General features: G+C 42.0%; 1 protein-coding gene and 1 long non-coding RNA gene across 2 annotated transcripts; both read left to right on the top strand.

Annotated features, from left to right (window-relative positions):
- The first annotated feature begins 41,340 nt into the window (after positions 1-41,340).
- Positions 41,341-43,742, top strand: LOC132399906 (uncharacterized). The gene is made up of 2 exons (XR_009514134.1): positions 41,341-42,183; positions 42,433-43,742. It is a non-coding gene; the product is annotated as an uncharacterized LOC132399906 (long non-coding RNA).
- A 6,041-nt stretch (positions 43,743-49,783) lies between these two features.
- On the top strand, positions 49,784-51,498 carry LOC132399905 (transcription factor MafB-like). The gene has a single exon (XM_059980813.1). It carries the CDS (start codon positions 50,413-50,415, stop codon positions 51,328-51,330), a length of 918 nt encoding a protein of 305 aa, XP_059836796.1. The 5' UTR covers positions 49,784-50,412; the 3' UTR covers positions 51,331-51,498.
- Positions 51,499-72,089: the final 20,591 nt, after the last annotated feature.

The following is a 72,089-nucleotide window of genomic DNA, read 5'->3' as shown; positions in this document are numbered from 1 at the left end:
TTACCTTTGTTTGTTATGTGCATGGAACCAGCAAAATGTACCATGCAATGCATTACTTGCGTCATTGTTTGAAATGTGCTGCGGGCAACCCACAAGTTTGGGAAGCAGCATGGCAGTGCAGTGGTTAACACAACGCTTTACAGTACCAGCGACCTGGGTTCATTTCCCATCGCATGGTCGTGTACTTGTTAACAAAACGCTTTACAGTACCAGCGAACTGAGTTCAATCCCTGTCACTGTGTGTAAGAAGTTTGACCATGTGGGTTTCCTCCCACAGTCCAAAGACACACCAGTTAGTAGGTTAATTGGTCATTGTGAATTGTCCCATAGTAAGGCTGGGATTATATCAGGGGATAATGGATAGCACAGATAGAAGTGCTAGAAGTTGTATCTCAATAAATCAATAAAGTGCCAACATAGCATGCCCATAACTAACTTACCCTAACTGTTTGGAATATGGCAGGAAACCAAAGCACCCGGAGGAAACCTACATGGTGACAAGGAGAATGTAAAATCTTCTTACCGATGGTGGCAGGAATCAAACCCTGGTCAGTGATCTGTGGTGCTGGAAAGTGGTTGTGCTGACTGCTGAGCTACAGTAGTGTGAGTTGGAGGATAAATGCATGGCTGAGGGATTGGAGCAGGGGGCAGGGATTCAGATTTCTGGATTATTGGGACCTCTTTTGGGGCAGGAGTGACCTATACAAAAAGGGCAGGTTACACTTGAATCCCAGTGGGACCAATGTCCTGGCAGAGACTTTTACTAAGGCTATTGGGGAGAGTTTAAACTAGGATTGTTGGGGGATGGGAACCAAACTGAAGAGACGGAGGAAGGGGCGGTTGGCTCACAAATACAGAAAGCTTGGAGACAGTGCGAAAGGGAGGATAGGCAAGTGATAGAGAAGAGATACACTCAGACCAGTGGTTTGAGACGTGTCTATTTTAATGCAAGGAGTATTATGAACAAAGTGGATGAGCTTAGAGCGTGGATCAGTACTTGGAGCTATGATGTGGTGGCCATTACAGAGACTTGGATGGCTCAGGGACAGGAATAGTTACCTCAAGTGCCAGGCTTTAGATGTTTCAGAAAGGACAGGAAGGGAGTCAAAAGAGGTGGGGGCATAGCATTGTTGATCAGAGATAGTGTCACAGCTGCAGAAAAGGAGGAAGACATAGAGGGATTGTCTACAGAGTCTCTGTGGGTGCAAGTTAGGAACAGGAAAGGGTCAATAACTTTACTGGGTGTTTTTTATAAACCGACCAATAGTTCTTCTTCTTTGGCTGTCCATCGTTTTTCGATGATGACTGAGGCCTGGGCAAGGATGTATGGAAGACCTGCAGTTGCTCATGCTGCAAGTCTCCCTTCTCCACGTCACCGATGTTGTCCAAGGGAAGGGCATTAGGACCCATACAACTTGGCACCGGTGTCGTCGCAGAGCAATGTGTGGTTAAGTTTCTTGCTCAAGGACACAACACACTGCCTCAGCTAAGGCTTGACCTTCAGATCACTAGACTGATGCCTTATCCACTTGGCCACACAGTTACAGGGATATCAAGGAACAGATAGGGAGACAGATTCTGGAAAGGTGTAATAATAACAGGGTTGTTGTGGTGGGAGATTTTAATTTCTCAAATATCAACTGGCATATCCCTAAAGTGAGGGGTTTAGATAGGGTGGAGTTTGTTAGGTGTGTTCAAAAAGGTTTCTCCTATAAGAGGAGAGACTGTACTTGATCTGGTATTGGGAAATGAACCTGATCAGATGTCAGATCTCTCAGTGGGAGAGCATTTTGGAGATAGTGATTATAATTCTATTTCCTTTACCATAGCATTGGAGAGGGATAGGAACAGACAAGTTAAGAAAGCCTTTAATTGGAGTAAGGGGAAATATGAGGCTATTAGGCAGGAACTTAGGCAGGAACATAAATTGGAAACAGATATTATCAGGGAAATGTATGGATGAAATGTGGGAAATGTACAGGGGATATCTGCGTAGGGTTCTGCATAGGTATGTTCGAATGAGACGGGGAAAGGATGGTAGGGTACAGGAACCATGGTGTACAAAGGCTGTAATAAATCTAGTCAAGAAGGAAAGAAAAGCTTATGAAAGGTTCAAAAAGCTAGGTAATGATAGAGACCTAAAAGATGATAAGGCTAGTAGGAAGGAGCACAAGAAAGAAATTAGGCGAGCCAGAAGGGGCCATGAGAAGGCCTTGATGGACAGGATTAAGTAAAACCCCAAGGCATTCTACAAGTATGTTAAGAGCAGAAGGATAAGACATGAGAGAATAAGACCAATCAAGTGCGACAGTGGGAAGTGTGTATGGAACCGGAGGAGATAGCAGAGGTACTTAATGAGTACTTTGCTTCAGTATTCACTACAGAAAAGGATCTTGGCGATTGCAGGGATGACTTACAGCAGACTGAAAAGCTTGATCATGTGGATATTAAGAAAGAGGATGTGCTGGAGCTTTAGGAAAGCATCAAGTTGGATAAGTTCCCAGGACCAGACAAGATGTACCCCAGGCTACTATGGAGGCAAGGGAGGAGATTGCTGAGCCTGTGGCGATAATCTTTGCATCATCAATGGGGACGGGAGAGGTTCTGGAGGATTGGAGGGTTGGGGATGTTGTTCCATAATTCAAGAAAGGGAGTCTTACTTCAGTGGTTGGTAAGTTGATGGAGAAGATTCTGAGAGGCAGGATTTATGAACATTTGGAAAGGCATTATATATGTATAAATTATAAATGTTATAATTATGTGATTTTTGTCAGTCTTTTATCAATTATGGTACTGTCTGCTCTGCTGCAACTAAATGTTGACTATAACTATGTGGTTTTGTGTAGGTTTGTTGGGTGGTAGTGCTGGTCTCTTGACTTGGTATGTCTGGGTAGCCTTGTTTTGTCTGATGGATTTGGAGTTCCTTTCCGGGGAACGTGCTAAGACGGTAACGCGATATTGATACGCAGCAGCCTCTCCGAACTCTGGATTGGGGATTACCAAATGTTATGTGGTTTTTCTTGTGTGGTCTGTTTTGTCGAGTGCTTTTTTGTGAAATCTTTCCGGAGAACATTGTCTCATTTTTTAACTGCATTGTATTTGTGGTTTCTAAATGACAATAAATTGAATCTGAATCTGAATCGGAATCTGAATATGATTAGGAATAGTCAGCATGGCTTTGTCAAAGGCAGGTTGTGCCTTACAATCCTAACTGATTTTTTTGAGAATGTGACTAAACACTTTAATTAAGGTAGAGAAGTAGATGTAGAGTATATGGATTTTAGCAAGGCATTTGACAAGGTACTCCATACAAGGCTTATTGAGAAAGTAAGGAGACATGGGATCCATGTGGATCCTTTGTGGATCCAGAACTGGCTTGTCCACAGAAGGCAAAGAGTGGTTGTAGACAGGTCATATTCTGCTTGGAGGTCAGTGACCAGTGGTGTGCCTCAGGGATCTGTTCTGTGACCCTGACTCTTCGTGATTTTCATAAATGACCTGGATGAAGAAGTGGAGGGATGGGTTAATAAATTTGCTGATGATACAAAGGTTGGAGGTGTTGTGTATTGTGTGTAGTGCTGTCAGAGGTTACAATGGGGCATTGATAGGATGCAAAACTGGGCTGAGAAGCGGCAGATGGAGTTCAACCCAGATGTGTGTGAGGTGATTCATTTTGGTAGGTCAAATATGATAACAGAATGGAGTATTAATGGTAAGACTCTTGGCACCGTGGAGGATCCGAGAGATCTTGGGGTCCGAGTCCACAGGACTTTCAAAGCTGCAGCGCAGGTTGACTCTTTGGTTAAGAAACTATACAGTGCATTGGCCTTCATCAATCGTGGGATTGAATTTCGGAGCCAAGAGGTAATGTTGCAGCTATATAGGACCCTGGTCAGACCCCATTTGGAGTACTGTGCTCAGTTCTGGTCGCCTCTCTACAGGAAGGATGTAGAAACCATAGAAAGAGTGCAGAGGAGATTTACAAGGATGTTGCCTGGATTGGGGAGAGTGCCTTATGAGAATAGGTTGAGTGAACTTGGCCTTTTTTCCTTGGAGCAACAGAGAATGAGAGGTGACCTGATAGAAGTGACTATTTTCATCAGTCAATGAAGGTGAATGAGCAAGTGCAACAGGCAGTGAAGAGGGCAAATGGAATGTTGGCCTTTGTTACAAGGGGAATTGAGTACAAGAGCAAGGATGTCCTTTTGCATTTGTACAGGGCCCTGGTGAGACCACACCTGGAATATTGTGTACAGTTTTGGTCTCCAGGTTTAAGGAAGGACATTCTGGCAATTGAGGAAGAGCAGCGTAGATTCACTAGGTTGATTCCTGGGATGGCAGGGCTGTCTTATGCAGAGAGATTGGAGAGATTGGGCTTGTACACGCTGGAATTGAGGAGATTGAGAGGGGATCTGATTGAAACGTTTAAGATAATTAAAGGATTTGATAGGATTGAGGCAGGAAATATGTTCCAGATGTTGGGAGAGTCCAGTACCAGAAGGCATGGATTGAGAATAAGAGGTCAGTTATTTAAAACAGAGTTGAGGAAGAGCTTCTTCTCCCAGAGAGTTGTGGAGGTGTGGAATGCACTGCCTCGGAAGACGGTGGAGGCCAATTCTCTGGATGCTTTCAAGAAGGAGCTAGATAGATATCTGATGGATATGGGGACAAGGCAGGGACTGGGTATTGATAGTGAATGATCAGCCATGATCTCAGAATGGCGGTGTAGACTCGAGGGGCCGAATGGTCTACTTCTGCACCTATTGTCTATTGTCTATTGTCTAAGTGTATAAGATGAATAGAGGCATTGATTGTGTGGATAGTCAGAGGCTTTTCCCCAGGGCTGAAATGGCTAACACGAGAGGGCACAGTTTTAAGGTGATTGGAAGTAGGTAAAGAGGAGATATCACGGGTAAGTTTTTTATGCAGATAGTGATGAGTGCGTGAAATGGGCTGCCAGCGATGATGGTGGAGGCGGATACGGTAGGGTCTTTTCAGAGATTCCTGGCGAGGTACATGGAACTCAGAAAAATAGAGGGCTATGGGTAACCCTAGGTAATTTCTCAGGTAAGGACATGTTCGGCACAGCTTTGTGGGCTATGTTTCTATGTTTCTAAGCATTAACCAAAACATTTCCTGGTCCTCGCTCAGTCCTTCAGGAACCTTTAAGTTTACATTAATGGGGCGGACTGTTGAACATCTCAGATGAAAGATGTTAACTCTGACAAAAGTAACACATCCCCACCAAAGTTAATGTTAACATTGACAAAGACTAATTCTCCATTAATCAGTATTAGATTAGATTAGATCAGTATTGATTAGTTTTAGAAATAAAGATTATAGATTAGCTTTATCTGTCACATATACATCACAACATTGAAACATATGGTGAAATGTGTCATTTGCGTCAAATCAGATCAGTAAGGATCATACTGGCGATCTGATGTCAACATAATATGCCCGCATCTTACTAACCCTAACCATAGACTTTGGAATGTGTGAGGAAACCTGAGCACCTGGAGGAAACCCACATCCTCCTTACAAACAGTAGTGGGAATTGAACCTCAATCAATGATTGCTGGCACTGTAATGTGATTTGTTAACTGCTAGGTACCATGCTGCCATTTTGTATAAATGCTTGTATAAACATTTATACAAAATGCTTAGCGATTCTCCCAAAGAACAAAAAGAGTCAAAAACCATTGTTGCAACATATTCCAGTAGCTCTGCTACTTTGCTACATTTTTAGCCTCACACTTGTGGTTTCCAGGAATGTGGGTGGAAACTGGAGCATGCAGAGGAAACATACATGGTCGTGGAGAGGAACAAACAAATATCTTGCAGACGGCACTTGGAATTGAGATCTGAGCTCCAACTCCCCAGCTGTAATAGTGCCGTGCTAACTGCTACACTGCTGTGCTGTATGATGCAATATAATCTATATATAAATAGAACATGCAAGTGGAACAATATAGATTCCTATTCATTCTTGCAACAATATAATGGCCATTAACTCCAAATTTCAAATATATAAAATATGCAACCATTAATCCCACATTCGCGCATGTAAAACAGAGCCATTAATTCTAAACTATATGAAGAGCATACAGCTATTAACCCCAATAGATAAAATGTACAATCATTAACCCCAAATGTAGAAAATCGCCAGTAATTAGTTCTGTCACTGAAGTATAATTTACTGCTAGCTTAATATTGGGAGAACAATTTGCACATTTTCTGTAGGTATTTTTCCATGAGGAAGAATGAATAATATATCCTTCTGGGTCATCTATGATAATTCCACCAACACTCATAGATACAGATATGAATTTGTTCCCGATATTCACTGGACTCTGGTCAGTCCACCAAATTTTCTGTGCTTTGATTAGTCGATATCTCAGGTGGTTGTAATATATCTTTGGCACATGGTCAAAGGGTATTATGATTTCTGTTGCCCTGCCTAATATTTGCCTCTAAATCGATGTGGGTAAAACAGAAAATCTGATCTTTATCATTTTACAAGTTGTGGGACTTTGATTTGTTTCCTGTATTAAAACTCTTCAAAAATAATTAATTTGCTGTAAAGTGCCAAGGGTAAACCGGAGAAGGAAGAAAAATATGAATGCTTTAGGAACAACTACTTCCCCTCTGCCATCAGATCTCCAGACAATGAATCCATTTACTATTTTTAATTTTGCACTCTTTTTGCCATAATTATTCAATTATGAAATAATCATGATAATGAAAATCACCATGAAGTTTGCCTATCATGCACTATTGCTTTGAATCGTCTGTATTTGTTATTTCAGTTCCTAATTCAAGTCAATTAAAATATTGCCCACAATGTAAGCTGAAAAGCTATCTATCTTGTCCAGGCATGCCTGGGCATGCTTTGTGCTGCCAATGTGACCCACAACAATGGCATTTTTTCATTGATCCATCAGTGATAAGCCGGAAGGCTCTGCTGCAATACAACAACACTATTCACCCTTCAATACCAATCGGCTGTGTAGTTCACATGAAGGAAAACGACTGAAATTTGGAAGTCTTGTTGAAACACGTTCAGTAGAGCAACAATGACAGGAACAACTGTGGTGATCTGAAAGTAGTATTACTGTTACCGGAAATACAGCTCGAATACACCAAGTACTGTTGTTTCATTTGCAAATGGGACAACCATGCTGAAGAATCTCATTACATTAAAAGGCATTGGCCACTCCATACGTCGTCACTTCCAAGGCAGAAAAATATGCCACATAAGCCACTTGAAGACCCAGCAAAGGTATTGTCACCTCCTCTTCATATAAAACTGGGGCTTATGAAAAATTTTGTGAAGGAAGGTGAAGGATTTCAATGTTTGATATAGATGTTCCCCAGAATAACTGATGCCAAGATTAAGGAAAGCATTTTTGCTGGTCCACAAATCAAACAGGCCATCAACAATAAGAAATTTGAAAAACTTCTAGTGGGACTGGATCACATAGAAGGATGTTAATTTTTTTTCTTGGCAACCACAGAGCACCAAGCTATGAGCTGCTGGTTGACAACATGCTTGCAGCATACAAAACCATGAAGTGGAACATGTCATAGAAGTTTCGTTTTCTGCATTCCCATTTGGACTTCTTCCCTGCAAATCTTGGCACTGTAAGTGATGAGCATGGTGAAAGGTTTCACTCGATCATTGCGATCATGGAGAAACTGTATCAGGGCGACTGGAATCCATCAATGCTGGCTGATTATTTATTTATTGATTTACAAAGTTTGTACAGTGCAAAATAGGCCCTTCCGGCCCTTTGAGCCACACTGCCCAGCAAACCCCCGATTTAATCTGAACCTAGTCATGGGACAATTTACAATCAGCAATTAGCCTCCCAACTGATACATCCTTGGACTCTGAGAGGAAAATGGAACACCCAGAGGAAACACACACAGTCACGGGCAGGATGTTTACAGGTTGCAGCGGGAATTGAACCCTGGTTGCCTCTATTGTAAAACATTGTGGTAACCATACACAGCCGTGCCCCTCCCCCCATTTATTGTTGGACACTTAAGCAAGAAGCCTCAGACACTACTTACAGACAAACATCATCAACAAACCATTTTTAGCTTAGTTGAACTATTGCAAAGCATCACCACCATTATGCAATTAAATGCATAATTTTTGATAAAATATAATTTCTTGTTTCTCCAAATCCCTACAGTATATAAGTAGGCTGAACTTTTATTTGTATTCAATTTAGTAGTCTATTATAAACACATATCATTTCTGAGGAAGCAAGATTTTGTCCAGTATAATCTACATGTGGAACTTAAAGAGATGAGGTAGATCTTAAATGGATTTTCTGCATCTATATTTACTTGGGAGATACACTCAGAGTCTATAGATGTGAGGAAATGCAGCAGTGAAGTAACAATTGTTGTGCTCTTTCCACAACAATCTGTGAGCAGAAAACTGGGGGGTTTACATTTGATGAGTAGTCAGAGAAGCATGACTAAAAGCAGGAATCAACCATAATCTCATGGAATGATGAGATAAGATTGAAGATCAGAAGGAATCCCACCGTTTCAACTCATGACAAGCTTATCAATAGGTTACAGTTATGGGACAGCTTCTTTCTACAAGCCATTAGACTTTTAAATTCACATGTCTGTACATTGTGACAGAGTCACAATACAAAGATTTTTACTCCCCCACATTGTGGGATGGATGTAAGATTTAAATAAATTCTTTCTGCTTTGGCACTGACAGGTAACATCTCTGACCTAGTGTTACCTATTCCTCTTAATGGACCTCCTTCAAGCTTGCTGTAAGGGTTTGCAGTTGGACAGTCTTTTACCCACTGTGTTCTCTAATTGTGACATCAGACTTATGCATAATTTCTATTCTGTATTGGTCTTTGCACCTGCCACTGCAAGCAAGTTTTTCATTCTACCTGTACCTCACCATACACAATGATAAGTTTGACTTGATAAATTCATTTTCAGTCAGTCTTAACTAGGAGACATCCAATTCACATTTGGAGATGCTGTAAACCTCCGGCCAAATATAATGCTGGAGTTCCAGCTTCTCCGATTGGGTGTTTTAGACACCACTGATTTCTTTGGAATGGAAGCTAGGCAATTTTTTGTTGATAGAGAAACTACACTGCTCTAATAGTGGAAGAAAAAGTTAACTCTAAAGAAGTTGATACAACCCTCTCAAGTTTCTGGACTCTCTTAATTTAAGGTTAAACTTTTAAGAAATATGAATTGGCATTGTGTGTAACAAAGGATGTAAAACGGAGACCCACACTTGAGTGAAATGCGATACAAAGATTTTTGAGTAGCTTAAGAGAGAGAAGCCTTGCTTGTGATTGTGTTCAGACACTGACGCTGCGTTACTACTGCATTCCTCACAGCCAATACCTTCTTTCTTCTGCCTTCTGTGAATCATTCAAGGATAAAAATTGCTTACATGGAAAGTAGCAATGATGGAAGGAATGTCCTCACTCCTTCTCCACCACTTATCGCTACCCAGGCAAAATGTAACCGTTAAATTAAGATAATTGTTTGACTGGTTCTTTGAGAAGCAGGCTCTTCTTGTTTCCACCTCATAAGCCCTGAGTGAGCATCCTGTAGTCTCTGACCCTGTTTCCAACCAACTCTTTTGTAAAGACTTTTCTCTCTCTTGCTTTACTTCTGATCAAACTCGAATGCTTCACTGGAATTCACGGACACAAAGAGATGGAGATGATATTCCTATATATATGTATATACACATATATATATATTTTAGAAAAGAGAGCTGGTGAACAGTACAAACATCCGTGCTACTGTGATTGATACTCTAGCATGTAGGTGTAATGAAACGGAGGCTGTCTTCTTTGCATCTGTGATTTATGAGGACTAAATTTGAGATGAGAAAAGGCCCCATGCAGGGAGACACATCTTTCCCTACAAAGCAGAGATGGTCATCCATCAAGTACCGTGCATAGAGTCCAATAGCGAGCGGCTCATCAGACGAGCTCGCAGCCCCTTTGTTGTGACTCCTAACAAGTGTTGGTTCAGCAGAAGTGTATTTAGACTGACGGAGCTTTCTCAGCCGATTGGTCCTGGGTCATTGATTCTTGCCATTGCTACAGAGTACAGGACAGGAGCCCACAGAGTATTTTTCATGCAATATTAATGCAAGTAACGATTGCTTCTCTAACTGCTTAAATGTTACTCAAGGCTTTTTTAGATGAAAAATATAATGCTGTTACCTTATTTATAAGCTCAGACGCTGATATCAAACTCCAGCACCATTGGTCGCAGAGCTTACAGAACCATAAATCATTGTTCTGTGGTATTGCTGCACCCAGAGCAAGGCAATCACAAGAAGAGAGTTCCTTCTTTCTGCGTGGTTTTGAATTGATTAACCAGTTTTCTCAATGTGGGCGGTTTGCACGGTATTCAAATTTGTGTAACTCCTGCCTGCTGGATATGTTAGAGGCACCAATGTTGTGATACTTGTGAGTGCAAGATAATTATTGCAAGTAATCCCTCCTAGCAGAGATGTTAAATAGCTGCACCCCTATAGCACTGGGCCAATATATTGTGCTAGCCTTTACCTTTTACAGCAACCTGCAGCTCACATATCCATTTGTGCATCTCTTAAAATTGGCCTGAATATTTTAAAGCCAGCCAGCACTTCTTAAAACAATCTGCACCTCTTAAAATTAGCCTACGCTTCTTCTGAAGCCAGCTAGTGCTTCTTAGAAAAACCTACACCACTTAATACCAGCCTATCTCACTTAGTATATGTATGCATCTCTTAAAATTAGCCTTGATCTCTTAAAGCTAGACGACTCTTCTCTGCGAAACCTGTTCTTTTTAAGGGAATCCACTACCTCTTAAACTCTACCTCTTACGTGTTCCCATCTCAGAGCAAGACAACCCTTAAAGGGGAGATAAGCAATTGAAAGAGGAAGAGGTGAAAGATCCGCTGAGCTGGCAAAATAGTGGGTTGGTGGGGGGCGGGCGGTGAAAGGAGCTGTGGTATTTTGGTTGCAGTTGGAAAAGTTAAAGAACAGGGTATTAGTAAGAGCATTGATTTCCAAAATAGGAGAGTTGACGTTAACAGATTTATACACTGATTAATGTTTACATGTGTACAGGGTATATCTGTATACCCTGCCTGCTTCCTTCTGCTCACAATCATCCTTCCAACATAGTTCTGGTATAACTGCAACACAAGTTATTACCCTACAACCTTCAGGCTCCTGGACCAACATGGATAACTTCACTCACCTCAACATTGAACTGACTCCATGACCTATTTCACTCACTTTCAAGGACTACTGATCATGTTCTCCATACTAGTTAATTTGCACAGTTTTGTTTTTCTGCACATTGGTTGAATGTAGTTCTTGTAATGTATAGTTTTTCATAAATTCTATTGTATTTCTTTATTTGGTGACAACTTTGTACTTTGATATTAAAGTTACTTTAAAAAAGTGTGCAAGAATACACCGGGAACATTTTGAGATGGACATGTATCTGCAGAAAACAAAGGAAAGGGAATTTTGCATCTAATGATCACTTAGTTATTTATTAAGATGCAGCCCGGTGTAGGTCCTTCCAGCACTTTGAGCCATGCTGCCCAGCAACCCCCGATTTAACTCTAGCTTAATCATGGGGCAACTTACAGTGACAAATTAACCTGCTGATATCTTTGGACCATTGGAGGAAGCTGGAGAACCCAGCAGAAACGCACGCAATTCATGGGAAGAACATTGAAACTCCGTACCAGCCGAGGCAGGAATTGAACCCGGGTCGCTGATACTGTAAAGTTTTGTGCTAACCACTACACTACTGTGCTCCCCACAATTATAATTATATTTTTAGAAATCAATTGTTATTTCTTTTCCTCTTTTTATGTTCACGCTAAAGCCAAAAGCTGATCTTCTATTTGCAAACCGAAGAGAAATTTGTTTCTGAGCTTCATGTAGTCTTGGGGAGAACTGCATGAACCAGTATTTAAAAATTCTCGCTCTCAGCAGAGACTTAATTCAACAGTTTTTTCTTTTGAAATGAATTGGAAGACACACTCATACTAGTGGATTTCCAGACAAAGCCTAGCTGCTTTCTATTACGTGCCTCTAGAAAAGTCTTTATACACCAGCTCATTAATGTGTAAAGTTATTTACAAGTCAAGTGTTAAAAGACATTGAACCAGGGCAAATTCTCCTTAATTTTCCTCTTCCACGCTCTGACTGCATTGTCAACAAATCAATGCAGACAAATTTTGGTTGGGATAGTATTCCTTTTAAATTTTGCCTTATTAAAAAAATTGGCCCCAAATCTAAGAAGGACATGCTGGCACTGGAAAGAGTCCAAAGGCACCTTAAAACAACTATCGGAGGAATTAAAGGGTTAACATATAAAGGAGTTTTTGATGGCTCTGGGCCTGTACTCACTGGAGTTTAGAAGAACAAAGGGAGACCTTATTGAAACCAACTGAATATTGAAAGGCCTAGATAGAGCGGACATGGAGAGAATATTTCCAGGGGGAGTGGTCTAGGATCAGAGCGCGCAGCTTCAGAATAGAAGGGCATCCCTTTAGAACAGAGATAAGGAAGAATTTTTTTAACAAGAAGGTGTTGAATTTGTGAAATTCATTGCCACAGATGGTTATAGAAGCCAAATCACTCGGTATACTGAAAGCAGCGTTTGATAGGTTCTAGATTAGAATGAGTGTCAAGGGATATGGGGAGAAGGCAGAAGAATGAATTTGAGAGGGATAATAAATTAGCTATGATCGAATGGTGGGCAGATTCAATGGGCCGAATGGCCTAATTCTGCTAGATTCTGCCATATGTTTTATTCTCCAGTTGCCTGGTGATATGATGCACATTGGAAATCTGGGCTCATTAATTCATGTAATCAACTGATACTGGAAATGAAGAAAAAAAAAACACTTTTACTAGTAAGAGTGAGCAAGACAGTCTAGATCTGGGCATTTGACCTCCAGCCCATGGCTCCAGATGGACACATCAAGCATCTGACCCTCAGACTTGTCAAACTAGGGCCTTCAACCTTTGGGCTTTGACCTCTGGATTCACTAACCTCAAAGGTAGAAGGCTCAACTAAGCTTTCTTCTATATAATGTCCTGACGAAGGGTCTCGGCCCGAAACATCGACAGCGCTTCTCCCTATAGATGCTGCCTAGCCTGCTGTGTTCCACCAGCATTTTGTGTGTGTTGTTGTTTGAATTTCCAGCATCTGCAGATTTCCTCGTGTTTGTTCTATATAATGTGCTTGTTTACAGATCAGATACGGTAGTCTTGGTGATCATGAAACTCATGAAACTCATTTCTGAGATTCTAAATTTGCACCTTCCAACAAAGCCGATAACAGAAACAGATACCAAGTTCTAATATACACATGTAACTCGTCCTAAAGTTTCCCCAGTTACTTCAAAGGGATTTAGTAAGCTCTTAATGAGAATTCAATATCTGTGATTGCAGCATTGTTAACAATAATGAATGAACAAGATGAACTTGATTTAAGTACTGACTAACTTCATAGCAATCAGCCCATCACATTTCAATCCATTATCGGTCATTCACATGGAGACCATTCCTTCATTATCACTGTCTCTAAATTATAAAATGTACCATATTAATGTATATAGAACATAGAACAGTGCAGCACAGTACAGGCTGTTTGGCCCATGATATTAAGCCAAACATATAACCTACTTCTAAATCAATCTAACCCTTTCCTGCCACCTAGCCCTCCATTTTCCAATCATCCACATGCTTATCTAAGATTTGCTTAAATGCCTTTAATATATCTTCCTCTACCACCACCCCAGAAGTATGCACCACACACTCATCACTCTTTGTATAAACCTACCTCTGATATCCTCCCATTTCATCCCCTCTCATAATAACCATTGCAGCGGTGGAAAAAAAGCACTGGCTGTCTATTTTATCTGTGCCTCATATCAACTATTAGACCACTATCAAATCACCTCTCACCCTCATTCACTCCAAAGAGAAAAGCCCTAGCTTGCACAATCTTTTCCATAGGATATTCTCCCCGATCCAGGCACTAAATCTCTTCTGCATCCTCTCTAAAGCTTCCACATCCTTATGAGGCAACCAAAACCAAGTGCTCCAAGTGCAGTCTACCAAAATTTTTTAGAAAGCCTCATGGCTTTTGGAATCAATCCCCTGACTAATGACATATGCATTCTTAATTACCCTATCAATATGTGTGGCAACTTTGAGGGATCTATGGACATGGACCTCAAGATTCCGCTGTCCCTCCACACTGCTAAGAGTCCCGTCATTAATTTTGTACTCTGCCTTCAAGTGTTTTACTTCACACCTCACAAGATAGTATTCCACTTGCCATTTCTTCACCCAGCTCTCCATCCTATCGATATCCTGTTGTAACCTACAACATCTTTTTTCACTATCCACAACCACATGAAAGCATACAAACCCACTCTTCCACATTCTCATCTAAATAATTAATAAATATCACAAAGACCAGGCGTCCCAGAACAGATAATTGTGGAACACCCCTTGTCATGGACCTCCAGCCAGCATACACTCCAACTACTACAAATCCCTGCTTTCTCTGGGCAATCCATGCATCCAAGTGTTCCTGGATCCCGTGTCTCCTGACCCTCTGAATGAACCTACCATGGGGAACCTTGTCGAATGCCTTACCAAAATCCATATACACTACATCCACTGCTCAAACTTCATCAAGATATTTTGTCATTTCCTCGAAGAAGTCAACCAGGCTCATGAGGGATTATCTGCCCCTTGCAAAGTCATGCTGACTTTCTCTAATCAAACTATGCTTCTCCAAAAGCTCATAAATCCAGCCTCTAAGAATCTGCTCCACTAATATGCCCATCACTAAAGTAATACAGATTCACCGGTCTGTAATTCCCAGGATCAACCAACCACCTTTCTTGAACAAAGGAATAACATTTGCCACCTTCCACTCTTCTGGTGCTTCTCCTAAGGCTAGTGAGGATACAAGGATCATTGCCAAGAGTACAGCGATCTGTTCTATCACTTCTCATTGTCACCTGGGGCATATCCTGGGGCATATTCTTAAGCTTAACATTTTCATTAGCCTGTTCTATGTTGACCTGACACTCCTCAAGATCCCTGTTACTGGTAATAACTGAAGCAAAATATTGATTAATGGCCTTCCCTACCTCCTCTGACACCAGGCACAAGTTTCCTCTTTTATTCTTGATTGGTCCAACCCTCACTCTAGTCATCCTCCTGTTCTTCACGTAGATGTTGAACACCTTGGTGTATTCCTCCATTCTATTCACCAAGGCTTTCTCATGTCACCTTCTAGCTCTCCTTAGTCCCTTCTTAAGCTCATTCCTGGTTCCATGTTATCTATCATCAGCCTTGTCTGATCTTTTCTTCCTAAACCTTAAGTTTGCTTCTTTCTTCCTCTTAACTAAGTATTGTACTTGTCTTGTTAACTATGGTTCATTTATTTTTTCCCTGCTTCAGTGGGCAAACCTATCCAGAACTCCAAGCAAGTGCTCCATAAAGATCTTTCACATTTCTGTTATGCATGTCCCTGAGCCCTGAGAACATACAGTTCATTTGTAATGTGCTGTATCGTGTGACATAGGCAAATTTTTCTACGGAAGTGAATGCCATTGCCTTATTCTGGGTAGTGTCTTTACAGTAAAGGTGACCCCAGACATTGTCAGTACTCTTCAGAGATTGTCTGCCTAATGCCAGTGGTCACAAAGCCAGGACCTGTGATTTGCACCAGCTACTCATGCAACTGTCCACCACCTGCTCCCATGGCTTCAAGTGACCCTGATTAGAGGCTAAACAGGAGCCACACCTTGTCCATAGGTGACCTGCAGGCTAGCGGAGGGAAGGAGTGCCTTACACCTCCTTTGGTAGAGATGTATCTCCACCCCATCACCGAGAACATTCAGTATGCCCCCAAATTAACTCACCCAAATTCCTGCCTAATAGCAGCAGAATTCGTCCTCCATGTCCAAGTCAATAGAAACATAGAAAACCTACATCACAATACAGGCCCTTCAGCCCACAATGCTGTACTTACTTAGAAATCACCTAAGGTTACCCATAGCCCTCTGTTTTCTAAGCTCCATATACCTATCCAGGAGTCTCTTAAAAGACCCTATTGTATCTGCTTCCACCACCATTGCTGGAAAGCTTACCCCTGACATCTCCACTGTGCCTACTTCCAAGCACCTTAAAACTTGCCCTCTTCTCATTTCAGACCTAGAAAAAAACCTCTGACTATCCACATGATCAATGCCTCTTTATTTTATACACCTCTATCAGGTCAACACTCATTCTCCTATAAAGATTACAAATTGGGTCACTGTCTCCAAAATGCTCACCCACTGAGAAATCTGTCGCCTGAACACACCTACTGCCCAGTACTAGATCCAGAATGAGATGTCCACATATTCTGTCAGAAATCCTTCATTGGAACACATAATGTATTTTGCTCCATCTTGTACAGAGGAAGTGCTAATTATTTTTAGAGAAGTTGAAGTCACTCATGACCACACTTGCTATTTTTGCATCTTTCCAAAATCTGCCTTCTTATCTCAGTGTATCTGTTGTTACTGAATGGTCTGTTGCATCCTCATAATAGAGTGATTATTCCACTCCTGTTTCTGACATCAAGCCACATTGATTCAGTGGACAAATAAGCAAAAATCTGCAGATGCTGGAAGTCGAGATTAACACTCACAAAATACTGGAGGAACTCAGCAGGCCAGGCAGCATCTATGGAAAAGAGTGCAGTCAATGTTTTTGGCCGAGACCCTTCAGCAGGACCCTTCCTCTACTGTCGTGATGAGGCCACACTCAGGTTTGAGGAATAACACCTTCTGGGTAGACTCCAACCTGATGGCATGAACATCGATTTCTCAAACTTCTGGTAATGCCTCCCACCCTTCACTGTTCCCCATTGCCATTTCCCTCTCTGACATTATCTCCTTACCTGCCCATCACCTCCCTCTGGTGCTCCTCCCCCTTTTTCTTTCTTCCATGGCCTTCTGACCTCTCCTATTAGATTCCCCCTTCTCCAGCCCTGTAACTCTTTCACCATCATCCTTCACCACTCACTTTCCTGGTTTCACCTCTCACCTTATGTTACTTCCTCCCTGTCCCCCACCTTTTAAATCTACTCCTCATCTTTTTTCCTCCAGACCTGCTGAAGTCCAGCCCGAAACATCAACTGTACTCTTTTCCACAGATGCCAACTGGCCTGCTGATTTCCTTCAGCACAGTGTGTGTGTTGTTTGACTCGGTAGACAATCCCTCTATGATATTCTTCCTTTCTGTAGCTGTGATACTATCTCTGATTAGCAATGCCACTCCCCTGCCTCTTTTTTGCTTTATGTAGTTCTATGTCTATATAATAAAATGTAAGAAGTTGATTTTAGATGTTCTTTTCTATGTTTATATCAATGTTTATATCATGGTGATATCAAGGCTCACCTTGTATCAGTAAAATCTACAGATTTTCTTGTTCTTGTATTGGTGTTTTGATCTTTATCAGATGCCATTTTATATTGATCGCTGAAAGAGTTATGTTAGCAGACATGATCACTCAGCAAGTTTGAAGAAAGTAAATAAATCTAATAAAAGACAAACTCAGTCTCCACTCTTTTTTTATACGTTATAACATCCCTGTCAACCAGTGCATTGCGGTGATCAGTGATTAAAGAAAGCAACTCCGCCATATTATTGAACCCACACACACAAAATACTGGAGGAACTCAGCTGGTTAGGCAGCGTCTATGGAAAGATTCAGAGATTCAAAGCACATTTATTATCAAAGAATGTATAAATTATACACCTTGAAATTTGTCTGCTTACAGGCAGCCACAAAGCAAGAAACCCGAATAACACAATTAAAAAAGAGATCAAGAACTACTACAGCGCATAGAAAGAGAAAGAAAAGCAGACATCAAGCATACAACAGAAGCAAGCCAACAGCATCCTGAACTCAGCTCCAGCTCCACCGCAGAGCAGCCAGAGTAGGCCCAAGCTTCAGTCCCCAGTTCATCACACCAGCAGGGCAGAAACACACAGCAGCTGGATCAGTTCACAACCTCACAGCCATGGAGAAAGGAATAAAGAGTTAACATTTTGGGCCGTGCCCCTTTACAAGGACCTTTATGTGTGTGTTACTCTGGATTCGCAGCATCTGCAGAATTGCTTGTGCATATTATCAGGTCAATTAAGAAAGAATATTCACTTTGAAGGACACTACAACTCATGTTCTCAGTGTTATCATTTCTGCTCAATGTATCTTGTTTTGCACATTGCTTGCTTGTCAGTCTTTGTTAAGGAATATTTTTTAATAAATTCTATTGCATTTCCTTATTTTCCTGTAAATGCCTGCAAAAAGTAAATCTCAATTATATACTTTGATAATAAATTTATCTCAGCTTTGAATATTGAACGTTGTCTGTTCCAATGACAGTTACTTTTTGTGCTTTAGGAAGGAGATCATGGAACAATAAAATCAGGCTTTGGACCTCTGAGCATTAGTAACGGTGTAGTTATTTTTTAATAATAGACTTTACTTACATTATATAAGTTAATTCATTGAATAGAAGTTTCAAAGCATCAGTAGATTCATTTTCAGTGGCTGCAAGCCCAGTTGGAGTTGTTCAGGTGCAGATCTTCTAGCCCTAGGCAGAAGACCCAATGGCATTTTATATTTAATATTCTATAATATTGTGACCATGGCAAACAAGGTCAGCTCTTCACCCATACCGATTGTTCCCGAACTGTGCAGTTTGTTGTGTTGCTTTAGGAGCATTAATAACATCGGTGTGGCATGGTAGTGTAGTGGTTTAGCACAACGCTTTACAGTACCAGTGACTGGGTTCAATTCTCGCCACTGCCTGTAAGGGGTTTGAATGTCCTCCCAACATGGGTTTCCCCAGGTGCTCAGGTTAAATGGCCACTATAAATGAACTTTGTATAAATGTTGCCATGGGCAGTATGCTAGGGTAGCAGTTATAGATTACTGCGACAGCGTTTACCAATCAGGGTTCAATACTTGCCACTGTCTGTAAGGAGTTTGCATGCTCTCTCCACAATCCAAAGACATACTGTTGAGGTTAGAAAACTGTGGTCATATTATGTTACTATATTCCCCCCAGAAGTGTGGTAACACTTGTGGGCTGTCTCCAGTACAATCCTTACTGATTGGATTTAACACAAATGAGGCATTTCCATGCACATGCGACAAATAAAGCTAATCTTTAAAATGTGCGAAATTGGGGTGATGTGGAGTGAATAAAATGGGTTGGGCCAGGAATAATGCAATTTTTTTTACGATCGCTAGATCCTGCTAGACATTAAGAAATTAAGGTACTGTGATTAACTCACTGGCAAAGAAACTGAAGGGGCTGGACTTGGTGCAGATCGTGCTGCTGCTTCAGAGGGGACAGTGGGTGACAGAGGCACGCAGCCTAACAGTGAGCGACCATCTTAGTCACCATTGTTATGATGGCAAGATCCTTTCAGACTTTGCTAAAGTGGAATGCTGCAAGTCCTCTTCACTAATTTATTGGTGGACAGCAGGAGAGCTGCATGGCTTCAGTCATAGTGTGGACGAGACTCAAGCCTCAGTATCGCCTGTTCACAGCCGCTAGGGGAGAGGCGTCGGAGCCAGTGCGCTCCACTGGTGGCGGTGTTGCCTGGCGTTGAGGCCGGAGTCAGTGCTTCCCCCAGTGTTAGCTTCGGAGAAGACAAGCTGTGTTGTGATCAGCTGCAGGCTTGTGCAGCATTCGTGGACTCAGGGTCCGGACTTTTTTTTTGTTGTGTGGCAGTAATTTATTGATATCCTACATGTGCTTGCTACCTTATATCTGCCATGTGTGCTTGTGCTGCGTGTGACTGTTTGTATGGTGTTTTGCAGCTTGGCCCCAAAGTAATACTATCTCGTTTAGCTGTATTCGTGGGTATTCATATATTGTTGAATGACAATTAAACTTGAATTGAAAATATTTTCCTGACTTTTGATGTGAACGCATGAGGCCAAAATATCTGTTTCTATGTAGTATCACTCTGTGACAGCAGATTTCCTTCTCTAAATGATGACATCAACTCAGGCCTCAGAGGCCAGCGTAGAAGATTGAAGGACGATTTGATAGAGGTATAGAAAATTACGATGGGTATGGATAGGGTAAATGAAAGCAGTCCTGGGTGGGGCTACAACCAGAGGTCATGGGTTAAAGGTGCAAGGCAAAAATGCTAAGGGAAACATTAGGGGAAACTTCTTCATTCTGAGGGTGGTGAGAGTGGGGTACAAGCTGCTAGCCCAAGTGGGGCATGCTAGCTCAATTTCAATGCTTAAGAGAAATTTGGAAAGGTACATGGATGCTAAGGATATGGAGGGCTATGGTCCTGGAGCAGGTGGATGGAAATAGTCAGATTACATATTTCAGCACAGATTAGATGGGCTGAAAGGCCTGTTTCTGAGCTGTACTTTCCTAAGATTTTATGACAAAGTTCACTACCTTTTCTGCTACTGAAAACTAACTTATTTTCTTCATACTCTGACAAAAGAGTGCAAACCTGAAACATTAACTGTTTCCCCTTCCAAGGATTCTCCCTGAGTTGCTGAGAGATTCCAATATTTCCTGCCGCTTCAAATTCCTACTTAGAATATCCGCTTCCCTATTTTGGGAACTATTTGGAGGTTTTCCAGCAATTGAATATAAGCCTTTTTATCAATCTACTATACATGAACATCTGTAGTCAGATCATGAACAGAAAGCAAGCCAGGTAGTTATCGCTGTTGAGACATGCCTACTATAATCTTTTCCTTGTCTCCTATTGTTTACTAATATTATACTAATCTTTAACATAGTTCTCAATTTAGTCATTAAAACAGATTTCTGTGCATGAGCAAACCTCCCTGGGGTTTCTATAGTTCACTCATTCGTTATGTGCCATGTTGCAAGACTTGGGCGATCATGGTCATTCTATGAGCACGATTGTTCTTGGCAAATTTTCCTAGAGCAGTTGTTTGCCACTGCCTGCCCCCAGCCATTATCAATACTCTTCCAGTGATTGGCGTCAGCGGTCGCACAACCAGGGCTTGTGATCTGCACCGGCTGCTCATACGACCATCCATCATCTGCTCCCATGGCTTCACGTGACCCTGATCGGGAGGGCGAGGTTCTAAGCAGGTGCTAAACCTTGCCCAAGGGTGACCTGCAGGCTCGCGGAGGGAAAGAGTACTTCACACTTCCTTTGGTAGAGGCATATCTTCACCCCGCCATGCCTCCACCCAAAGGTTCTATAGTGCCAGTATGAATACATGGACGGGCATCTTCTCCACATGTAGTCCTGTATCTACAGCAATAGGCACTCTTGTGAGCCCAATGTTCACAGGGACTTTTATAGCGGATATCCCCCCCCCAACCTCCAATGCGGGTAGTCATAGATAGACAGATACTTTATTGATCACAAGGCAAATTACAGTGTCACAGTAGCATTAAAAGTGCGCAGATATTCAAATATTAGAGGAGAAGTATGAAAGAAAAAAATAAGTTTACTCAAACAGCCTAACACAAGGGCGTCATCACTTTCCCGGCTATAGGTTGACTCATTATAGAGCCTAATGGCCAAGGGTAAGGAAGACCTCATATACCACTCTCTGGAGCAACGCAGTTATCTTAGTCTATTACTACAAGTGCTCCTCTGTTCAGGCATGCCAGAGGGTATGATCATCAGGGATTTCCCTTCCTTTCCCTCTACAGTTTGCTGGATGCAATCAGTTAGGAGTCCCACCTCCTCATTGGAGAGAGCACGAGGAAAATTGGGACATTAACAACCAACGTGCACATGAAAATGTAAGCACAGACAAGTCTGGAGATGCTGGAAATCAAAAGCAACACAGGCAAAATGCTGCAGGGACTCAGCAGGTCAGGCAGCATCTACGGAAATGAATAAATTATCAATGTTTCAGGACAAGACTCTTCTTCAGGACTTAAAGAAAAACACAAAAAGTTGCTCCACCTCCAAACATTAGAAAAAGCACAGCACATTGAATGATGTGCTTAAAAAGCAAAGTTTATTTTTAATGGATTTTTAATCCATCATCAGGAACTCAGTACAATGTAGCCAAATGTTTGGATAATCCTAATTGAGGAAGGCCAGAGAATTGAATGAGGCAATTTAGAAATGACAGAGTAGATTGAACGAAGTACAAATTAGTTTAAGTTGGTTTAGATTCAGGTTCAGATTTTTGTACATGTAAAACACACAACGAAATGTACATTAACAATTTGCATTAACAACCAACACACCCAAAAGTGCTCGGGGCAGTCCGTAAGTGTCGCTGCACCTTCTGGCCTGAAAATAGCCTATCCACATTGTTCAATAGAACTGCAAAAGCAGCAGCAACAACAAAACAAGGCACTAACAGCAGAACAGGCGCCTTTCCCACCATTCCAGACAGCCACTCCCTCACGGTAGTCTGGCGGTTAGCTCAATGGCTTACAGCACCAGCGACACAGGATCAATTCTTTCTGCAGTCTGTAAGGAGTTTCTACGTTCTCCCTGTGACTGCATGGGCTTCCTCTGTGTGCTCTGGTTTCCTCCCACAATCCAAAGATGTATAGGTTGGTACTTCAATTGGTCGTTGTAAATTGACCTGTAATTAGGCTAGAGTTAAACTAGGGGTTGTTGCTTGGTGCAGCTCGAAGTACTGGAACGACCTATTCTGTGTCGTATCTCAATAAATTAAATAAATAGAAACTGAGTTTGTAAATCTGGTGGGAGCAAAGGATGTTGGGAATGGTGGGGTGAAGCGCATGGGAGGGATCTGCGACAGGTGGCAGAGGGTGCCAGGGTGAGGGGGTGATAGACATCTCCTGCCCCGAGACATCAGGCAAGTTCATTTCATTCCAAATTTTTTTTTATTGATCATTTCAGAATATCTCTCTGGCACTTCTCACTCTCCCCCCACGCCCCCCTTCTGCTTTTCCCAACCATGATTCCCCTCTCCCTGCCTCCTTCCCATTCTCGGTCCACAATATCTTATTCTTATCAGAAACAGGCTTACCATCACTCAGATATGTCAGGAAATTTGTATTCCGTTGTGTCAGCATAACAGTGCAATACATAAGATTACTACAATACTGTGCAAATGTCTTAGGCAGTATGGTGTGTGTGTGAAAGAATACGTACACGACGCTGGAAGAACTCAGCAGGTCAGGCAGCATCCGTGAGAAAAGAGTAGCCAACGTTTCGGGTCGAGACCCTTCTTCAGGACCTTTCTTTGGAGTGTTGAGGTTGTGCCAGTTGATTTAAGAATGGATTGGTTGAATGGAAGCAGCTTCCAAACTGCAAAGCTGAATTGTGTTGAGTGAACTAAGAACCACAGAGGGATCAAGGAAGCAGTAGATTAAAATCTAAAGCCACTGTTTATGAAAAGAAATTAGGTGTTGAAGTATGACTAATAAGAATTAGAACAACGTAACAGAGTGTAATTGGTGATGATTAAACTGCACTCGGATGAAATTACACTTTGAGTACCACACCCAGTTCCGTTTCTTGTGCTCTGAGAAACAAGTGCTGGAGACGCATTTCTCTGAGACAAAGAAAGCGTAAGAAGCAGAAGGAGGAGAGATGGATCTTGAAAAACAACTTGATTATTTGATACCACATCTGATTGGCTACCTCAAGCCGTTAACCATCTCAATCCCTCGACCATCCAGTGCTGATTTGGGGCACCACTGTAGCATAGCGGTTAGCGTGATGCTGTTACAGCTCAGGGGCGTCAGAGTTCGGAGTTTAATTCTGTAAGGAGTCTGTGTGTCCTCCTAGTGAAATACATGGGCTCTCTCTGGGTGCTCTCGTCTCCTCCCACAGTCCAAAGACGCACTAGTTAGTAGAGTATTTGGTCATTGTAAAGTAGTCCTGTATTGGAGGGGCCGTGACCGTCACATGACAGCACTGCCCACTACCTAATCGGAAGGCACGCCGCCTGCCAATCAAGGTTTGACCCCTCCTCGGCCATCAATGCACACCTAACCATTGGCCTCTTTAATTAGCCTTGGACTTGGCCTCGGGCAATTGGACTTCGTAATCAGCTTAACTCTGCTGGCACTGAGCCATTGGCCCCTCTGTGAATTACCCGGGCTGGACCCTCCAGCCCTCCCACACTAAAAGAGTGCCACGTGCGCTAGATGCTCTCTTTGCCATCTCCGAGGGACCACCCTGCTTCACTCCAGGCTGAGAACCGCAGAACGGTCCTGGAGAAGTTGTTGTTGAGCTGTGCATTGAATAGGTTTGGGAGCGTTGATTATTGTCCCTAAATGCAGAGAGCCGTGCCTGCACAGAGTCAAGGGGTGCAGATATCATATTCACTTCTCCCTTGGTTGTGTGTGTGTGAGTGCGTGTACTTTGTTCCCACACGACCTTCCCACGTTTGTTATTAATTGTCCGCGTGTGTTTTATTGCCGATCCGACTTTTCCCACGATGGCTGTAAATTGTGCATGTTGCTTCTGTTGCCATTTTCCACTTTTGCCTTCTGTAAATAAAATCCTTTACTACCAAGACTGTGTGTCCAGAGTTCTTGCCTGTGAGACCTACCGAATCTGTTTTCTCACTCACAACGTCCTTAATTAGGCTAGGGTTAAATCGGGGTGACTGGGCGGCATGGATCCAAATGTCGGAATGGCCTATTCCTTGCTGTATCTAAATAAACAAACAAACAAACAGATAGATAAATAAATGATTCTTGCAAACAGCTTATAATACTTCAAGCTCATATAAAGTATCCCAATGCACTCCTCGGCCTCCTTAGAAACAGGTCCTTTGGAACATCTAGTCCACATTGGTTTAACCTAGTCGCATCCATCTGCACCAAGGCCATATCCTTCTATTCCTCTGTCATCCACCTACCTATCCAAACTACTCTTAAAAATTACAATAATACTAACGTCTACCATTTCTGCTGGCAACTTGTTCCACACTCACACCACCCTCTGAGTGAAGAAGCTTCCCCTCAGATTCCCCTTAAATATGTAACCTCTCATCTTAAACCCAATGACCTGAAGTGTTAGTCTCACCCACCCTGAAGGGAAAAAGCATTTATACCATAAACTGTGCAACACCTTTTTATTCTTATATCCATAGACAATGTGTTTAGTGTTAAATTACACTTTTTAAAAGCAATTGCATTGATACCACTCAAGCGGCCCCTTGGGGTGGTGCACTTCTATGATAGTTGAGGAACTTCCACATCCAACAAGGCCTCTCCCTGTCCAGTAACACAAAAAACTATACCAGGGCCTTCCCTACCAAGACCTTACGGTGGCTGCACCGAGCTTCAAAGCGTCCCTCAGCAGGTATTCCTGCAGCCTGGACTGTGTCAGTCATCAGCATTCCTCCACTGACATTTTGATGTGTTGGCAGGCCAACAACTTTTGGAGAGACCAAAGGCTTTCACCAAGTTGACAATATTTATTTATTTATTGAGATACAGCATGGAACAGGCCCTGCTGGCTCTCCCAGCCATGATGCCCAGCAACCCCCCCCAATTCATTCCTCACCTAATCATAAGACAAATTGCAATAACCAATTAACCTTCCAACTGGTATTTCTTTTGACAGAGGGAGGAAATCAGAGCACCTGCAGGAAACCCAAGCAGTCACAGGGAGAAGTTACAAATTCCTTACAGGTTGACGTGGGAATTGAATCTGGGTTGCTAATCATTACGCTACTGAGCTGCCTACCAGTGGGGACAGAGCTTCCAGCAGCACTTGATGCCCGTCCATGTGTTTGCCCCTGAGAACAGCCAGTAGATCAGAGAGCCCTCTGTCTCACAGCTGCTTGGGGTGAAGCATGGCACAGGCCCTTGCGTCTTTCTCCACGCCCACAGCCCTCAAGTTGCTGAGCAACCATCTCGTCAGATAAGGTGTGCTACCACCTATCACACAAGTAGCTGAGAGTCCCAGTGATCTCTGGAATTCTCTGCCCAGGGAAGCAGTTGAGGCTTCCTCACTAAATATATTTAAGAAACAGTTAGATAGGTTTTTACACAGTGAGGGAATTAACGGTTAATAGGGAAAAGGCAGGTAGATGGAGATGAGTTTACAGACAGATCAGCCATAATCTTATTGAATGGCAGGACAGACTCGATGGGCCGGATGGCCTACTCTTGCTCCTATTTCTTATGTTCTTATGTTCTTATTCTTTATATTCTGAGAAGCATATTTCACTCATTTCCCCCTCCTCTTAGCCATGTCCATATAATTGGTTCTAATACGGTGAGTGGGGCATAGACTCCTGTTCAAAGTGCTTTAACTACAGGTGTCGTTTGGAACAAAGGAAGCATAATACCCAAAGCTCAAAGTTCAAAGTAAATTCTTTATCGAAGTGCGTATATGTCACCATATACAACGCTGAGATTCATCTTCTTATGGGCAATCATAGTAGATACAAAGAATCAACAACAAACTACACAAAGATGGACAAACAACCAAAGTGCAAAAGAAGACAAACAGTTCAAATAAAACAATTAATTTTAGCAATAAATATGTAAGTAGTTTTTGTTATTATTATTATTAATAAGCAGTAAGTAAGCCTGACAAGCAGATACTGAGCAGATAATTGTATTTGTTAATAATAATTGAAGGTTGCATATTGGCCAGCACATTGGGAGGACAGATCGTTATTGCTCTTTGAAACAGGATCTAGGAATTATGTTTACTACTGAACAAGCAGACCCAGGTCAGTGTTAAATAATGCTACCAAAAATTGGCATCGTTTGACAAAAGGCTCTTTCCCAGTGCTGTAAAGGAGTGTTAATACAAAGTTTAGTGCTAAGTCTTAGGACAAGGAATATTTTTTCTTAATCTCTTTGCTGTTAGATATGGATTTGCTGTGCTCTCTGCCTTTGTCTATAACACTCCCCAGGACCATTATGCTAGCTCTGCCCTAGTTTAACTTCCCAAAGTGCATATTTGAATCAAATTCCATCTGCAACTCCCACTGTTCATCAAGATCCAGTTGTGCATTGACTGACTGAGATTAAGGGGAGACATTACAAACATTGCAAACATTACTATCCAAAATGGCTGTACATACAACAGAATAGGAAACAGATTGCTAAAATGATCTGACTTCTCCACATGCTCCCTGGAGCCATGCACTCTGCATGCACTAATGTCCTCTTAAAGATGGTGGCTGGTAGTGATTTGCCACAAACGTCTGGTTAATAGCCACATATGACCTTTTGCAAAATGTCAAGAAAATGGTACCAAGAATAGTACATCATGCACATATGTAGAGTACAGCTTTTTGGTGCAGAGTTAAGGCTTGAAATTCTCAAGACAGTATCAATAAATTTCAGGAACTTGTGATTTGATTTTAAAAGATTTCTGTTGAAACTTCATCAACATTCCTCACCGCTCTTCCTCGGTTATTTATACTTCATGTTTGATGAAGATTGTATAATTACAGTAAATTTGGAATGCATGTAGGAACAAGTAAGCATTTTTCCCGTATAAACTGTAAGACTCAGATTGCATGGTATTAGCTTCTAATTACTACCAAGTTCCAACATGCATGTTCTTGGTTTCTTGCCCTGAGTTGCAACTGGCAGTGTTAAGCCTCTTAACAATGAAACATTTCCAATAATTGTTTCAACCAGATCAATAACCCGCAAATTAAGCATCTGATGACTAAAATTAATGGGGGGGGGGGGATGAGACAGGAGTGGGGGCAATGCTACAAGAAAGAGAACAAAGCCCGGCAAACCAAAAGCAAATTGGAATATGAAGTAGGAAATCCCAGCCCTAATTTCAAATGAGAAAATATCTTTGCCGATGCTTTTCAGAAGTGTGATAAGTACTTGTGTGACCTTTTAAAAGGCTTGCAGATCTAGTGAGTCATACCAGATTTTATCCATCACATTTCAACTTTCCTGCCTAAGCTGTAAATTTACCTCTATTCATAATTCAGAATATCCTTATTGCAAATTTTTAAGGCACTCTAGTGTGTCTATATTAAATCGCCTTCTTACTCAGCCTTTCATGGCCTTTGTCAACATGTCTCTGGGTCTCTAGTGGAATACTCACCACATCTTTTTTTCCTCATTTTTTTATTGCCTCTCTTTTTACATTCCAAATATCTTTATCCAGGTGGCCACACTACAGCCTTCAATTTTTAAAAAGTCATTCATTTGAGAAAATATATCCATTGCCACTATCAGTAAGTATTCTGTTCACAGAAGGTTTTGAGATCAGTTAAAGGCTTAGCGAGATTTGAAAGTTAACTAATTTTTCTTACATGAAGGCCCTCTTAATTTTCCATCAATTCAGTAGTGCTTTCAGAGACCTATTAAGTACCTCAAGTCAGATTTGGGTCAAGCAAGGGAGATTAAATCTGATAGGATTTAAAACAAACTAATCTGACTGTTTTATTTGAGATGATATAGCAGAGGTGATATGAGATGATATGGCTAATGCGAAGAATGCAGTGTACATTCACTTTACAGGCAATCAGAAAGCGCTTGACAGAATCCCACATAAACATAAGCTAGTAAAATTGAGGTTTATGGAATAAAAGGTTCAATGGCAGAGCATGGCTTTGAGACACAAAGTAGGATCATGGATAGTGATTAATTTGTCAGAACAGAGAAAGGAAAAGGCCTGTGATAGAACAGTTGTTCTTTTTTGATTAATAGTTTGGACATTTCAATATTTGGAAGCTGGGAAGTTTGTTAAACTCTGTGGAAGATAATAGTAGAGTGCAAAGGGATCAAGGCTGGCAATATGGATGTACAAGTGGCTGGTAAAATGTAGTGCAAGAACATGTAAAAAGCATAAGAAAAGCTAACATGGAGTAAACTGTGTGGTTCCAAAGAGTGAGGAAGAACAGAGGAGCTCATGTGCTTGCATGCTAAAATCTTTTTGCAATGGTAGGACATGTGGAGAGACATGTGATGCACTCAGTAAGATGCATCAGATCCCAAGCTTCATAAGCAGAGGCAAAGAGTATCAAAGCAGAGAGAGATTGTTGACTCTTCATAAATCATGTTCAGTCACAAGTGCGTTATGACTATTTTTAATCATATTCCATTTGGAATTATGTAAAATCTGAGGAAGGAACAAGAAAAAGAACTTGGAATGATTCATGGAAGGAAGTTTTTTTTAACTATCAGTTTAGACTGGAGAAGCTGAGGGAGTTTGTCCTGAAGTGAAAAGGTAAGGATGAAAAGTTTGATAAGGGTGTGCAAGATGATGATGAGAAAATAGTGATAAATTATTCACTTTTGTGTGTGGTCCAAGGATCCAGGGGGCTCAAAGTGACTAGCAAAACATAAATGTGGAATGTCAGGCTATGATATGAAACTTGGTTCCTCTAGATGGCCTTGATAGCTCAGGGTCTGTGGAGTTTAGAAGAATGAGGGCAGATGTCACGGAAACCTATCGAATATTGAAAGGTCTAGACAGAGTAGATGTGGGGAGATGTTTGAAATAGTGGGAGAGTCTGGGACCAGAGGTCACAGTTTCAGAATAGAAGGACATCCATTTAGAACACAGGTGAGGAGGCACTTATTTGGTCAGAAAAAGGTGAATATGTGGAATACATTGCTGCATTCGGCTGTGGAGTCCATGTCATTGAGTTTATTTAAAAACAGAGGTTGATAGGTTCTTGATTAGTAATGGTATACTAGATGTATTGAATGTGGATTTCTTGACTGCCTTGATGATTTGAACTTGTGTCTCTAATTTACTTTACCACACATCTGGAGTGTTGATCTAGGACCTTAGCTACTGTGCTAACATATTCCAATCTAACATTGTAGCATTATTCTCTAAAATGGTACTTCATTAAATATTTAATAAAATCTATAACAAAATGAAATTTTCTGCATTCCCTCCTCCCTCTAATGTTGATCAAACTGTACACTTTAGTAATGTATGGTTAGTGAACTGATAATTAAATTTATTTATTGAAATACAGCGCAGAACAGGCCATTCCTGCACTTCAAGAAGCATCGGCGTGCAATCCCCCAATTTAATCCTAGCCTAATCCCAGGACAATTTACAATGACCAATTAACCTATGTCCTTGGATTGTGGGAGGAACCGGAGCACGTGGAGGAAAGCCGTGTGATCATGCGTAGAATGTACAAACTCCTTACAGACAGGGGCTGGAATTGAACTCGGGTCACTGGTAACTGCACATCACCTCCCTTCCTTTTCCCTTTCTCCCATGGTCCACTGTCCTCTCCTATCAAATTCTTTTTTCTCAAGCCCTTCAGTTTATCCACCCACTTGGCTTCAGCTATCACTTTCTAGCTAATCTCCTTCGCCTTCCCCTACCTTGTCATTCGGACATCTTTCCCCTTCCTTTCCTGTCCTGAAAAAGGGTCTCGGACAGAAATATCTGAAGGAACTACTGAGTTCCTTCAATATTTTGTTTGTGTTGCTCTGTATTCCCAACTTCTGCAGACTGTCTTGTGTTCTGTATAAATATATATGAGGGGTGATTGATAAGTTCATGACCTAAGGTAGAAGGAGTCAATTTTAGAAAACCTAACACATTTATTCTTCAATATAGTCCCCTTCCACATTTACACACTTAGTCCAGCGGTCGTGGAGCATACGGATCCCTTCTTTGTAGAAGGCGGCGTCTTGGACCTCCAGAAATGGGCCACAGCAGGGGTGACTGATGTTTGTGGCCTAAGGTAGAAGGAGATGAGTTATACAGCTCTCATTACAAGCACATGCAGGTCAACTCTTTGAGTGATTATGCAGAAAGTTTGAAGTTAATAACTCATCTCCTGGAGGTCCAAGATGCCAACTTCTACAAAGAAGGGATCTGTATGCTCCACGACCGCTGGACTAACTGTGTAAATGTAGGAAGGGGCTATGTTGAAAAATAAATGTGCTAGCTTTTCTAGTGACTCCTTCCACGTTAGGCCACAAACTTATCAATCAATGTTCGACTTACAACCTGATTTGTATATCCTGTCATTATTAATGGGCCATTGAAAAATTTGTAGACACAATTTCTAAGTGTTCTTTTAAGCTTGAGATATTTACTTCCATTTCATGCTCTTTAATGTTATTTTTCTATAAGATTTCAACATCCAAAGACCTGTAAGGAGAATACCTGATACAATTAATGCAGTGATCTTCCCCTGTGGCACTTAGCTTGCTGACATGGGAAATTAAAATGTCATCTTTCTTCACTGGGTGGTGTACTTCAAAGGGTGTGGCTTGGATGCTGTCTTTGAGCATTGTATAGAAAATCTCTACCTATGGTGTAGATGATCTAAGAGACACAAGAGATTCTGCAGATGCTGGAAATCTTGAGCAACATGCACAAAATGCTTTGGGCCAAGACCGTTCATCAGGACTAGAAAGGAAAGGGGCAAAGTCCAGAATAAGAAGATGTGGGGAGGGAAAGAAGTACAAGCTAGAAGGTGATAGGCGAATCGAGGTGAGGGAGAAGGTGGGTGGGGGAGAGGGAGGATGAAGTAAGAAGCTGGGAGGGCAAAAAAAGGAATCTGATAGGAGATGATAGTAGGCCGTGAGGAGAAGAGGAGGTAATGGATAGGTGAGGAGATGAGAAGGAGTGGATGGTAACCAGAATGGGAAATCAGAAAAGAGAAAAGGAGGGAGGGGGAGAAATTACCAGAAGTTAGAGATATCAATGTTCATGCAGTCACGTTGCTTTAGTGAGTCCGTATAATATAAGGATATTTCATTACCAAGCAGTTCCTTGAAAACCACATCAACCTCACTTAAAAACAATGCACAGAATAACATAAATAAAGAGATGGTACAAAGTATAGGCGATGAATTAATTTAAAAGTACTCTTCTTAAGCAAACATTAACATAAAATGAGTGAGGAAAAATATTGTGCAGCGCTTATGCATGACTTTTCGTGAATCTTTAGAATTCCAGAGTTTATTAATTAATTCTGCTTTGACTGCAAGTACTATCCTGACTTTCAGTCCTTCCAGGCTTCTATTAATTCAAGTGAACAGATTGGAGCTTCACAAAAGACTGAATTATGGTCATTCTAGACGTTTCTTATCAGGATGCACAACTTTTCAAATCTGTCTTCAGATATCTGTCTTTTATTTTTGTTTCTGGAAACTATCTGTTGAATTTTATCAGAGAAATACAATACTTCAGTTACAGACGTTCAGCAGCTCTTTCCCATTTGATTCCTTTCTTTTGATGAGGGATTACTTTGTAAATGTATATTTAAGCTTCAATAGACAATAGACAATAGGGGCAGGAGTAGGCCATTCGGCCCTTCTAGCCAGCACCGCCATTCACTGTGATCATGGCTGATCATACACAATCAGTACCCTGTTCCTGCCCTCTCCCCATATCCCTTGACCCCACTATCTATAAGAGCTCTATCTAACTCTCTCTTGAATGCAACCAGAGACTTGACCTCCACTGCCTTCTGGGGCAGAGCATTCCACATATCCACCACTCTCTGGGTGAAAAAGTTTTTCCGCATCTCTGTTTTAAATGGCCTACCCCTTATTCTTAAACTGTGGCCTCTAGTTCTGGACTCACCCATCAGCGGGAACATGCTTCCTGCCTCCAGTGTGTCCAGTCCCTTAATAATCTTATATGTTTCAATCAGATTTCATTTTAATGCCTTCTCTATAGTCTATGGTTTTCTTTTCTTCTTCTGCTTCACTAGAAAAATAAGGAAGGTGGGCACTTTTGCAGCAACACTCAAGATCACAGTATATCTCAAAGTGCCCCAGCACCAGCAAAATGCTTTTCAAATGCAGCAACCAATTTACACATGGCAAAGTTCCACAAAAAGCAATGAGGGACCGATAAAACTCAACAAAAATCCGCATGCATTGCACACATCACCATGAGCTCTGCATGCATAAAATGTTTAAATTAAAATACATGACTCTTTACAGGCCACATTCATATAATAAAATTCAGTTTGATACTCATGTTCTAAGCTTAACAATTTGTCAAGCTGAAACATAAAAGAATCGATGTTTTCATCAGGGAATCCGAAATAAATAATCGTCTTATTCGGGGATAAATTGTACACATCTAGAGTCAAGAATACCTGCTTCTGTTCAGTCATTCAAATCTTAAACAAACCAGCACAACTTGAATCATTGCAGTGTAATGTAATGCCCTGGTTCATATATGCAGCCAAGGAAACTGGGGGTTGCAGCCATAACATTGACTCCTTTGATCACTTAGCACTAAAATGGACTTTCTTCCATTTTGTCTTAATTTCCATTGTTCTTTTTTGTAAAGATTGGGTTTCTTGTAAAGATTGTAAACATTAAACAATGTTTAATGCTGCTTACGTAATGCTACGTGCCTGTGATGCTACTGCAACTAATATTCAAAGTTCAAAGTTAAAGTAAATTTATTATCAAAGTACGTAGTTGACACCATATTCTACCTTGAGGTTCATTTTTTATTTATTATTTTATTTTACTGAGATGCAGCACAGAATAGGCCCTCCCAGCTCTTTGATCCATACTGCCCAGCAATCCTGTGATTTAATCTGAGCCTAATCATGGGACAATTTACAATGGCCAATTGACCTACCAACTGGTGTGTCTCTGGACTGTGAGAGGAAACCAGAACACCTGGAGGAACACACACCGTCATGGCAAGAACGTACAATCTCCTTACAGGCAGTGGCAGGAATTGAACCGGGGTTGTCTGTACTGTAAAACACTGTGCTAACCACTACACTACCATGCTGCCCCTACTACGCAACCATGCTGCCCCATTTTCTTGCAAGCATTTACAGCAGAATAAATAAATACAATAGAATCAATGAAAAATTACACACAAAGACTGACATACAACCAATGGGCAAAAGAAAACAATCTGTGCAAATAAAAAATAATATGTCTCTGAAACAGACTGTCATGTCTCCGAAAAAAAATAATGAAGTGCCTCTAAAAGTGAGACCATGGATTGCAGAATCATTTCAGAGTTGAGGTTATTCATGCTGTTTCAGGATCCTGGTGTTGAAAAGTAATAACTGCTTCTAAACTAAATGTACCTCCTTTCCAATGGCAGTAGCCAGAAGAGCTTGGATGGTCGGGATCTTTGATGATGGATACTGCTTTCTTGAGACAGCGCTCCTTGAAGATGTGCTCAGTAGAGAGGAGGACTTTGCCTATGATGGACTGGGCTGTATCCATCACTTTAGTAGGCTTTCCCATTCTTGGGAATTGGTATTTCCATGCCAGGTCATGATACAACCAGTCAGTATATTCTCCACTGTGCATCTGTAACAGATTGTCCAAGTTTGAGACGACATGCTGAATCTGCACGAACACCTAAAAAAGTAGAGGCACTGTCATGTCTTCTTTTTAATGGTTACATTAGGATTTCATTGAACCTGTACATACATCTATATGACAATAAACTTGACCTTGGATCTCTGAAGATAAAACTGAACAGAGATGGAAATATACTCCACCCTGGGCAACTTATACATTTTTTTAGCTTCTCAATCTTTCAGCTGAACAACGGTTTTTGTTCATGTCATGGCTTTTGTTTGGCTGATGCAGTAGAGCTAACTTATGAGTAGCAAACAATATGGGCATTGTTTCACCTCATGCTGGGCAGTAGAACTACAAGCCACAAATGTGCCAAACCTCTCCGGGGTCTCCCAAAACACCAGCCATCTACCAGCCACTGCACAGTATCAGAAAAAGCTGAAGAGACTGCAAACGCAACAAGCTCCATTGTGGGGTCTAGCCTCCTGCAGCATTGAAGACATCTCAAAGATCAATACCTCAAAAAGGTGATATCCATCATTAAGGACCCCCATCACCAAGGACATACTCTCATCTTATTACAACCATCAGGGAGCAGGTACAGGAGCCTGAAGCCTAAAATAGCTTTTTCCCTCCGCCATCAGATTTCTGAATGGACAATGAACCAACACATGAACACCATCTCACTATTTTCCTCTCTTCTTGCACTACTTAGTTATTTTTAAATTTAATTTCAATATGTATTTTTGATGCAATTTATAGTTTTGTATGTATTGCACTGTACTATCAGAATCAGGTTTATTATCACTGGCATGTGTCATGAAATTTGTTAACTTAGCAACAGCAGTTCAATGCAATATATAATATAGAAAAAAAAGTAAAAATAAATAAATAAGTAAATCAATTACAGTATCTGTATACTGAATAGGTTAAAAATCATGCAAAAAAACAGAAATAACGTATATTTAAAAAGCAATGTAGTGTTTGTGGGTTCAATGTCCATTTAGGAATTGGATGGCAGAGGGGAAGCAGCTGTCCTGAATCGTTGAGCGTGTGACTTTAGTCTTTTGTACCTCCAACCTGATAGTAACAATGAGAGAAGGTCACACCTTGGTGCTGGTGGTCCTTAATAATGGATGCTGCCTTTCTAAGACACTGCTCTTTGAAGATGTCCTGGGTACCTTGTAGGCTAGTACCCAAGATGGAGTCAACTAAATTTACGACCCTCTGCAGCTTCTTTCAATCTGGTGCAGTAGCCCCCTCATACCAGACAGTTGTGCAGCCTGTCAGAATGTTCTCCACAGTACATCTATAGAAGTTTTTGAGTGTATTCGTTGACATACCAAACCTCTTCAAACTCCTAATGAATTATAATCACTGTCTTGCCTTCTTTATAATTGCATCGATACGTTGTGACCAGGTTAGGTCCTCAGAGATCTTGATGCCAAGGAACTTGAAACTGCTCAACCTCTCCATTTCTGATCCCTCTATGAGGACTGATATGTGTTCCTTCATCTTATCCTTCCTGAAGCCCACAATCAGTTCTTTTGTCTTACTGACATTGAGTGCAAGGTTGTTGCTGCAACACCACCCCACTAGTTGGTATATCTCTCTCTTGTATGCCCTCTCATTTCCATCTGGAACTCTACCAACAATGTTTCCATCATCAGCAAATTTATGGATGGTATTTGAGCTATGCCCCATCACACAATCATGGGTATGGAGACAATTACTGCAGAACAACAAATTTCATGTTATACATCAGTGATACTAAACCTGATTCTGATTCTGATCTACGCCCTCTCCTTATCCAAACAGTGCTATTGCATTCTGTTCTCCCCAGGCAAGTTGTGGCAACTGAACACTGACATGCAAGACTTTAAGGTCAAGGTTGGCACCAATTATAACCAATTCACACCATCATACATTAAGAAAAAATAGTGGATTTTTTTTCCTTCATGTCTATGCCACATTTCTGAAAATGAAATGGGCATTGTTCATTCAGAAATGAAAATACTATGTCAAAGAAAGGTGAAGCACTTAGGTTGAAGAGTTATCCAATGTCATATTTAGATAGAGACATGACAGACTGCAGATGCTTGAATCTGGAGCAATACACATACCGCTGGAAAAACTCCAACAAGTCAGGCAGCATCAAGAGAGGGAAATGTAAAGCTGATTTTAGCAATGATCACTGTCAGAGGACACAATCAATCATCATTGGCTAGCTTTCTTCATGATAGGATATGACTGAAAGCATGTACAGAATAATTCAGGCAACTAGACATGATCAACACACAAACTACTGAAGAAGCTCAGCAGATTATGCCATATCTTTATCAGGTCCCGTTGACCTGAGAAGTAGATAGTTAAGAAGGTCATGAAAGCCCATGCAGGAAGGTACACCAGTATGTCCATTTGAACAAAGTTACCCAATGGATGATTGATTGTGTTCTCTGTTGGTGATCATTGCTAAAAATGGGCATACTGGTGTATTTTCATCCATGGGCTTCCTAATTCTGCAGTGTGTTAAGGTTGCTTACTCCAGCCAATATTAGACCAGAAACTATTTGGCCAATTGAGACTGCTCTGCCATTTGATCATGGCTAATTTATTTTCTGTCTCAACCTCATTCTCCTGTCTTCTCTTCATAACCTTTGATGTCTTTACTAATCAAGAAACTATCAACCTATGCATTAAGTATACCCTATGACTTGGCCTCCACTGCACCTGTGGCAATAAATTCCAAAGGTTCACCATCCTCTGGCAATCCCTCTTCATCTCTGTTCTAAAGGGAAACTTGTCTATTTTGAAGCTGTGCCCTCTGGTCCCAGGCTTTACTACTAATGAAAGCACCCTCTCCAAGTCCTTTCTAACTGGGCTTTTCAATATTCAGCAAGTTTCCATGGGATTCCCCCTTACTCTTCCGAACTCTATTGAGTACAAGGCAGCACAATCAAATGCTCCTCCTAAGTCAACCCTTTCATTCCATCTATACTTCTGGCTGTGAAACAACTTAAATTCTGCATCACTTACACTTGTGGTGGCAGAGTAGCATAGTGTTAATTTTACTACTAGTGTTTTTTTGGTACTTTATGCAGTACCAGCAACCCGGTTCAATCCCCGCCACAGTCCGTAAGGAGTTTGCACATTCTCCTCATGACCATGTGGGTTTCCTCCTGCAGTCCAAAGACATATCGCATGGAGGCTTAACTGGTCATTGCAAGTTGTCCCATTAAACAAGGGGCCCATCAGGGGCCACAGAGTGGTGCAGCTCAAAGGGCTGGAAGGGCCTCTTTAGCACTGTATCCCAGTAAATAAATAAGCAAGCCAACACTGTTGTTCTGAAGGAAACCATCTGTAAACCTAGCCTTGAATTCCATCACAAGCCTGACAGGATGGAAATATTATTGTCTTTGAATGTATTCTCTGATGAGTAAAACTTTGTGTTCTTTCCAACTTATTCAACAAATGGACTTAATAAAGGAAGTATATAGTCAGCTGCCACATTTTAAGGAAGAGAATAAAGAGTCGACATTTCAGACCCTTCATCAGCACTGAAGTTCCTTTCCATAGATATCACCTGACCTGCTGAGTTCCTCCAGCATTTTGTGTGTGTTACTCTCATTTCCAGCATCTGCAAATTCTCTTGTGTTTATAGTTAACTATTTCCTTTCCATTTACTCATATACTACCATTCCATGAGGGTCCTTGTGTCAGTTGCGCCTACTATGTTGTCCAACATTTCTGATTTATATTGTCCTTTATTTTGCATTTTGTGGGCCAAGTTACAACTGATGGTTTGTGAAGAATGATCCATGTATTTCAGGGGATGTAAATGGTGTTTATTTCAATAACTGTGTAGGACAAATGACCCAGTTTTTAATATGCCCTCTTCAGTACCATATGTGAATGCCTTGTGCAGTAGGACAGGGCCTACTCAACATTCAGAGTGAGAATAGGAATAGAGATTTAAGAAATAAAAGCAGGAAGATAGCCATACTGTCCCTCATGCCAGTTCTGCCATTAATAGAATGTTACCAGGCTGGTCTTTCACCTCCTTGTCAACTTGAAACACTAACTCCATTTCCCTTGACCTTATTATCTACGTGAGCATCTCAAATAGCCTCTGACAGCCAGGTTTGTCTCCTGGCCTTCATGTGTGGCTTAGCTAATAAGTCTGGTGGAATTGATTCTACTGACAGGAGAAGGGGAAAAGGTGGGATACTGGCACCTTAAAACCAGTCACTTTGGGCAGATGGGACTTATCAGTGGTTGACAGTTCATCTAGGAGAAGGAAAACTCTGATCTCAAACCTCACTGCCTTGTGGATATACCCACTCATGGGGAAGGCTTGGGGAGCAAACCCCAAGGAAATCTCTGGAGCTGGAATCTCTAAGGTAGTCCTAGTTGAGTTCAACGCTGACTGGCAACTCCTGTGATGCAGCTGGTGCCAAGCTGTATCAGTCTTTGCTGTTCCTTTGGGTTTATCAGCTGCATGAAGAGGGGGAGCCTGCTGTAGGGGCAACAACTTGCTCCCCATATTGTACTGCCTGGGCTTGTGTATTGACTTTGAAGCTAGTACACAACATTGATGGTCGAACCCAACCAATGGATATCATCATTATCTAAAATCTGTTAAAAAAACGTAAAATCCTTGTGGTGTTCTCAGTGTGCACTGGATAAGATCTAAGGAAAATGACTTACATTTATGTTTCACTTTTAAAAGTGTTGGTAGCTTGAAAGTATCTTGCAGCCAGACCATGCTTTTAAAGAACAATTAAAACCAATAATTTGCTTATTATTACACTGGATGCATTCATCGTATTAGGCTGAAAACACTTCGTAGCAGAGAATTCCTTTCAGTTCCTTCCTCTATCTGATATATGTATAAAACTGTAATACATTTCCTCTCAAATACCAGCCTCAGATTACAAGGACTTCTCTTTAGAAGAGAGATGAAAAGGAATTTCTTCAGCCAGAGGGTGGTGAATCCTTGGGATTCATTGCCACGGACAGCTGGGGAAGCCAAGTCATTTTGTATATTTAAAACAGAGATTGAGAAGTTCTCGATTAGTAAGGATGTCAAGGATTACAGGGAGATGGCAGGAGAAAGGGGTTGATTCAGAAAATAAATCAGCCATGATCAAGTGATGGAGCAATGTCAATGGGCTGAATGCTCCAATTCAGCTCCTATGTCTTTGCTGGAATAAGACATCTTCAGCTCCTATTTGAATCTCTTGTCATTATTCTTCATGAAGGCTAAGTTACAGAATTCATTAATCTACAACATATTATGATGACTGGGGAGGAAGTAACACCCTGATGTACATGATACACTGGGACAGGGAGAACGTGCGGACTCCACACAGGAAGCAGTCAAGGTCAGGATCAATTCGAGGCTGCAGGAGCTGTGACCTTTTTATGTCTCTAACCCAAAAGCATGAATAGCTATTTCTCCTTCCAGTAAAAAAATCCCCATCCCCTCTTCTTCTGTTCCCCACTCTAGCATCCTACCTCTTCTCACCTGCCTATCACCTACCCCTGTTGCACCTTCTTCCCTTTCTCCTATGGTCCACTCTCCTTTCCTATCAGATTCCTTCCTCTCCAGTCCTTTATCTTTCCTACCCACCTGGTTCATCTATCACTGTCTAGCTATTCTCCTTACTATCAACCCTCCTTTTTAATTCTGGCATCTTCCCCTTCCTTTCCAGTTTGGAAGAAGGGTCTCAGCCCAAAACGTTTATTTCCATGGATGCTGCCTGACCTGCTGAGTTTCTCCAGCTTTTGGGTTTTTTTTTTGGGGGGGGGGGGCGGGGTGTGTGTGTGTGTGTGTGTGTGTGTGTGTGTGTGTGTGTGTGTTGTTATGTCTTTCAAAGAGGCAAGTTTAAGGTCTTTACAGAGTCTCAATCTTGCACCCACACCCATGCCCACACTGATGGTGATGACCACTGACATGTCATGAAACGTAAAACATAAAAAATCGCTATAAGTTGTGATAAATGACTTACTCACTGGTGTTTAGGGCAGTGATGAAGATCTTCTATCTCTGGTAGTGTCCAGGGATTTCTTTGTCATGTTCATAGTTTCCCCTCAATTTTCACTTCTGTCAGTTATGCAAGACCCAGCTGGACTCACTCTCAGATGTAGGGGATTCTTCATTGCCATTTCCATAACAATTCTGTTTTACCAGTCAGTGTTGTCACCCCTGAGGTGAACCCCTGACCAGAGGACCACTCGATGTCTGGCATCTATCCTTTGACTTTTTGGCTTGGGTGACCCTACCAAGAGCCAAATCACAAGACCCTGACACCAACCAACATAGGTCTCTGGGTGATTGAGGCACGCAAGCCTCCAAACCCTATGGCAAAGTTGTGGTCCACTTGCAGGTATGATAATTGAATGAATAAATAGATAAGGATAGATAGATTAATAAATGAGCAAAAATGGATAGATAAATAAATAGAGTGAAAGAGGAAAGCCACCTTAACAATACGTCCATTATTATATACCAGAGAAGAAAAAAAAACCTGACAAAACACGATATTACTACAGAAACAAACACAATCAGAGACAGTAGTGACAGTAGTGCAAGAGGTCCGTAGTTTCCATTTGCTGATGCACATTTAGGGTTGTGCAGGTCGGTTCAATGAGCTGATGCTTGCAAGGAAGTATCTATTCCTGAACCTGGTAATGTGGGTCTTCGGGCGTCGGTATCTCTTGCAGATTGATAGCGGTGAGAAGAGGGCACGACTCAGATGGTGGGGCGTCTTGAAGGTGGAGGCAGCCTTCTTGAGGCAGCGTCTTGAGTAGATAAATCTCACGTCGTTCCTTGTTAGTTACCTGGCATGGATAACGAAGGCAGTGTCTCTGTAGCGTTTGCTTTTACTCCCTGTATTTGATGTTGTGGAATGAATTCTTCATTAAGCTGTCACCATCCAGCCTTGACCTACCTTGGCCTCATGAGGCAAAGGGGTATTCACTGTGTAATGAAAAGTACTGGGTGGGGGGGGGGGTGGTGACGGTGGACGTTTAATTGACGGGGAGAGACGCAAAAAAAGCACTTTGTCTAGAAAGGTAACTGCGGGGGTGTTGATCTATCACGGTTCCGTGCTAGCACCTGTTGCAGGCAACGTCAGAGCTTGGGTTCTGGATGACTAAAGTGGCGTGGCATTTAACAGTAACATTCAAAGCAAGATTTCACATCCTGGCAAAGGCGCTACCTTTATTAATGAGCTATTTACTGGTAGCTAGTGCGGGTGCCGAGTTAACATAACTTGTTGGCGCTGTTCCCTGGGCTCACCAAAATACAAATTTAGCAGTCAGTGCAGTAGTTGACAATTAAGGGTTGTCTTGCAACTTTGCGTACCCGGTACTGATTCTAACCTCCTGCGTTACATTCTAAGATAATGCTCCAAACACCTATTAGAATGTTCCACTTTATAGCGCATAGTAATGTCGGTTTGCCTCTATAATTAACGATCTGTTAATGAATTTGCGTTCTCCGTAATTGTAACCCACATTTTTCGATCGGAGTTAAATTCCAGATGGGACCACGAGTCTGAAATCATTGTCAATTTACTTTCCCGAGGTCCTGTGTCAAATCCGCGACTTTGAGGAATGCCGCCGACGGGAATCTCCACGAACGTGCGGTGGAGAGCATTCGAACTGGCTGCGTCGCCGTCTGGTGTCAGGGGCCACTGCACAGGATCGAAAAAATAAAGCCGCAGAAAGTTGCAAACTCAGGCAGCTCCATCGTCAGTACTAGCTTGCCCAGCGTCGAGGACATCTTCAAAAGGAGACGCCTCAGAAAAGCGGCCCCCAATAGCAAGGACCCCCACAAAGGACAAGCTTTCTCATTGCTATCATCAGAGGTACAGGAGCCTGAAGACACCGAGTCAGCGTTTCCTCGGCCATTAGATTTCTGAATGGGCATTGAACCCATCAACACTACATCACTGTTACCTTTTTTTTTTGCTCTATTTTACACTACTTATTTAATTTATATATGTCTTATTGTAATTTATAGTTTTATTATGTATTGCAATGTACCGCAAAACAACAAATATGTCGACATATCCCAGTGATATTAAAACTGATTCTGATTCTTGCTTTTTTTTTAGTTAAAAAATTGGAAGGTGTATCTTTACCGCGCTACCTCGTTAACGGAAAAGCTATTCGCTGTGAGGATTCGTGGAAGCTTTGAAAAGTTCAACTTAAGAAAATACAATTTCGTTAGCTAGTGTTCGGTTATGAAAGAAAACAGCCTTTTTTTTCTTGGAGAAAACCCTTACACATGGGAAATTTCAAATGGTGGCATTTATAATGGAATGACGAGGTGTGTGTAAGGCAAGATTTTCCTGTGGGTGGATGGTGTAAGTTCATTTCAATTTTCTGAAATTCATTCCGTGTGGTTTTCTATCGCTCGCAGGAGTTCCCAGCCTCGGGTCCACGGTTCCCTTGCTTAATGGTATTAGTCCATGTCATAAAAAAGATAGGGACCCCCCTCCCACCTCTACTATTGACGAAGAACCAGCTTGCTGATTCTCTTTTCGAACTTTATTCCAGGAATGAAATTTTACTTGCCCGATTTGATAAGACGCAGTTTTGCCAAGTTAGCAGAAAGCCCACCGAACTGTCTAATGCATCATAGGGGAACAGTCTGCCCATTCCCCTGCTAGGTCGCCTCCTCCTTCAGTCCCACCCCGAAACCTGGGTGATGCGCGGAGGCAGGAAATTCGCGTCTAACCCATGTGACAGACACCAAAATAAACACCAGACGCGAATCCCTCGCACGTTTCGATGGAAATTGCATCAACCCCTTGTCGATGAACTGACTCAAGGCGGCCCCCTTTAGCTGGCCCGGTAAAATGCAGGTTTCAGCAATATGCAAATCGATGTTTGTCAGGGATAAAGATATGGTCTTCGATGCGGGAATTAGAACTGTCAAGCATGTGGGGGACTTAAAAAAAAAACAACCAAACAAAATCCCAATCGAATCTGTTTCTACTCGAGTCCAGAGTTCATTCGAAGAATGACTCGCAGCAATATCCCAATAAGACCGGGGAGAACTGACTGCCCGATATAGTCATCAGTCAACATCGCAAAACGGTTCTGAGTTGTTCGGAGAGCTACGATAAACCTCGTCTACAATTAAACTCAATCACTCAATCGCGAACTGGATCCGAATGCGGGGAGGGAAAACTCTCACAGTTAGTAAACATTTGTCCATTTAAAGAAAATTGCAATTGAATATATTTTATTGCAATCAATATAGGCTGTAAATTTAACTGCATTTTAATACAACGTGAAGCAGATGTGTTGGGGATTTATATGTGTGACAGAAATTTACTAAACCATAGCACGGGGACTTAAGTTTAATTATGTCAAGCAGAAAATAAAATAGCCGGGTCTCCGGCGGTAAAATGCGCAAGCCATTCTTTTAATAATGTTTATTATCACCCCCTCTTTGCCGAAGCGTTTGGTTCGAGCAATCTCTTTAGGGAGACCAGGAGCTCAAGCATGTAGCTATTGCTAACGGGTTATCTGAGGCGCTAAGCGACGACAGAGCTTGTCCTACAGGGCAACGCGCCTGCATAAAAATGCGATAAATTATTGAAAATATCTTCTTTCCGGAAAGCATTTACAACACAATAAATTTCAAGAGAGATCGGCTCATTTTTTTCCCCATCACTTGCTTTTTTACCCGGCACACTCCGCATCCTTGCCCGCATTCACTCGCTCGTGGTGGTGCCTCCTGCTATCCCCTCCCTTCTGTTACCTAATCTCCACGTACAAATCCTTTCCCGCTCCTTTCGCCAAGTAGCGAGGACTGATCCATAGTAGTGTGCTCCATTTAAACCGGATTTTGATTTGTTTTCTTTTCACACACCATTCAATGTGCAAAAGAAATAAGGGGATTAAATAAATTTTATCTGTTACGTGAGTAAACACACTCGTATGTTCTTTTGATGCTGATCTATTAAATAACGGTACTTACGATACACTTCAGAATAGGTTTTACGCATTTTGCATAATCTTCGACATTCTAAATCTCAAGATTGGATCGTTAGCTCTTTTGAGTTTGTAACTGAGTTCATAATATTTAGACAATGCATAGGAGGAACGTCATTGAGACTGCTAGTGTAGGCTTTCACCTTTGTGAGGGGAAACACGGTCCCTTCTACGCAGTGCAATTGAAAGCGCAGTTCCAGCTTGATATCCATGCCTTTCCCTGCGATGGTTTCCACTTTGAACCTCGGAGCCCAAAGAGGGTGAACAACAGCTCCTGCGCCCCCTCCATTTCGGCTGAAGCTGGGAAGGAATAGAGAAGCGGGAAGGAAGAGTTTAGGTGTGATTTCAGCCCAGTGGTAACCCCTCGAAGGTTCTACACCAGGGGCCCTGTGGAACCTCTAAAATTAATAGGTTGACCAAGTGCCGGCGCGTGTGAGATTTGCTTGCTCACCACTGTATTGTGACAGTGTAACGCGTGATAAGCGTCGAGGCGAGTGCACGCTGGCTTTTGTGTGGCGCCTTTCGGAGTTTGTGGTATGCGAGGCTCGCAGAGTGTGACAGTGGGTGAGTGTGTGCTTACACATGCAAGTGTAAGTTGACGAAATTGTGTTGTCTGCTTCTTAGGTAGTTTGGTATCAACTTGACTCGCCGGTACCTATCTGAGGAAGTCGCGTCCACAGGAAGACGTGTCAGTGTGTGAGCGCGCGCCTGTATTTTGAAAGTGTGAAAGTGTGACAGTATTGTGTGACAATGTTGCTGTGTTAGGAGCTCGAAGGTGCGGCTCGGGAAGGGTAGAGGAATAGGTTCACTCTCAATTCCACAGACTTTTTGTGTCATAATAATCCCGAGAGGGAAGTGGGCCCTGGGGAAAGAAACACATTCATCTCTCAAAGGATTCTCTTCTGGGTAATTTCTAGCTGGGTCACATATAAACATATTTCATTTGGGTGGAAGCAATTGAGTCAGCCAACCCGAGAGATGTAAAGTGCCCCCCTTTAAATAACCCCAAACCATCTAATTTAGTATAGTAAATCTGCTGATCGATTATTATATCCTCTTATTTTCTGTTTCTACAGATGATCACAACCTTATCTATCAATTTGCTTCTGTTTAATCTCCTTAACTCTGTTTATCTCAAACCTCAGTACATGCGTAAATAGTGTTGTTTTTTTAATTCCCAGAGAAAGTGTGTGTGTGTGTGTGTGTGTGTGTGTGTGTGTGTGTGAGAGAGAGAGAGAGAGAGAGAGAGAGAGAGAGAGAGATGGAGAAGAATGGGGAGTTTATAATTCACGTCCTTCAGATGCGCGAATCATCACCCCATCCTGTCATCGAGAGTAATAACAATAGAAATATTTTATCCCGCTATGCATACGCTTATGCCCTTAACTCATGGCAGAGAAAGTGACCCATTTCCCAAACCCGAGCAATGAGATCGATCTAAAATTCTCTTCATTGAGCCTCGTATAACAGACACTAGCTACAGGACTTGGAGGTCGGATTCGCTGTGGAACATTGGGGAGGTCAAAATATATTAAAATGCACCAGTTAACAACCAGAGTGTGGGGGATAATTCACTTTGGGTCCTGAAGGACTTGCCCCACTGGAGATTTGTTCGCGCCCATGTAATAAAAATAAACCCCTCCATCAATAGAGATTAATTAAACTAATCTTTTTACTTAATAGGTTGGATTCGTGCTCGCAGCATCGCCAATACATTGTTCCCCGAAGTCACCGAGTAAAATCGGGAGTTCATACTGAAAGGTTCTTTTTCTTTGCACTGGCTATCGTTCTTTTAAAAGTCGATAGTGGGACCCTTAAAAATGGGTTGAAACGCCTCTTGAGTGTGACAGGAATTTACTCCGGTAAAATTTCTTTTCACAGTTGCTCTCCCGAACCGTTTTTTTTTTGCATCCTGGTCCAGGTCAGAACAGCGGGAAAAGTCCTGAAAACGCGCTGGTTTCATATATTAAAAAAAATCTGCTGCTTAAATCGGATGAATTCTAGTGGTGGTGGTGGGTGGGGTGAAGCAATTTTATTTCGCCTCGTCGGCTCAAATAAATAATAAAACAGCCTGAAAAATACTATGTTATGTTTCGCAACAATGGTCTGCGGGTTATTTTAAGTCGAAGTAATGCAGATATTGGCGTGTTTTTATCTGCTGTATGTAATTGTTTGAGTTTGTATTGAGGATTCAGTTCAAGCATTGATTGTGAAGCAATCGGCAAATAACAACAAATTGATTTTAATGATTTTCTTTAAAGAATCCCCATAATATCAGCGGTTCTCTGTCTTGAAATGTACACTCACTGCACGGTTAATTCGTCATCAAATGAATGTAATATATACAAGCCACACTTCAAACAATACATTTTTGAGAAAAAAATTAAACTTCTTTTAATCGTCAGATAAATATTTTAACACCGCAAGTACTGCTGCACACACGCCCGCAGCGCAAAACCGGCGGGATGGATGCAAGAGGGATCATTTAGTAACTGTGCTCTATTTATACACAAGTATCGGGGAACCGACTGGAAGTTTCAAAAACACGAAAGGTGCTGGAAATGCAAAGTAACACACACTTCTCGTGTATATGAAGGATGTGAGTAATAAAGTCAATTCAATTCAATTTTCAAAACTCAAAAGGTCGGGCAGCATCTATGGAAAGTAAAAAAAAGAGTCGACATTTCAGGCCGAACCCCTTCACCAGGACCCCGGAGTGGATCTTTCGAAGTACCACTCCACGCGGACGTGTAAATGTTTTTGTTCATGGTGTTACAACAGTATTAGTTTAAAAATATATAAAACGGACACGTTAAACCTACTGGTTTTAAGTACATCGTAGCCCCAGCTTGCCTCATTAACTTAAAAGTTGAGGAGATGGAAATATCAGGTCGGGAAGCTTTGCCCAATAAACTCACCCACGCGAAAAAAATAGCCGGCGCTTGTTTGATTTCTTTCTTCAGACACCAGGAGTGACGACTGATAATAAATAATATCGATAGGGGAGGGGGTGTAAAAACGCTTTTAAAATGTGGGCAATTCCTGTCGATCATTCAGGGCACGGGGCTCTAAATCTCGCAGCTACAAATAAAACTGATGCCAGTGGAGATAGTTGTTAGACAGGTAAAGAAAGTTCAGAGATAACTGGGGATGATATGTATTCCAGTCGGGTATTACAGCGTTAAGGTAATGATGGGTGGGCAAACTTGATGCAGAAGCCATAGATAACATGGAGGTGGAATTGTACTGGTAACCGGAGACCCCGAGACATTGATAGACAGGTTGGCTTGGTGAAACTCTTTAATAACCAGATGGATTAACCTTACAAATGACGTTCAGTATCTGTACGGATATACAAATGACTTATATATCAGTACGGATGGGCTACGGTTGCGATTTTAAGAAATGCTTAGGCGCGTTACACATTCAAAATACTGTTTTAATACTAGAAACCCTTCAGAAATCTTTGCAGAATTGTTTTACAACGACTGTTGTCCCGCACCTCTCTGCCCTTGTCCAAGGCTTCTACTGCCGTCTTAGACCCTGACTGAACACTTGGGGTCGCACTTTATAGCGCTATCACTCTGAGTGAGTGTGTGTGTGTGTGTGTGTGTGTGTGTGTGTGTGTGTGTGTGTGTGTGTGTGTGTGTGTGTGTGTGTGTGTGTGTGTGTGTGCGCGCGTGTAAATAGGCACCCCAGTCCGGACAATCAGATCCATTTAGAGTGCCGACTACGTGCAGATACATTTGAACAAGCACCGTGCAGCGGCGAATCCCTTGTTTTGATTTCACTTACACTTTGCAAATAAGCTGCTCAAAAAGGTGGGAGAAATAGAGCTATATTTTACCGGCGGAGTTCTGGGGATATTGTTGTCCGCCTTCCGTCTCGAAATGAAATCGATCTTGTTGGTGCAAAGCCAATGATTTTCTCTAAAGCTAAATTATAACGTCTGGTTTAAAAATGGTGTAAAGTGTTTAACGTCACTGCATGTCAACACACGAAAAAACACAAGATTTTAATTATCTGCGTTTAGAAATTTTGCAATTATTACGGGTCTTTGCGATTTTACCTTTTTTTTACAGAAAGCGCAGAATTCGACCTTTGGCTGTAGCAAGTTTTGAACGCACGGGCTCTCTCTCTCTCTCTCTCTCTCTCTCTCTCTCTCTCTCTCTCTCTCTCTCTCTCTCTCTCTCTCTCTCTCTCTCTCTCTCTCGCTCTCTCTCTCTCTCGCTCTCTCTCTCTCTCGCTCTCTCTCTCTCTCTCTCTCTCTCTCTCTCTCTCTCGCTCTCTCTCTCTCTCGCTCTCTCTCTCTCTCTCTCTCTCTCTCTCTCTCTCTCTCTCTCTCTCTCTCTCTCTCTCTCTCTCTCTCTCTCTCTCTCTCTCTCTCTCTCTCTCTCTCTCTCTCTCTCTCTCTCGTAGAACAAATACTGTACTTGGCTGTGGGACAGCCGGTCTGGAGACATTACGGCCTGATCGACGTTAATCTCCACAGTGCCTGTTCCCAGTTATTCTAGATGCAAGTGTCCTGTCAGAGGTTCGGCGGTCGCAATAAAACAACATACACACAGAGACGGGTACACACACACACACACACACACACACACACAAGACAGCACAGAAAATCACAGAAGGGACTGCGAGTTTTCCTTTACTATCAGCACGGGAGAGTGAAGGGAGGACGGGATTGGGAAAAAGAAGAGCAGATGTTTGAGAGTGAAGTGAGGATGGGGGGTGGTGGAAGACGGGTGAACGAACAGATAAAGGTGGAAACTTGACAGTAGAACGGAGATAAAGAAATAGAAATAAAAGGAAGATGGGGAAAGATTAAACAAAACGTCGAAAGGCACAGAGAAAGTCAACGGGAAAGAGGCTGGGGGGCGAGAAAGGGAGCAAGTCAGGCAGAAAGTGAATATTGTGTTCAAACAGTGCTAGCAAGCAGAGAATGAATAAATAAAAGGAGGCGGGGGAGGTAGGGAGTAATGTAGGGGTGAGAAATCACACCGAATACTTCGGAAAATTATCCTTCTGTGTGGCGGGGATGAAGGGAGCCAGCGGGAGTCTGTAAATGGTTGGGGTGGGAAGGGGGTGCTGGTGGACGGAGACCCTTTTTTCACTGAACTGACCGGGGGAGGGGGGTAGTGAGTAGGTGGGGAGCGGTGCTGCCAGGGATGGGTTCACTGTTCACTGTCAGTGGACTGTGGTTGGTGTTGGAGGGAAGATGATCCTCTGCAGAGGAGCAGTGTAGAGTGAGGAGGGGGGCGTCTGCTGGACTGGCAGCTCTGGGCTACCCAGCTGATTATCAGCTGATTGGCTCTAATTGTCAAACTCCACTTCACTTGTTTCTATCCTATTATGCTAATCCCGGCATGCGGAGGCGCTGATTGGCGGGGAGGGCGTGAACTCCGCCTCCCTGTCGGTGACGTAGGTCGTGGGGGTATATACAGTAAAGAAGGAGATTTGCAATCTGCTAAAAGCTGGCTGATCAAAGACAGATTGGCTGTGGGTGATTTTTTTGTTAATATTTATTTTAATTTTGTTCTTGCAAAGCTCAGGCAAAGCTGAGGCGGGCGAAGCAGAAGCAAACAGTAACCTCTGCTTTGCAAACGTAAGCTTTTCGCTTTTTACTTTGTCTGCTTCGGGAGGGGAGGACTTGTAACTATTTCCATAAGGCTCTACAGCATTGGGGCACGTCCTCCCTCTTTTCCTCCCCTCCCTCAATCCTTGATTTTTTTAATGTCCCCCTCTTTTTTCAAGAAGAAGAAGCGAATTTTTCTTCTCGGCTGTAACAAGCTCTCAAGACCAGAGGCTTCTTTCTTAATGCCAGCTCGGTTGGTTTAAGAAGATTCGCTGCGTTGTGACAAGGACGCCACGCCAAGCAAGACTCGACTCTCTTTCTGCTCTCCATGTACTGTGCCATTCAAAGAAGTTTTGCTTACTGAGAAGCTCCGTGGAAAGAAGGCGGCGGGGGCAGAAAACTGCACTGAGAGAAAGAGAGCGAGAGCGATCGAACTACGCTTACAGAGATAAGGCACACTGCAAAAAGAAAGAGACTTTAAAGTGTCAGAAACCTCCAGAAGAGACTTAAAGCAATGACTACAGAGCTGGCCATTAATGCAGAATTGCCTACCAGTCCGCTTGCCATGGAATATGTCAATGATTTTGACCTGATGAAATTCGACGTGAAGAAGGAACCATTGGGAGCCGATCGCACTGTGAGACATTGCAACCGCTTACAGCCGACCGGATCAGTCTCCTCTACCCCCATCAGCACCCCTTGTAGCTCGGTGCCCTCCTCCCCAAGCTTCAGCCCCACCGAGCAGAAAACTCACCTGGAAGATCTGTACTGGATGGCGAACAGCTACCAGCAACTCAACCCGGAGGCTTTGAACTTCACCCCCGAGGACGCGGTGGAAGCCCTGATCGGTAACGCGCACGCCGTCCAGCAGCAGCTGCAGGGCTTCGAGAGCTTCAGAACCCACCACCACCACCATCACCACCACCACCAGTTCCAGGGGGTGAGTCCGGACGAAATGGGCAGTGGCAACGGGCACCATCAACACCACAACCACCACCAACAGCACAGTTCCCCGGCCTCATCGACCTCCTCGACCTCTCAGCAGATCCAGAGCTCCCCTCATCACCAGGGCCTCCTGGCCGAGGACAGGTTCTCCGACGACCAGCTCGTCAGCATGTCGGTGCGGGAGCTCAACAGGCATCTCCGGGGCTTCTCCAAGGACGACGTGATCCGCCTGAAGCAGAAGAGGAGAACCCTGAAGAACAGGGGCTACGCACAGTCGTGCAGGTACAAGCGTGTGCAGCAAAAGCACCTGCTGGAGAACGAGAAGACCCAACTCATCCAGCAGGTAGAGCAACTCAAGCAAGAGGTGTCCAGGCTGATAAGAGAGCGAGACTCCTACAAACTCAAGTGCGAGAAACTCGCCAGCAATAGCTTCAGAGAGGCTGGCTCCACCAGCGACAACCCGCCGTCTCCAGAATTCTTCATGTGAGTCTGCAGTCGCCTGCCATCCTCCATCTATAACACCCCATCCATATGCCTGCTTGAGAATTGTTAAGAGAGCGAGAGAGAGAGAGAGAGAGAGAGAGAGAGAGAGAGAGAGCGAGAGAGAGAGAGAGAGAGAGAGAGAGAGAGAGAGAGAGAGAGAGAGAGCAAGAGAGAGAGAGAGAGAGAGAGAGAGAGCAAGAGAGAACTATCAGCAACATAGCCCCATCCATATATTGCCTGTTTGATTGTATAGTGTGATTTACGGAAAACTTGCATTTAAAACACACAAAATATTAATCCTGCATGCTGGACATGTATGGTAATAATTTCTATTTTGTACCAGTTTACTTTCCATTCGGCATGGCGTTTTATTTGAAAGAAGTTACCACTGAATAGTTGAACTATTTTACTGCTTGCGCTGTTCTCGGTTTTCAGCTGACGATTTTAGCAACTTGTAAATATATGCAACAAGAACTGTGTCCATATGCACTGATCCATTTCAGCAGACTTTTTTTAAAAAATGAGGTGAAACAGTCTTTTTTCGCGGGTGGGGGTTGGAAGGGGAGTGGGGAGGGAATGTCGAGGGCAAATGTCTGCTGCACCAGAAACCAACATTGTAATTTCGGCGCCTACTTTCCCCCCCTCCCTGTTGTTTTGGTTAATTTTTATTTTTTTGTGTGTTAGTTGTTGCAGAATTTAAAAAAGAAACGGACAGATGTGGAACACAAACAATGATTAGCAACAATCATTTTAAAAATGCCATTAATGTGTTAATTTTACTTGGCGCCCTAAAAAAAGGGCAGCGATTGCTTCAGAATTTAGATTTGAGACTATGACACTTTCTTTGGTATAATAGTTTGATTTATTCGTTATTTGAATTGTAAACTGTTTGTCACACAGCAGGAAACTGTATTTGTTTTATAAATGCGGTTTATTTCCTAAATGCCTTCCAAACCGGGGGGGGGGGGTGGTGTGGGAGGGGGTGGAGAAAGTAATGAAGGTCAAGTTTCGGTTCTGTATGTTGTAAATCCAAATGCTTGTTAATAAAATATACAGTCACTGCAGTGAGAATGTTTTAGTTTTTTTTACGTTGATTCAATTAAAATTAGAGCTCTTTTTCATCGCTGACAATGTGGGAATGTTTCCTTAACTAAGTTGGCCTTATTCGGGTCTTCACGCAAAAGTGAAACGATAAAATGTACACTTTGTTAAAAATTCCACACAGTAACAGTCCCGGTTTCTCTGAGACTGGCGTGTAGTCACCACTGACAATCTGACCAAAATTCAAACTCTCTGCAAACTCATTTTGCTGAGTGGGTGCAAACAGCGTGCCACCCGCGCGCGAGTGTGTGTGTGTGTGTGCGTGTGTGTGTGTGTGTGTGTGCGCGCGCGCGCTTATGCCTTTAAATAATAATGATAATTTGACAAATACTTTCGAAAATAATAGGGCGGCATTCAACATTGTGTGGTTTTACATTTTAAAGAACGCTTTTTTTTTTCCCGAAAGAGAAATAACACATAGACTGTAGTGAAAGAAACAATGTTTTCCAGATTAATTATACCTGACACATAAAATACTCTCTCATAAATTCTGAAGGGATCATGAATATATTGCTTATGGAAATGACGGTGTCTTTTAATTATCTGTTCCGAGTTGGAGAACTGTAGTGTTATCCCCTCAAAAAATGGTGTTCTGTCTTTTCTCTTTAGTTCTGTGAAGAGTTTTTTTTTTAATTATATGCTTATTAAAGTCTTTGGAATGGCATTTATTTTGATGACACGCTTCTTTAATGTCTTTTCTTCTCACCTTCGCTTGAGCCTTTGTTTTGATTTGCTGATTATTGGGAAATAAGTTCGGGTAACTGGGGAGAGAGAAAGTGAAGGGGCACCGCTACATAATACACAAGTTTATATCTGTTTTATTACAGTAACATACCCATTTGTGTTCTCTATTATCATTGTCACCCTGGGTGCCTCTATCCTGACCATGCATTTGGCACCAGAAACTATTCTGACAACATGCCAGCAATTATGTTTGAAATCCCACAGTAATGACAGATTTGCTTTTTTAATGTCAGTGGAAAAATATTGCCTTTAATCTGTAGCATATTAGAGATATATTTACTATTGTTAAACCAGCACCGAATTTGAATTTTGATTTTTTATTCTTTGTATTATGCAAGCACAGAATGGGCATTATTTTTGATGATTTTTTTTAAACTGCCTTGCAAGCCAGTTATTGCATTCTAGCTTGGGAAAGCCTGAGAGGAATATTGTTTGTGGGAACTGCCAGTGCATATTAATGTCCTCTCAGGCATGCAGTGAATGAAACAGTGGGGCTAATTGAACAACAGTAATAAAGAAAATAACAAGAAAAGGTCTTGGTATGTTCAGCATGCTGTATTCTGTTTGAATACTGTGTGGCTGGAAAGTTTTCGAAGGCTGGAGTTCGTTTATAGAGGAGGAGTTTCTGTCATATCAGTAACCGTTATGAATTTTAATTTTAATTTTGAAATGGACATTTCAAACGGAGGGAGGAGTGATGAGGTTACCAAACCTGCTCTTCTGTTACCTGATTGACAGTAACGCACACGGCTTTTAATGAAAGTCTCGAAAAAAAGATAGGAGAATAATGTATAATATTTCTCAATAATATTTCTTTTAAGAATGTTCTTGCCTTGTCGTGCAAGTCGTCCCTGTTTGCAGCAACTGCAAACTTCCAAGTATTTGGTATAATTTCAAGGTTATGGCAAAGAGACCTGTGGCCCTCTCGGCTGTGCAATACTGCAAATTGGATGAAATTCTCGTTGCAGGCAGGATTTCAGCAGGACACATTGATCGCAGCAGAAATCTGAGAGAGGCGGCAAATAGCTGATCTTTCAGAAAGTGATCATTTAAACATAGCCTTTGGAATTTTCCTAAATACAAAGCTTGCTTTTATAGATACGGGCAATTTACACTGTTTTGAGAAGAAAGTGCGCATCTAATAAAATCATTCTGAATAAACATTTCAGTTGGTAAACTTTACACTAAAATTCAACATCGCCATGCATCTGAAGCTAACTTAATAACACTCTCCTCTCTCACACACACGCTTTCTCTCTCTCTCTGACATACATAGACACACATACGCACTTAACTAGAGCCAAGGCAAAATTATTTTAATACTTTTTATACTGCTTTCATAACCCATCTGGGACAGAAAACCACAGGGTTGCTGGAAGAAAGTAAGTTGTAGGAAGAGTTGAAAGATGGCATGTTTTGGAGTACAATATGACAACAGGGTTCATCAGATGCTGCGATTTTTTAGCAGAGCGCACCAGTTCCCCTAGCTAGTGTTGTTCTGAACTAACTGTTCCCAGCTGTTTGAGGCTGAAGTTTTCAGCACAACGCCGGCTTGACGTGCTGTAGTGAGCTGGTTGGTTACTAGCGGTTGACACTGAAGGGTCAGGGCATCTTTTCAAGAGATGACGGTGTCAAATTACTGATCTTAGATACAGCAGAGATAACGTATGGGCCTGACCAGCAAGAAGGGAGTTAGTTACTCCTCTGGTTAAAAAAAACATTAAAGTCTGTCACTGCGTGCTAAACGTAATACACTGTTGATGACTCTTATCACGAATAAAAGCTTTTTTTCACAGACATAAGAACTGGAATACAGCAGAATTTGGAAAAAGCCAGATGCTTTCTGGGCCAAATTATACTAGGAAGCGAAACAAAAGATAAATAAGGCTGAAATCAAAAAATCTACCACAAGAGAGTAGCTGACATTGCAGTAGTTAAGGCAATTTATAACAATGTTATGCTGTACTGATAATTTGCCCTTAATAAAATTAACCATGCACAAATGCTATAACATTGAAAGAATTGTTTCCATCAAAACTGTTTAAGGGAATCAATTATTTAAAACTAGGGCCACCATTAACTCTGGTGAGTTCTTGATTCTTGTGCATTTCAAAAAAGTGGTCTGTCAGTAAATGCCTTTTCCAATTTGAGTCCAATGTAACCTTCCAGTATTTTTAAGGACACTATCTGTAGGACATCTTAAGAATAAAATAATATTTTCCATTGCTATAATTTTAACTTTGAATAAAATAATATTGCAGCACACAGACTATATTTAGTTTTATTTTAAATCTGATGACTACGATAGAGGCAAACAAATAAATAGCCAATGCTTGAGCCAGTCATAGTTACCAATATAAAGATCGTCAGATAAGAGCCAGGATAGAGGGAAAGAGATAATACTCACAATTATTATAAAATAAAAATAAGTGAAGCTTATAAAGAAACAAGTTTAGCATTATTTTTGTTTCAAACCATCAGATCTTTCGGAATGTGTTTGCATCTCATTTTTCATTGCGGCCAACCAGCTGCATTTTTCCACTAAACAACCAGTGAAGCACTCCTCACTTGGCCTTTATCTAGACAGTAGGGGTGCCTAGCATAAATTTTGCAACACCTTCCCAGGTTCTGATCAAGAACATCGACAAGAATGCTGCCAATTGAATTCTAAAGAGCTTAATTTAAGGAATAATCATTTAAATGTTTAGCAAGCCCAAAGAATTGAAGTTCTGTGTATTGCATTGGGAGATAATAATTGTTTTGAGTGATTTAGATGAAAAGCTTTGGCCACTGGATAATAGAAGTGTCCCGTGTGATCATTCACCGCATATATTAAACACAGCAGCTTGATACCACTATCTCCACCAAAACAGAATAATGCCTCAAACAGCGATTCATTCTAACCCCAAACACATGGACAGTCAGGTAATGTCTTGTTTTTCAGATCTTGCTCATCCTCTTTGAACTAGTGGTGGCATTTAACACACAAACATTTTGCTGGAACCTTTGGTTTTGTATAGCTAGCTTAGAGTGAGATAGAACAGGACCATCAATCATTCCTAATATCGAGAACGTAGGGCTGGCAAAACTAATTTTGTCACTCTTAACCGGTCATATATATATTTAGAATTTATTTTGAGATATCGTGAGGGATGGGCTCTTTCAGCCCAACAAGCTAAACTGCCCTGCAGCCCACCTATTTAATCCTAGTCTAATCACAGAACAATTTACAATGTCCAATTAACAATTACTGATATGCTTTTAGACTGTGGGAGGAATCCAGAGCACTCGGAGGAATCCCATGTGGTCCCGGAGAGAACGTACAGTACAAACTCCTTACAGGCGGCTTTGGTACTGAACTCTGAGCTCTGACACCTTGAGCTGTAATAGTGGAAATAAAATTGTTGTAGATATCAGACAATTCAAAGGTATGGGCACGATCAGTTAAATACAGGCCTCCAATGCTATAAAAGCTGCAGAATTTTTAAAAAGTGGAAGATTTTTATTTATTTTATTTCACCATGCTATTTTACACTGGTCACCGCTGTTAGCTAATATACGTAATGATTTGCATGTGTGAGAGAATGCATGTGATATATTTTTTGTCGATAATGAGTAGGTTGCGTGATGCGCTTGTCACAGTAAGTGATGTGCTACTGCTCAGACCCACTCAGCAACCGGCATTCTTCCTGCCTTTGGGAGTTAATGTGTAGAATTCGCAGTAATTGCCATGCACACTGTGTCGTAAGTGTTGAAATTCTCAGAGTTGGTTGTGGAATTTTGCACTACATCAAATCACTTGCCCTATGGATGAGCAAAAACTTCACACACTGATAACTGGTTCATCACAACATAATACCTGTCAATGTCATTCTAATCATTGGAGTTTATCCATAAACTGCTGCTATTGACAGCAGGAAATGAATTGTGTATGTTTAATATGGATCATGAAGTTGAAACAGCCTCGGCTCTAATCCTTCATCCAGAAAGGAAGTATTCATACGCTTCCTCTGCTCCATGCAATGCTTCATTCACGTAAAATGATCTCTTAAGCCTTACTCACACTCAACCTTCGTCACAGAACCGGTCGCTTCATCTGCTAAAGTTCAAAGTTCGATGTAAATTTGTTATCAATGTATGCCATATACTACCCTGAGATTCATTTTCTTGCAGGCATTCACAGTAGAACAAAGAAATACAATAGAATCAATGAAAATCTACACACAAAGACAGACAAACAGCATCAATAAAGAAAATGAATAATAATAACAATAATAATACAAATAAGACCAATAAATAAATAAACACACAAACAAATAAATAAATAAATATTGAAAACGTGTTGTAGAGCCCTTGAAAGTGAGGTTGTGGAATCAGTTCAGCATTGAGGTGGATGAAGTTATCTACAATGGTTTAGGAGATTGATTTCTTGTTCCTTTTCATGGTATTTTTTGCCTTTTCCTTAGGTTTGTCTGGTTTTTTATTAGGCCGAGTTGCAAGCTTGATGCTGAACCCAGCATAAATGGAAATTGTTGGCTGGATCTAAACCTGGGACCTTTGGCCTTGAAGTCCAGTGCTTATGCCACTACACCATTGGCTGGCTAAGGGAGCCTGATAGTTGTAGAGGAATATCTGTTCCTGATTGGGGTAGTGTGGACCTAGAGTTCCTGCACGTCCTTCCTGGTGACCTCAGTGAAAAGAGAGCATGGGCTGGATTGTGGGGGTATTTGATAACAGATGTTGCTTTCTTGTCACAGCACACATACTTTCTTTTCCAAACTTGCTGAAGGAAAAGCATGAGATATGAAATCAATTAATCTGATTAGATAATAACAACACAGCCACCTCAGTGGTCTCCAGGAGTTAGCATATTACAAAGGTCAGACAGTGGGCTATGTACATATTTCCAATCTTAGAAAACATGACCTAAGACTTCCAAAGCTCAGTGGCATCACAGCAGTTTCTTAAAAAAATTCATTCTGGTGATATGAATAATATAAAAGTAAGGTCAAAATCTTTATTGCCCGTCGCTAATTGCCTTTAAGAAGTTGGTGGTGAGCTGACTGCAAGATCCCATAAACTGGGTAGGTAGGAAAGGAGATTACTAAAGTCTGATGGACGTAAAGGAGTTGGAAATCCAGATTCTAATAAACATATTTTAATTATTTGGAGATACAGCATGGTAAAAAGCCCTCCTGGCCCAATGAGCACATGCCACCCAGTTACATACATGTAATCAATTAACTTGCTCTTTGTCTGTCTTTGGAATGTGGGAGGAAACCAGAGCACCTGGAGAAAACCCATGCGGTCACGGGAGAACATGCAAACTCCTTACAGGACAGCAGCGAGAACTGAACTCAAGTTGCTGGTGCTGTAATAGTGTTACGCTAACTGCTATGCTACCATACCACCCTTATGTGATCCTACCATGTGCAAAATAGGTTGGTGGAAAATTAATTTTTTGGCAAAAAAAAGCCTTAAGTTTGACACTTCTGAAATCTCCTTTCACCAAAGTTACACAGAAAAGGAGGGCAGGGAGTACAGTTGCTTCCGCTGCCTCTCAGCTCCAGGGATTCGGCTTCATTTCTAACCCTGGTGTCATAATTGTGTGGATTTCTGCTGAGTGGTTTTGTTTTCTCCCATAATCCCAGGAACATGTGAGCTGGTTAATTGACAACTGTAAATTACCCCTTAATGTACTGTAGGAACGTAACAAAAGAACTGAAGAGAAATGGACAAGCCTGTGGGAGAAAATCCATACCTAGCTGCAGAGAAGTATGGGAGTGGGACTAGAACTGCCCTCCCTTTAGCCGGCATTGTCGACAAACTAAAAGGCCTCCTTCAGCCTTGTAATAAGCAAATAAACAGGCAATTGCCACATAATCTCAAAAGACTGTAGAATGTGAGGTTATAAATTTGCAGGAATTTGTTGTGTTCCAATAATCGCACTGGTCACGTTTGAAGTCCTGCTTACCCCCTCGATTTTCTTCTGTGCACAAGACGGTAAAACGAGAGAGAACAGGAAGATATTAAAGATTAAGGAGGAAAGGCTCGCATTACTTGTCACATTTACATTGAAACATACAGTGAAATGCAACGTCTGTGTCAATGACCAGCAGTCTGAGGCAGCCCACAAGTGTCTGCTGACAATACGGCGTACCCACAGCTTACTAACCGCAATTCTAATAGTCTTTGGAATGTGGGAGGAGACCGAAGCACCCAGAGGAAACCCACATGGGCATGCACTCTCCTTACAGAAAGTAGCAGGAATTGAGCTCCGGTTACAGATCACTGATCGTTAGTCCTGTAAGGCGTTACACTCACTTCTACCTTCTGTGCCCAACCCCCCCCCCCCCCCCCCCCAACAACGTAATGTCTATATGACTTTCTCACTCCTGGTAATGCTTTCTGCACATGGACGGTGCACTGCACTGTAGAAGGGGCAGTTTCTTAAAAATCTCGCAGCTTTGCAGCAGATTTTTTACTCAGAATGACAGGTCATATGGAAGAATGTCAGCGAACAAGTTTAGAGAGGGAAGGTAAACGGCAGTTTAAAACTAAACTGCAGATATCTATCTTGATTACACTAGACATAACACATATACTGTAGATCTGAATAGATAACAGTAGATAAAATATCAACACTGGAAGACCGTCACCAAGACCCTAGGCTATCCCACTGCCCCTAATAAATCTGGATCGTGAGGTTCAAACTAGCTTAGTCTGGTGTGATGGTGGGCCTTAATGAAAGGTCTCAAATGAAATGTAATATGGTAGCTTCAGCTGGTTTGCTTGGAGGTGCCAAGTCACAGCAGAAAACTGTTGGTAACTCAGAACGCTTTGCCAAGGCCCCTGCCTGTGTGGGAAGTGAAATACCACACTTATGCAGCGGAGGGTGCTCTTTAGAGATAGCAGCTCAGGCAGGCGATTGGGGAAGAACGGAAGAGTTGTACTGTGCATCAGCCACTCACTTTACGTGACCCTGCTCTCTTTGATGTGGGACTAGAGAAAATAGGTTTATGTTGAAAGACCCCCTGATAATAACTTTGCACCTCCCAGGCTACACAGAATAAATCAGTACAGTGAATGTCAAGGCCACCTCTCAGCTACAGTGAGCTGGATTCAATCCTGACCCACGGGTACTGTCGGTGCAGAGTCTGCACGTTCTTCCTGTGACTGCTCAGCCTCCTGCCGGTTCCCTCCATACACCCCAAGATACAAGGGTCAACAGTCTAATTGGAAATGATTGCTGTAAACTGCCCCTCATGTAGGTGAGTGGCAGGGGAATAGGAGTGTGGCTGGGGGTGCTGATGCAGGAGGAAATAAGCAATGTATGGATTAGTGCTTAATGGTTTGAATTATGTGAAGGGCTGATGGACCTTTTTTCTGTGCTGAGTGATAAAAGTTCGGTGAGGTATTATTTAACACCAAACTAGCTGAGCCAGGCACAGATTAAAAAAATTTTCAAATGCTTCTGCATTATTTCCCCCTCCTTCTCTATAACCTCATCTACTTTACAACCCGCTAAAAGACGTGAGCCTTGAAAATCCCCCAGTGTTGATCATCTTTGGAGCTGGTTGTCCCATCGTTAGCTGGCAGCCATTCAGCAGCCAAGGTCCACAGTCCCTGAATCGGTTTCCTAACCGTGTCAGCCTCTCTATCTTTCCTTGGTATTTAAGACTCTCTCTAACAGAGCAACTTTCTGATTACTGGTCCCAATATATCCCAGTAAGCTAGCTGCCAGTTCTTGCTTGAGCTAGCTCCTGTGAAGAGCCATGAGACACTTCACCATGTTTGAGATGCTACATTAATGGGGATTGTTGTTGTGGACTCATAAAATCTAATTGCTCTTAGCCTCCTGTACAGTGGCTTATTTGATTAATCCCAAGTTATTAATATCAATGAACTGATTCATTAATAGGCACATTTGGTGCAATTCATTAACCATTTGTCCATAATGTGTTTCATCCAACGAGATCACCTGAAAGTAAGCATAATCTACCTTTTGATTTTATATCTTACATTTACACAGATTCCCAATGAAATGCACAAGAAAGCAGCCACTGCGCTCCATGCCTCACACAAGGTAAACATCTTTTCAATTGCTTTGGAACCGGGTATCTTGGCATTCCAGAAGTAATTTTGAAATTTGCTTTTGTTTTCGTTAAAGGTTGCCTTCTATCTAAAAATGAGGAGCATACAAAGGAATCATTTCACTGGGGACAAAATATATACAGCTTTTCATGTTGCCACAACATTGTATTGTGACAGCAGCTCAACGCCAAGGATCTAGTCTCAGCTAAATGAGCAGCATCCAGCATAAAATGAATGTGCTCATATATTAAAAGGCAAAACAGATCAAGCAGGTCAAATGGTGTCTCATTTTATTGTGAAAGGTCATGAGTGAAACAGATCAATTAATGCATTTGGGGTGGGTTGAAGCAATAGTGTTTGCCAGCATCTGATCTGAAAGCAGATAGCAAACAACGTTTGATCTGAGGAAGGCTTTTCTTATACTTGAGCAGGCTTCTACTGTATATCCCAGAAGAGAGCAGATAAAAAGTAAGAGGATACATGGAGATTGGCAGCACAACATCCAATCTTGGGTTTAGACGCTTCTTGAAGTCCCAGATATTCTGGTGAGCCTGCTTGGAATCCTTCTAGGTTTGCATAGGAGGGAGTGAAGTCATTAACTGGGGCAGCATGGTAGTGAAGTGGTTAGCACAATGCTTTATAGTGCAAGGCTACCTGGGTACAATTCCTGCTGCTGTCTGTAAGGAGTTTGTACGTCCTCCCTGTGATTGTATGAGTTTCCTTCAGGTGCTGTGGTCTCCTCCCACAGTCCAAAGAAGCACTGGTTGGTAGGTTAAGTAGCTGCATATTATCCTGTGATTAGGCTACGATTAAATTGTTGGTTGCTGGGTGGCGCGGCTGGAAGGGACTGTTCTGCGTTATATCTCAATAAATAAGTAGAGAAAAAGAAACACCCTGTGACTGAGTGAGCTTTGGAAGATGGTCTCAGGAGGGTTCATCTCAATCCAACCCCACCCACGTTATCTGATTGTACTTGGCTGTTTATGGGGCCAGTCAACAGCCCTGTTATGGTACAATGCTCCTGCTGCAGTACTAAACACCCATACTTTAGAGGGGTGTGACTGCAGGCAAGCAGAAATTACATGCAACGAACGAGTTGCCTATTTATTGGAATGAAAGCAGTTCTTAGACTACTGTATCAGATGCTCCCATTGTGCCTCCCTACATCAACGAAAGCTGACGTTGATTGGAGGACCACCTTGTAGAGCATCTACGATCCATTTGTAACAAGCAGGGTTTCCCAGTGGCCAGCCATTTTAATTCCACTGACTATTCCCATTCCTACATGTCAGCCCATGGCCTCCTCTATTGCCACGATGAGCCCGCTCTCAGGCTGGAGGCGCAACACTTCATATTCTGTTTGGCTAGCTTCCTATCTGATGGCATGGGCATTGATTTCTTTAACTTCCAGTAATTTCTTCCCCTTACCTTTCTCTCTTTTCCCATTCCCCATCTGGCTCTCCTCTTATCCCTTCTCTTCTCCCTATAGACTCCATACCATTCAGTCATTATTGATCAATTTGTCCAGAGTCAAGGGGCATGCATCCTACTTACTGAGGTCCCAAACTTTGGTCTGCACTGTTTGGTTGTTAGCAGCCACGGGCGTTATATTACAGGTCCCAGATATATGTGTTACCATCAAGCGAGTACAGAGCTTAAGTGTTGCGTCAGCTTTCTGAGGGTTGGGCAACTCCCAACAGAGGGAAATTTAAATTTAAGTAATATAAATAAATCTAGAATTTAAATCAATGGTATTTTTAGTGATGAACATGATGCAGTCAGATAGCTGATTTATTTTTAAAACATCCTATCCAGATCACTGAAGCACCATGGTGAAGGAAGTCTGGCATTCTTTATACGACTCTGGTGATTTAGCTGATTTATATAAGATGTTGGTGAGGCCGAATTTGGAGCGCTGTGGACAAGTTGTCCATTGTAGACTTTTACTATCAATGAGAGGACATAGAGATTAACACTGTTTGTCACATGTATGTCAAAACATACAGTGAAATGCATTTGCATGAATGATCAAAATAGTCCAAGGATGTGTTGGGGGCAGCCCGTAAGTGTTGCTATAATTCCCTCACCAATATAGTATGCATACAATTCACTAACCCAAACCCGTAAGTCTTTGGAGTATGGGAGGAAACCAGAGCACCCAGAGGAAACCCACGCCATCATGGGGAGAGCAGACAGACTCCTTACAAGCAATGGCGGTAATTGAACCCCAATTTTTGGAGCAGCCACTATGCTATTGCGATGCCTTGTAATAGTGATGAAATGGAGAGCAGCTTTGAACTTGATGACCCATAGCAGGAACATCCAGGCAATCTGCAGAGCCTGGCCTGAGCAGGAACATCCCTGACTTATAATGATAATTATTTATGGAACAAAAAGTAGTCACTTGATCTTTTAGTTATGGAAACAGGCCCTTCAAGACAACTGGTTCACGACAGCTAAGATTCCCATCTAAGCTAGTCTTATTTGCCACAATTTGCCCATGTCCCTCTAAATCAAGAGTTCCCAATCATTGTTATGCTATGGACCCTTACCAGTAACCAAGGGGTCCGTGGATCCCAGGTTGGGAACCCCTGCTCTAAATCTTCCCTACCTGTCCAAATACCTTTTACATATTGTTAATGTAACTACCTCAACCACTTCCTCATTACTGACCATGCTGTAGGGAAAAAAAAAATGCCCCTCTGGTTCTTATTAAATCTTTCCACTCTCATCTTAAAACTGTGCCCTTTAGATCTTAATGTCCCAACCCTGGGAAACAACTGTGCACGTTCACCCTGTCTAAACCCCTCATGATTCTATCTACCTCTGTAACAGTACCCCTTATTCTCCTAAGCTCCAATTAAAGTAGTCTCAACCTGCTCAACCTCTTTCCATAACTCTGTCTCTTAAGACCTGGCAACATCCTCATAAGTCTATGCCACACCCTTCCTAGCTTAATGACATCTTTCCTAGAGCAAAGTAACACAAACATAACACATTGCTCCATATGAAGTCTCACAAACACCTTGTATAACTGAAACATAATACCCAACCTCTATATTCGGTGACGTGACTGATAAAAACCAGGGTGCCAAAAACCTTTTCATTGAAAATTTATGACATCGAAGAAGGATTTTCAGCCCATCTCATTTGTTCTAGTCGAAGAACAACCCCCACCTTATCTAACCCAACCCCACCTTCCAGGACTTTGTCTGAAGCCTTGCATGTCACAGCTCTTTGAGTAGGCATTCAGGCAGTTCTTAGATGTTCACTGTTTTTATTGATTTCAAGAGATACAGCATGGTAACAGCCCCTTCCAGCCCAATGAGCCTGCTCCAATCAATTCAATTGTTCAATAGTTCCATTTAATATCAGCAATATACATCCTGGAATTCTTTTTCTTTACAGAATTCCACAAAAACAGAAGAGTGTCCCAAAGCCCTCCTCACACGCACAAGCTGCAGCAAAGCACTGACCCTCCCCCACCCACTTCCACAAAAAATATCAGCACCTTCCACCCACCAAGCGTACAATAGCAAAGCCCCCAAGAAAGACCATGGTCTACAATACAACAAAAATTAATTGTCGACAATTTGACATACCACAGGCTCTCTCTCTCCCCTTATTAAAGGGAAAAAGAAAAGTCCCCTTTCATAGAGAGAAGGGAGACGTTACAAAACAACTCGTTGATTTGCAGCATTAAAAGTCTGTCATGCCGCTTTTTTTTAACTGAGTTCTGTGACCCGAGAATCGGCAACAATCTCTCACCCACCAATGAGAGTGAGAGAGTGAGAGAGAGAGAGAGAGAGAGAGAGAGAGAGAGAGAGAGAGCACACTTCGCCAATTCACCGAGTATGGGACCTCTGACAACTGAAACACTGTTCCCAATGTTCCGTTCTCTCCTGCGACACTTCAGACTGCGGCACTGACTTAGAAGCAGCTCGTCCACAGGGCTGTGAGAACTCGGGACCTCAAAGGAAAGCTTGTCTTTCAGGCCACATCCTTGGGATATTGAAAAGCGGCTGGTCGTGTGCCACTGGGAGTGGGTCCCACCACCGCAAAGTTTGAGTGTCACTCCAGGTCAGTGTCGTCGACAGAACCCCTTCCACCCTGAAAGGGAAAAGGAGGGACATCAAATTAAGCCGTTTTCGTAGATGAACATGAAAGAGTCGCACTTTAGTACCATCATGTCTCAGCCTCCAGCTATGTCATTATTACACCCATGTGACCAATTAACCTATCAACCCTAATGTCTTTGCACTGTGAGAGGAAAGCAGAGTACCTAGAGGAAACCCACATGCAGCAAGGATGTAATGTTGAGGCTTTATAAAGCACTGGCAAGGCCTCACAGAGTATTGTGAGCAGTTTTGGGTCCCTTATCTAAGAAAGGATGTGCTGACTTTGGAGAGGTTTCAAAGGGGGTTCACAAAAATAATTCTGAGATCGAAAGGCTTATCATATGAGGAGTGTTTGACGGCTCTGGACCTCCATTTACTGGAATTCAGAAGAATGAGGGGGACCTCATTGAAACCTATCAAACGTTGAAAGGCCTCAGAAGTGTGAAGGTGGAGAGGATATTTCCTTGGAGGAGGCAGGATTCTAATACCAGAAGATATAGCCTCCAAATAGAGGGACGTCTAATTTGAACAGAGATGAGGAGGAAACTCTTTTGCCAGAGAGTTGTGAATCTGTGGAGTTCATTGCTACAGGTGGCTATGGAGGCCAAGTGATTGGGTATATTTAAGGCAGTGATTGACAGATTCTTAATTAATCAGGGCATGAAGGGATATGGGGAGAAGATAGGAGACTGGAGCTGAGAGGAAAATGGATCAGCCATGATGAAATGGTGGAGCGGACTCAATGGGCCGAATGGCCTAATTGTACTCCTATATCTTATGGTCTTATAGTCATGGAAAGAAAGTACAAACTCCTTACGGGCAGTTGGGAGAATTGAACCCAAGTCACTGGCACTGTAATAGCATTATGATAACTACTACACTACTGTGCCGCCCACAGATGTTTTGAGGAATTTTACCCCTTCCAGATCTTCAAGAAGTGAGTTCCAGCCCTTACCCTTCTCCAAATGGAAGTGTTTTTTTTTCTCGTCTCTTCTCTAATTAGTTTAGGTATAAGCTCTTCACTTATCTCACAAAATGCAAATGAACAAGGATTGTCAGATGAGATTCTGAAGATGTTGGAAGTCTTGAGGAGCAGATGCACATAGCACTGAAGGAACTCAACAGGTCTACGAAGAGTCAATATTTCAGGCCGAGACCCTTCATCAGAATTGGAAAGGAAGAGAACAGAAGCCAGCATGGAAGGGTAGGGGGAGGGGGAGGAGCACGAGCTGGCAGGTAACAGGTGAGTCTAGGTGAGAAGGGGCTCTCTTCCTGATGAAGGACCTTGGCCAGAAATTTCAACTTTTCAATTCCCCCCTCCGATGCAGCCTGACCTGATGTGTTCCTCCTGCATTTTCTGTGTGAATGGAAATTGAGCCCTGTGGATCCCATTTGTAATAACCTTGGAACCACAAAATACTAGTCCATCTGTACTCTGTTTCCTGCCACGAATCAGCTTTGGATCCAACTTGACACTTTTCTTTGATCTGATGCACCTTTCCCTATTTGGCCGAAACCCATGTTGGCCGAAATGAGCTATTGAATTTACTTCCATATCCTGGCTTTAGGCCCAAATTAGACTGGAATGCTGTGACAAGTTAAACACATATACTGAATCTGATTCAGATTCATTTTATTTATCGTGCTTACATCGAAATAGATAGTGAAATGCGTTGTTTGTGTTAATAACCATCAGAACATAAGAATATGCTGGGGCAGCCCACAAGTGTTGTCCCACATTCTGGCGTGAACATAACATGCCCACCATTTTCAGCAGAACAAAAGTAAAACAAGCCCCTTTCCTTCCTCCCACCCACCCACTGTTATCTTTTAGACATCAGAAGGGTTCTGCTATCAGATTTTCGGACATTGAGTTCCAGGTTCACCATCCACTGGATGAAAGCGTTTTTCCTTAACGTCCCCTCCACCCATCCTGATACCAAATTCTATGCACTCAGATTGTGACACAGCAGCTGTTGCTCCACAGCTCTGACATCCTGGATTTAATCCTGACTTTAGAGCTGAGTCTGGTGCCCCACAATTGCCTGGCTTTCCTCCAGGTGCTCTGGGCATTCCCAGTGTCCCAAACACATGCAGGTCTGTCGACTAATTGGCCATTTGCTGTTGCCCCCAGTATACGGATGAGCGGCAGAGTCCGGTGGGAATGTGGGGAGAGTGAAATGTAATGATTAACGGCATGGTGTGAATTGTCGTTTGATAGCTGACAGGGACCCGAATTGAAAACAATGAGCGTAATGATGCTGTTCCATTTATACTCGGTGGCCACTTTATTAGGTACACCCTGTTCCGCTGAATGTATGATCATGGTCTTTTGCTGCTGTGTAACCCATCCGCTTCAAGGTTCGACGTGTTGTGAATTCAGAGATGCTCTTCTGCACACCACTGTTGTAACGTGTTGTTATTTGAGTTACTGTCGCCTTCCTGTCAGCTTGAACCAGTCTGGCCTTTCTCCTCTGACCTCTCTCATTAACAAGGTATTTTTGCCCACAGTACTGCTGTCCCACTGGTTGTTTTTTGTTTATTTCACTCCATTGTCTGTAAAGTCTAGAGTCTGTTGTGCGTGAAGATCCCAGTTTGTATGATAGTCAAAGCATCACGTCTGACACCAACAACCATTCCACAGTCAAAGTCACTTAGATCATTTCTTCCCCATTCTGATGTTTGGTCTGAACAACTGAACCTCTTGACCATGTCTGCATGATTTAATGCGTTGAGTTGCTGCCACAAGATTGGCTGATTAGATAATTGCATTAATAAGCAGGTGTACAAGCTTATCTAATAAAATGACCACTAGTGTTTGTAACAGCTTCTTTAGTGGGTAGGCAGAAGGAAAGGAAGCTTGCAATGACTTTCATCTTCCTGTCAAGATGTTCCACCAGGTCAATGAGCTACATTTAATGCAAGGTAGGTGGCAAATATGCACAGAGTAAAATCCCATGAACAGCAATGTGATAGTGGTCAGGTAAACTGAGTATTACCGAGGGGTTAAATTTTCCAGGCCACAACCTCTTGAACTTTGTTCTTTTTCATGATAATGCAAAGGAATCTCTTGTGTCTACTTAAGGATTGCGTCAGCTGTGCATCACAACTTCAAGAAAGCTGTCGAGGTGCTCATCCCTTGTTGGTAGTGGCCTGAGTCCAAGTCTGCGAGAGGCTGGAGGATTGTCCAGGGGTCAAAGGACAGTGTGTGTGGGTGAGAGAGAGGAACGGGGCTGGTTTTGCTGTTGCTTTGTGTCTAGTTGTGTTGTGTTTTGTGCTGTGAGCATTTCAGATTAGCATCGGAATGGTACGACACTTGTCAGCTTCCCCCAGAACACTTTGGGGTGCGTTAGTTATTAAGACAAGTGACACATTTCACCGCGTGTCTAGATGTACGTGACGAATCAACTTGAATCTTGAATCCTGTCCATGCTTCCAAGCTTCATATCTGATATCTTGAATGTTAATGGAAGTTAAGTTTAACAGAACTGGATTTTGGGAATGGACAGGAGTGTGCAGCTGCTACTGACATCCCTATAGAGAGACTGTGTGGGCACTGCTGTTTGTGGGGTCTTACAGTCTGTAAATTAGTTTTTGCTTTTTGCAATATCACAGCAGTGTTTACCCTTCATAAATCCCTCACTGAAAAGAGACGTCAAAGAAGCTACTTAATTGCAAATTCTTTCCCCGATGATGTCACCCTGGTTTAGTAGAAAAGTTTTTTAAAAATGTTGCCTTGATGAGTGGAAAACACAAGATAATAAATGTTCATAACTCTGTGCAACCGTTTCATTTTTAAACCAGGGCAGTTGTAAGTGTTTTTGTTTTAATGTTTAAAAATGAACTCTGTTAAGTGGTGTTCAACTCTCACAAAGTATGACTCCGTGACAAGCATGAATGCTTGTCTTAACTTTGGAGTCTTAACTCCAAAACACAGAACCAATTGAACAAAAATTCACAGGAGCCAGGAGATGCGTGTCATACTTTCACTTTACTTTAGTGAGACGCAGTCTTATGATGTGGTGACGTACTGACGTATGCATTCATATTCTTTTTCATAGGTTCCATAATGAACTATTTAAACAACCAAAGAATGCTTAATCAAACCACATTTACTGTATTACTCAAATATTGCTGAAATATTAAATACTTAACAATGAATGCTATAATTTGGGGGAAAGATTCTGGATTGCAGAATTGATAGGGCTAAGAAATAATAATAATTTTATTTAATGTATATAGTACCTTTCAAACAGTAAGATAGAGGCTTAAAATGCTTTGCATAGATTGTAAGATTAAATCAATACAGTCATAAAAATATGAGACAATTAAAAATCATAAGAAAAGACAAATGTTATGCAGAAAAGAAATGTAATTGAGTATACCAAATTATATAAATACAATCAACATCAACAGTAATCCTAAAAGTAGGCCAAATTAAAAAAAGTAGGTTTTTAGAAGTGCTTTAAAATCTTTCACAGTACTAGCCTAGCCTAGTCTATCTCGGTCGGTAGCATATTCCAGATTTTAGGTGCATAAGAGCAAACGCGGCATCACCAGTTCTTGTATGCTTGGCTCTAGGAACCCTAAGCAAAGCTGTATTAGTGGATCTAAGATTACGATTAGAGATGTAAAGGGATGGACATTCCAAAATATACAGAGGAGCTAGATTATTCAGAGCTGTATATACAATTAAGAGTATTTTAAGATTTTACATATTTAAAACATGAATAATGCATTCTCTTAATAACGGTAAAAAAATGGCTTTGCTTTGTGAGGTGAAAGTGGAGATTTAAGGGGAATTTCAAGTGTGTCAGCTAATGCAGTGTCAACGATCCCCAATGATATTAAAATTTTGAAGGAAGATTGGTTTAGCATATCAGATTACAGTTGCTGGTCTGCAAGTCATCTAAAATAGCTACCCGGGTTACTTTACACAGAAAGGTGCGAAAATACTTGGAGCAGCTTAGCCAACTCTGCCCAAGTCAAGTTTAAATTCTTGCTTAATATGAATTGCATGATGCAATCATTCCACGGTCACAAATTAATTAGCTTGCTCACTGCAAGTAGAGTAATTAACAACACTATTGTAGCCACTTCACTAAGTTATGTTATGACCTACCCCAGGAGTGGTTAGATAAATAGTCCCAATTTCTGAACCAAGCTCTCGATGGAAAGTGAATCAATTCCACTTTGCAGTTATGTGAACCTGTGGAATTCATTGCCACTGATGGATTTGGAGGCCAAATCATTGGGTGTATTTAAAGCAGAGGTTGATAGGTTCTGGATTTGTAAGGGCCTCAAACATTACAGGGCAAAGGCAAGAGAATGGAGTTGAGAGAGATGACGTCTAGTCATATGATGAGCGTTTGATGGCGCTGGGCCTATATTCACTCAAATTCAGAAGACCTATCAAATTTGAAAGGCCTCAGTAGAGTGGATATGGAAAAGATGCTTCCTATGCTGACGAAGTCTAAGGTTGGATGACAGCCTCAGAACAGAGGGGTGACATTTTCGAATGGAGATGGGGAGGAATTTCTTTAGCCAGAGAGTAGTGAATCTGTGGAATTCATTGCCACAGGCAGCTGTGAAGGCCAAGTCATTGGGTATATTTAAGACAGAGGCTGATAGATTATTCTTGATTAGTCAAGGCATGAAGGAGGGTGGGGAGAAGGAAAGAGATCAGGGCTGAGCGAAAATGGATGAGCCATGATGAGATGGCGGAGTGGTCTTGATGGGCCAAACGGCCCAATTCTGCTCCTGCGTCTTATGGCTTTATGGGATCGGATTATGTTTGAAAGAAAACTAGAAATAAACACTTGATGGTAAAAGCAATAAGAATATTGTTAGATTGTGTGAGTACTTTAACTGGTTGAAAAATGTCCTTGAGTGAAGGAAACCAGCTCTCGCTTTAAATCTAGGTTATTCCAGTTTCCAGTCATACATCTACTCTCTTGCTGCAGTGCTTTGGAATTCCACTCAGTTGCATCACCCCTGGGTCAAAACAGAGATTGTTGGAAACACTGAGCAGATCAGGCAGCCTCAGTGGAAAGGGAAATAGAGTTAACGTTACAGGCTGAAAACCCAACCTAGGAAGATGCTTTGGCAGCAATACAAAGGGAAGGTGAATGGAGGATGAGCCTTTAACCTGAAACGTTAGCTCTGTTTGTCTTTCTGCAGATGGTGGCAGATCATCTGAGTGTTTCCAGTGTATTCTGTTTTGATTTCAGGATTCCTGCCACAACAGATTTTCTTTGAATTCATGCCATCTCTGAGCAATTTGGTATGCACTATAAATGCCAGCCTTGTCAATGGTGTCATATTCCAGCCAAAAAAGAATATAAAATATGTAGTTCAATACAAGCATTACACAATCTGATATGATTCTGTTATGAATATACTGTGGATTATCCAATAAAGATATCTATTGATTTTATAGATACATCGATTGCATTATTATTGCACTACATGGAAGCATAACGTTTAGCACAACGCTATAACAGATTGGGGCGTCGGAGTTCGGAGTGCAATTTCAATGTCACCTGTAATAGTGTAATGGTTAGCACAACATTTTACAGTACCAGCAACCCGGGTTCAATTCCTCCCGTTGCCTGTGAGAAGTTTGTGCGTTCTCCCCATGACCATGTGGGTTTCCTCTTGGTGCTCTGGTTTCCTTCCACAGTCCAAAGATGTACCAGTTAGTAGG

This window comes from Hypanus sabinus, chromosome 9, assembly GCF_030144855.1.
Source record: "Hypanus sabinus isolate sHypSab1 chromosome 9, sHypSab1.hap1, whole genome shotgun sequence".
In the NCBI taxonomy this organism is placed as follows: domain Eukaryota; kingdom Metazoa; phylum Chordata; class Chondrichthyes; order Myliobatiformes; family Dasyatidae; genus Hypanus; species Hypanus sabinus.
Note: the sequence above shows the minus strand (reverse complement) of the source record. Positions and strands in the feature narration are given on the sequence as shown.

Bases quoted from the DNA above. Each gene is read 5' to 3' on its own strand.
- LOC132399905 (XM_059980813.1), top strand. From the start codon at position 50,413: ATGACTACAGAGCTGGCCATTAATGCAGAATTGCCTACCAGTCCGCTT.